General features: G+C 38.8%; 1 pseudogene; it reads left to right on the forward strand.

The window, feature by feature from the left end:
- The first annotated feature begins 27,123 nt into the window (after positions 1–27,123).
- LOC132376345 (large ribosomal subunit protein eL21-like) lies at positions 27,124–27,624 on the forward strand (annotated as a pseudogene).
- The last annotated feature ends 44,465 nt before the right edge of the window (positions 27,625–72,089 follow it).

Genomic DNA, 72,089 nt, shown 5'->3' on the forward strand with positions numbered 1-72,089 from the left:
ACAGACACACACACACACAGACACACACACAGTGCCACTCTTTGGACAAATATGTGAACAATGCCCTCTACTTGGGCACATTGAACATCTTTCCCTGTAGCCGCGGAGCGTTTTTCTATTTATTCCTCATTGTCGTGTGATCTTCATCAAGACTCTCCACATTATTGTCTTCTACTCAGGCCACTGAGTTTCTTAATTTTTAAAAATTAATTTCATATTAACTAGCTTGTTTATGTTACTTTGTTTATATGGCACTGAATTCTTAGATATTAGTTAGATATTAACTAGCATGTTTATGTCACTTTGTTTACCTGTCACTTTCAATTTTATCATTACCCAATTGGAAACTCACAAGAAACCCCTACAGTATTTGTCCCTCCTGATAGTTGAGAAAACCGAGGTTCAAAATGTAAGTGCCTCTTTCCAGATCAGTCAGCTTTTAAGATATGGAGCTGGAAACTGAACCCAGGTCTTCTAACTCCAGATACTTGCTGTGCATTCGTACTGCATCATGCTTTCTCCCACTGAACTTCAGACTTCACTGAATTCAGTGCTTGATGAACAATGAAAGATTATATATAGTCAGTTCCTCATTATCTATGTCAACAACTGGGCTCAGTTGTGCCAGCAATGCTAAATCACAGATAATTGGCTAAATATTTCAAGGCCTTGCTTGAACATTTTTTTCTTAATTTTTGGAATAGATAATATATAAACATGATTAAAAATTCAAAAGTTTTCCTCCATCCTTGATCCTACAATGTACACATGTAACTGTATACATACATCCCTTAAAAACACTCAAATGTGGTAGCATGCCATATGTTCTATTCTGCACCTTGAATTGTTTCATATAACAATATTCTTATTCTCTTAGAGGTATCTCACTCCTATTATCAACTGCAGAATATTTCATTGTATGTATGTGCTATCACTTATTTAACCAGTCCTTGACTGAAGGATATTTTTATTTATTTTTTATTTTTGGCTGCATTTGGGTCTTTGTTGCTGCGCGCGGGCTTTCTCTAGTTGAGGCGAGCGGGGGCTACTCTTCGTTGTGGTGTGCGGGCTTCTCATTGCAGTGGCTTCTCTTGTTGCGGAGCACGGGCTCTAGGCACGTGGGCTTCAGTAGTTGCAGCACGTGGGCTCAGTAGTGTGGCTTGTGGGCTCTAGAGCACAGGCTCAGTAGTTGTGGCACACAGGCTTAGTTGCTCCGCGGCATGTGGGATCTTCCCGGACCAGGGCTTGAACCCGCGTCCCCTGCATTGGCAGGTGGATTCTTAGCCACTGCGCCACCAGGAAAGTCCCAGGATATTTGATTTTTATCTGATTGTTTTCTATCACCAATAAAATGTTACATTTTAATTTTCCTTTACATACTTATTTCTATACATGTGAGAGTATTTTTATAGGGTATGTTAGTGTCAGAATTTGTATCTGTAAAATTTTCAGACATTTAATGTGTCAAAAATTTGTACATTTATGTTTTTATAGATATTCCCAAATATCTCTGTAAAGAGGTTGTTGTTGGAAGAGGTCATTGAGAGGGTGTGACCACTGGTTGACCTGCAAGCTGGACCTGGGCAATAGCAGGCTCCTCACCCCAACCCATGTCCCTGGAACATACATTCTGCCCACTGTTCCCATAGCTGGAGCTGTTTTCAAGGACGCAGCGCAGCCTTGAAAGAGTAATGTGCTGTTGAGACATCTGGACACTATGAGTGACTGAATGCAGTTAAGGCCTCTGTATAAACTTTTAAGAAGCTGGTGGGTGGGTGTGGAGATCCACTTGTCTTGTGGCCACCCAAGACAAGCCTCATATGTAAGTTCCCTTGCTTATTAAACCTGCCACATACTAATCTGGAGCGGCCTGCCTCTTTCTTCAGTCTCTCCTTGCCCTCCCTGTACAGGGACCAATGTCTGATTTCACCTGGGAATTCCCGAGGTTACGAACCAACAGTTGTTTTACTTATATGCCCACCAACATTGTGGAAGAGTATTTGTTTCACCTCTTCAATATAATATACAGTCAAATTTCTGTTTTTCTCCAGTCTGATAGTTAAAAAGTGGAATCATAAGTGAGTTTCACTTATTTTCAGTAAGGTTGACTACCTTTTAATATGCTGGAAAGCCATTTATTTGTATTTCATTTTCTGTGACTCACTGTTTTTGTCCGTTTTTTCCTTCGAGATGTTGATATTTTCTTATTGATTTGTTAGAGTCTCTATATGTATTGCAAATGTGTTCTGTTTGTTATTTGCAAGCTGGAGAAAGAGCATTTTCAGGCAGAGGGAATAGAAAGTGAAAATATCCTGAGTCATGCAAGAAGAATAGAAAGAACAGTGGGGCTATCTTTCTCCGCTTTGTGATTTCTTTTCAAATAGAAATTTAAAATTGTTATATAGTCAAATTCATCATTTTTTATGTTACAGTTTTAAAGTAGTTTCAAGACCATCCTAATGTGAGATAGTAAAAATTTCTGCCATGTTTTCTTTTAGCAATTATAATGGTTTCATTTTGTATGTTGAAAGCTTCTATCCATCCTTAATTTATTTTTGTGAAAGGTAAAAAGTAGAAATATATTTCTCCCCAGGTGGCTACTCAGTTGTTCTGACAACATTTATTGGACAATTCATCTTTCACCTACTGATTTAGAAGGACGCTTTTATCATATCTTAAATGCCTGTATGTATTTGAGTCCATTTCAGAACTCTCTGTTCTGCTCTATTGTTCTGTACTTTCAGGCGTAATACCATACTGCTTTAATTGTTATAACTTTATAGTATCTTTTTCTCTCTGGTTGGGCTTACCTTCTCATTACTGTCCTTTCTCAGAATATTCTTGACTATTTTGTGAGTTTATTTTTTATTTACTTTAGGATTAGCTTGTTTCATTCCAAATATTCCTGTTGGTGTCTTTACTGGGGTAGCACTAAATGGCATCTTTAATTTAATACTGAGTCTTACAAGCTATTCATCTGAATTTTAAGATGAGTTTTCTTTTTTTTTTATATAAATTTATTTATTTATTTTTGGCTGCATTGGGTCTTTGTTGCTGCACACGGGCTTTTCTCTAGTTGTGGTGAGCGGGGGCTGCTCTTTGTTGAAGTGTGTGGGCTTCTCATTGCAGTGGCCTCTCTTGTTGCAGAGCGTGGGCTCTAGGCGTGTGGGCTTCAGTAGTTGTGGCACATGGGCTTAGTTGCTCTGCGGCATGTGGGATCTTCCTGGACCAGGGATTGAACCCACGTCCCCTGCACTGGCAGGTGGATTCTCAACCACTGTGCTACCAGGGAAGTCCTAAAGTGAATTTTCTTGAAGTTAACAAATGTATGAAGACAAGTATGAGTAATACTCTCTTTTTATAGAGGAAGCAGAGATCTTCTGAGAGGTCCAAACATCCTCATTCCTCCAAGTCACAAAAGTGACAAGTCTTGAAAAGAGCCTAGGACCAGATTTTCTCCCTTATACTGTTGATCTTTCTATCACAGTTCACTCTTTACACATCTAGTGAGTCTCATCTATCCCCTTATGACAGGGAGAGACAGGTCCTGGAGTACGCCTGTCATGGCATACAGCCATGCTCAGAAACACAGTATAGTAAAATAGCTTTAGGGTGGGGAAGACTTCAGTTCCTCCATGACTTTTTTTTTTTGTAAAATATTTTTTATATTTATTTTTATTTATTTTTAGTTGTGTTGGGTCTTTGTTGCTGCACGTGGGCTTTCTCTAGTTGCGGCGAGCGGGGGCTACTCTTCATTGTAGTGCGCGGGCTTCTCATTGCAGTGGCTTATCTTGTTGCGGAGCACGGGCTCTAGGCGCACGAGCTTCAGTAGTTGCGGCACTTGGGCCCTAGAGCGCATGGGCTTCAGTAGTTGTGATGCGCAGGCTCAGCAGTTGTGGCTTGTGGTCTCTAGAGCACAAGCTTAGTAGTTGTGGCACACAGGCTTAGTTGCTTTGCGGCATGTGGGATCTTCCTGGACCAGGGATCAAACCCATGCCCCTGCATTGGCAGGCAGATTCTCAACCACTGTGCCACCAGGGAAGTCCCTCCTCCATGACTTTGCTATTTCCTCCCCTGTTCCTGGAATGTACATTCTGTACATAGTGAAAAAAGTTTAAACTGTTTACTTGTCTTGAAAACTAAAACTAAAACTTATGAAAATAAGTTTCCTTATTGGAATAACATTAACAATAATTACAACTATAAACTTACAATGAACAAGGAATTCATCAAGATTGATTCATTTTTGGTAAAAAAAATTTTCTTCTAAGACAATTGTATGATCATATATATGATATCATTTATTTCACATTTTTGCATCATGAACAAAAAAATTTGATAGCTTTATCAGTTTTCCAAAGATTCTCTCTTAATCACGTGGTATTTAAATAATTTTTTCTTTTCTGTACCCAGCTGTTATTATCCCTGCTGATTTTCTATATTTTTCAATTGTAAAGGGTTCTATCTCTGCTGAATTATGATTTGTCAATAGCTTTGCTCATAATTCCAGCAGTTCTCAATCATCACTTTTGTTGACTTAATGAATTCATTCATCTTTTGCGAGTCTGGCAATTTACTTTGTCTTGCATTGTACTGAGTTTTTATACAGTTTGTGACATCTGATAGTGTGGATAGCCCCCTTCCCCATGGCCCCCACCAAGGGCATCTGCATCCTAACCCACAGAACTTGTGAATGTCACCTTATATGGCAAAAGGGACTTTGCAGACATGATTAAGTTAAGGCTCTTGAGATAGGATCTTATCCTGGATTATTGGGGTAGGTCTGATGCAGTCATAAAGGTCATTATGAGAGAAAGGCAGGAGATCACTGTTAGTAGTAACTGCTATGATGGAAGCAAGAGCTTCCCCTTCCCCTCCACCTCATGTGTCCTCAAGTTCATTCTCTACATCTGTGTCTTTATTCCTGTCCTGGCCCTAGGTTCATCAGAACCATATATTTTTAGATTCCATATATATGTGTTAGCATACAGTATTTGTTTTTCTCTTTCTGACTTACTTCACTCTGTATGACAGACTCTAGGTCCATCCACATCTCTACAAATGACCCAATTTCGTTTCTTTTTATGGCTGAGTAATATTCCATTGTATATATGTGCCACATCTTCTTTATCCATTCATCTGTCGATGGACACTTAGGTTGCTTCCATGTCCTGGCTATTGTAAATAGAGCTGCAGTGAACATTGTGGTACATGACTCTTTTTGAATTATGGTTTTCTCAGGGTATATGCCCAGTAGTAAAGCAATTATACTCCAATAAAGGTGTTAACAAAAAAAAAAAAAAAGAGATTGGCACGATGCAGCCACCAGCCAAGGAAAGCCTGCCTCCTTTTAGAAGTTAGAAGAGGCAAGGAACGGATTCTCCCCGGGAACCTCCAGAAGGAAAAAGCCCTGCTAACACTTTGTTATTATCCCCTCAAGACTCATTTCAGACTTCTGACCTCCAGATTTGTAAAAGAATAAATGCGTGTTGTTTTAAGGGACTTAGTGTAGTAATAAGAAACGAATACAGCCAGATACCCCAAATCCTGACCTCAGAGAGCGCGGGAGTGATAGATGAAGTTGTGAGAAGTGTGGGATAAACAGAGTCAGTTCATTAGTAAATATTTTAATGACTTTAGCTTCTGCATATAGCCTGTAACTGTGGTGTATGAGAGTCTCTGTGTATTTCTACACCGAAAAATGAATATTCAAAATGAAATTTATATAAAACTTTTCCTTCTTCTGTCTTGTCAAGAAGCAAGATTCTTCCTTGTAGAACTACTGGATCTAGTTGGGGAAATGTTTGGAGATAAAAACTGAAGAAGCTGCAGAAGATTGGTGGACTGAATGTAAGACAGAGCCTGAAACTATCTGAGTAATAAAGGAAAGATGCTGACAGCTTAGTGAGAAGTAGAGCTTACTGATGCTGGAATATTTTAAGAGAGAGAATAAGAACAGGGGCAGCTGTTCCAAGAAGTAGGACTTGGGGAACAGAGATGAGTCAGGAGAATTTTTAGAGTGTTACTGTGTGTTGTATATTGTAATTTATACCTCTGTGGCTCCCCAAACAGCTCCCCTTAATGAAAATCTTCAGAGTTAGGCTTTTGTTTGATTGTTTTAAAAATAGGTCTCTAATGATGCTGGTCCTAAAGCAGGAGGAGGCACATCTTTATTTGGGGTGTATGTTTTCAAAATAAACTATGATTATTTCTTACCTAAGGCTTCTAAGCCAGGTCTCTCTGATCTGTGATGTTCTAGGCTGGGACCAGGATGCCTGCAGCTTTATGACCTTTAACAGTGGGGGTGAACCCTTCTCGTTGATTATCTTCTTAGAGGTGCCTTTGTGGCAGTTTGTGCTTTCTGAAGAGCTCCTGTTGTGGGCAAGGCCTTCAGGAGAGAAAACTTTCCAACCTCAGCTTCGTGCTTCTGTTTCTCATTTTCTTTGCTTTTCTGCACTTACAACAGTCAGACATCTGTAATGTTAGAATTCCTTCCTCTGGCTGCAGTTTCCTTGGCCTATCTTGTAACTGACTGTTTTGGATGAATATTCCTCTTTGGGTCAGCTCCTATACTGTTTTGATGAGCACAGTGTGGGAATTTGAGAGTAAAGTCTATGAACTGTGTACATTTGCACACAAGTGCCCATGTCCTTGTACCACTTCGTATGCCATCAACTAAAGTCCGGTTCTGATCAGTAACGACCATGATTACAACCAGATTCAGGGTTTGTGGTCCAAAGGAAATGCAGGCTACCCAGCCGTTTTCCACATCGTGCTTGGTGACTTTCAGCCTGAAGCCCTTGGAGGCTTCTGGGCAGTTTCAATTAGGTGACTCCTTTACTGTGTCCTCTGTCCTATCCCCAGAGAGAATCAAAGGCAGTTTTCAACTTTGAAATACCCTCTCCATGTTATTGGGCTCCTGGGTCCTGCATGAAATTATCCTATAATGTGCTATGAAAGTTGAGTGTTTTAGTTTTGTTATTGTTATTTTCCCTCTCAATTTAAGTGTGGCTGAATGATTAACAGTTGGTCAGAGAGGTCATTCAGGGGGCACAGCTTACTGGGAATGGCGCTGCAGAGCCACATGTGTTCATGCTTCCCATTCCCAGCAGCGACTCCCTCATGGGAAAGAGAGGCTGTGTCCAAGTATTTATGACCTGAACTGATACATTCAGAGAGAACGTAATAGGATTTAGTTTCCTTTAGGCTCTGAGAGTCCTGTGTTGCAGTGCCCACATGGACTTGTCTTGGCAGTGCTGCATGAAACACAGCCAAGTCCAAAGAGCCAAGGCCTCCAACTGGCCTGTGCAACTGACAGGCAGGCACGTGGTCATGGCTAGTAGATGCATCTTTTCTGGCTCTGAGGGTATAATTAAGTCCTGAGTGATTACTGAAGAGAACTAATAGCTCTGGAAGTGCAAAATGAGGCACGGAGTTCTTAGTACAAATGAGAAGCAAGGACTTGTGTCAGCAGATTTTTGACAAAGGTGGGATAAATGGACAAGCCTCAGTTATCTTTTCTTCTCCTCTGTGAATGTGGCGAGCAGAAAGAATCTGTTACAGACAGAATCATTTCCTAAACAAAAGACGAACATTTTTACATAAAAATCTATGTTTTGCCTGGTGCCTGGCATGCTAGGATTATTTTGACAAAAAGTAAATAGCAAGGTGATACTGAGATGCGAGAGCAAAAAATTTATATCAATCCGTATATTATTCCATGAAAAGATCCAATCAATTTTACTCCTATTGCCAGAGAAAGAAGTTATGCAGCCATGTTGGGTAAGGTTCACAAATTGCTCTCCAATCAGGAAGTAAATAATATCTAAATCCTGCAAATTGAATTTCTATTAAGAAATTTATCTCTGGCTACCCTGGGGTTTATTAAATCTTTTAGTGCTTGTGGAGGAAGGCAATATATCTCAATGTACAAACCCAGACTGATTGGGGTGAAGAATTTTAATTTTTAGGGTCAGGGACATACCTCACCTTTTAAAACAGGTTTAATGAGAAGGGAGCAGACAAATGTTGCTTTAAAAGCCATTCTAATTCTTCACGTGTTGTCCTTTATCCATATTACCACCCTGTTGCTAGTTTCATGTACTTTACAAATTGGAATTAATGGATTTTTTGCATAAGAGTTTCAAGGTCACAGTGTCATAAATTGAGTAAATAAATAAATCCCTCTCTATCATCGACTTGCTGTGTACTTAACATCTATATATTCATTATTTCTGCATTCATAAGATGCCAGTACTGCTATTAATAAAATTTGTATTTCCTGTACAGGGCTTGTTTAACTAGAAAATGTAAGTGGCAGTCCTTAACCTAACATTTTTCAAAGAAGAACAAGTGGAAATGTTTATTCTGCTCTTGCACTGCCCGTTTTCAGATTCTCTTCTATAAGAACAAGTGATAATAATAGCAGCTATTATTAATCTATATTGAAAATTTACTATGTAAAAGGTATTTTTGCATGTAGCTTCTCATTTAAGAAAGGTATTATTATCCTCATTTTTATGATGGCGGAAACTGAGGCTCAGAGAGTTTTAAGAACTTGCCTGTGTAGTCAAGGATAATAAGTAACAGAGCCATATTTTGAATCTGGCCTGTCAGGATAGGCTGGATTAGGCTGGATTATGCCAAAATCTCAGTGGTTTAAGACAGCAAAGATTTATTGTTTCTAACCCTTGGCATCACATGTCCAGTTTGCCTCTAAGGGGTCTCTGATTCACGGTTTATTCACTCAGAATCCAGGCTAGATAATTGGACAGGGTGACTGGGAGAGCGAACAGGCCAATCGGGCATGGGCTCTTATGGCCTTCTCCCTGAAAGTGACGAGTGCATGTCTTCTCTCATTTCATTGGCCAAAGCAATTCACTTGGCCCTGTCTCGTTTCACTTGGGCAGGGAAATGTGTTATTACCATGTGTCAGGCAGGCAGGCAACAGGCAGTGTCAGTGGATAGCTTAATACCATGTGTATTCAAAAGAAACCTATGTTGGTGTCTTTGTATATGTTAGCTTTAAAAAATTCCAATACATATTAGCTACAACTTAAAAAGGGCCCTAGATCTGTTCTAAGGTTCAGAAAAGATATGACCGCTCCAAAACTTGTTCGAATTCAGTTATCTGAATTAATGACTTCCTTGTAGAAGAATTCAATGGTTTTATGATTTGTTTCCCTAAAATGGCAGTATTTATAATGATTTGTTTATTAGCTAGATTTTAAGGAATAGATAGATTTAAAAGTAACCAGCATGGATATGTTGAGAAAATAATTTAAAGGATAGAAAACATTTCCTAGTTCCTGTGAGGGTCCCCCTCAAGGATTCCCATGTTTATAATCCATAGCAGAGACTGAAAATCAGAATTTTAATTCAAATGGGGTAGATCATCTGGTACCTTCTTCTGGGATTGTTTTTGTAAAATAGGAAGGTGTAAATTAACTCTCAAGTGTCAATTTGAACAAGCCCGTGAAGCAAATGACAGGAAGATTGGTTAGAGAAATTTCTGCAGCAGAGAGGACACTGTTGGTTGGGACTTGAGGCAAGAGAAATCTTAGCTGTCCTAAAATAAAAATTCTGTGCAGTGATGGCAATTAATAGCCTGTCACACAAAAATAGAATGAAATCATCTGGAATTCTGTCTTGTAGTTTAGCCCAGAATTTGTGATTTTAACTTTGACAGTTAAATTTTGTGCATCTTTCAACATTTAGCATAGCAACTCCATAAAGGCATAATATACCTACCAGAGCTCTTAGCTTCTGCCTTGCCACGCCGGCCAGGCCTCTTGTGTGCTCTGTGAAAGATGCCATCACACAATCAAAGTAATATTTTCCCTGAGGTTCCCTGGGGCAGACTGGTTCTGCAATTTTCCAGTAATTGTTTGGGAAAGACAACCCTAGATTTAGTCTTTCTCTTTAATCTTTCCTCCCTCAATTCTCTGCACTGTGGCTCCTGGCTTCTCTTTTGCCAGCCTCACTTAAGTACCTGGGACTGAGGTGCCATTAATTAAGGAGTGGGGTTTAGTGCCTCCCTGAATGGGCTCCTACTCCAGAAATCCCCTCTATCCCTGCAGACCAGTGCCTAAAATCTCTCTCCACAATTGTGATGATAAGGTTAAAGTATTCCTCAGCATCGGGACCTGTGGAAGGAAGAGCTGAGGTGACCTTTTGGGGTTAACATACTTCTTTTGTTTTGAGTTCACAACCTGGGAAATGACAAATGTTTGTGCATATAGATTTTTTCCTTTTACTTATCCGCTCCCACAACGAACCTGTGAGGTTGATGGGCCACAGGTGATTGGTATTGATTGCTTTTATTACTTTTTCCCTCCATTTCACTGGTAAGAAAATGGAAGCTCTGAGTTGTTGGCCAAGTCAAACAGAAAATGCTAGAATCTGGCTTTTCAGACTGCAGGTCCGATGCTCTTTTCTTATACAATGTTGACATTTTCTTGTTAGCATCTTGTTATGAGGAGTAATAACATGGAAGTAATTAATAATATTCCAATGTACTCCCTTTAGAATCCCCAGTAGTTACCCGGCAGTTACAGACCTGGACTTCCTATGGGAAGAGCTGCTTGGGGATGGCGTCCCTCTTGTGATGTGGTCTGCCGCCCTCTGCTGGCCAAGTAGCCCATTTTTCTCGTTGCTTGGTTTCTTCTGGATTTAATCTTGATCTTCCTAGCGCAACAACATCTTTCAGCAGAGTGTGCAACTCTTATCTGAAGGTGAGAAACCATTCTGGTTGGCACTGCACTAAGGAAAATATCAGAGAAAATCAAAGAATGTAGGATTTGATATTTCTTCAGTCGTATACTCCTGTGTGTGAAGGCTCCCTTTTCTCCTGCCATCTACTGAGGGACACTTTCATTACCCAGTTCCCAGAGTGGCCCTGGCCTCACCTTGGCTCTGGCATTCTCCTAATTCCCTTTAAAAGAGAATAAACTCTCTTCTCCAAGTCGTGCCGAGGGAGGCAGCCAAGAGGACTGATGCCAGAGGTATATCACACATCTAGAAGCCTAGGAGACCAGGAAGGAATTGGGCCGAAACTCCTCAGGTCCTCAGGATGGAGAGGATCCATGACTAGAGGTCAGAAAGGCAGGTTGGGTTCTGCAGGGTGGCAGTGGGGGTGTGGGTCTCTGATGGGAAGAGGTAGGTCTTCATGGAGTGGGTCCAAGTCCAATAGATTAACCAAGACTACAAGGCAGGCAATTGAAAATTGAGTGAAAGTGCTTAGGGCAGGGACAGATGAGCAGCTTAGCTAGTTAAGAGTTGATTAACAGATAAAAGGCAAGAGTGCTCACATGCTAACTTGAGATGTTTGTTGCATGATCTTCTCTAGGACAGTAGAAAAGCAATTATATATGGTGGCCTTGACCACTGTCAAAAGGAATTGTCAATTTGCATCGTCTGTCATATACTATCTATGGGTGGTTAGTTAGGATTCTCACTCTGATGAGTCTTGGAACAACTTATACAATTACCATACCTGTCACAACATGATCTGGTGCAAATACCAGAAGTAAGGTGGCAAATTATCTTATATCGGTGGTTCTCAAAGCGTGGTCGTCTCTGGACTAACAGCATCAGCGTCACCTGATGGAAATTCATTAGAAATGCACATTCTTGGGCCCCATCCCAGACCCGCTGAATCAGAAGCTGGGGGTAGGGCCCAGCAATCTGTCTTTTAACAAGCCCTCCAGATGATTGTGATGCATGCTCAAGTTTGAGCCAGCACTGCCTTAGATTATAAGTATAAATGACTAACATAAGATTGTTTCCACTAAGGAAGGACTATAAATGATTTGTTGGCTGAAGAGGGAAAGGATGCAGAAAGACAAGGCAAAGATTTAAAAGACACATGTCTCTGCTGTGTTCAGAATGGCTAAGATTGCTTGAAGTTTGACCACTGGATAAATTGGGGCAATAACAATATCATACAGCTTAAAGCTGGATTGCCAAGGTCACAAAAGGGCAAGGTGGAGAGTCAAAGAAATGATGACAGCCAGGATTGATCAGGCACACTCTATGATTGTTGTGGGACATGGTCATGAAGCGTTGCCCTGTGTTCTGACTCTGAGACTGACCTTCTTTGATATAGATGCAGTAAAATGATACCTTCCTGAAAAGGGCAAGACCAAAATGATTTCAAAGAAATTAATTTTCGCAGATAAAAGGAATTGACAATGTCCTCTGAGAATTTTATTTAAAAATATTTATTCAATTTGGGGAATAATAAATGATAAAAGCCTCAGAAAGCTTCTTCTTTAATCCTTTATTAAAAGTATGATTCAAAAGTCTTCAGTTAAAAAATACACAGAAGGGCCATAAGCATCATCGTAGTTTTCACTGTCTCGTTATTTCTTTCTTGAAAAACCAGCGTTTTAAAAAACATGGTGTTATATAATAAAGTGTTTCTGGAGAATTTAGTCCTTATGGCTGGAATTCCTGAAACTGCAAAATAAGTCACTGGTTGTCATCTTGTGCCAGGGAGATGAAGGGAAACCTGTTCTCAATTACTGGGCAGCTGGTATGTTTTAATTGTTTGCTTTTTATAAGCAGTAAAATAAAAGTAGTCCTTAAGTATCCTTATACACTGTTAATGCAGTGCTTCCCACACTTGTCATGCATCACAATCCCCAGGGAACTTGTTAAAAATGCAGATTGCCCACCCCTCGAGGTTATGGTTTAGTAGGGATATGATTTTTAACAAGCATCCAAATGATTTTGGTGCGGGTGGTTTGAAGACCACACTTTTCAAAACCCTGCCCAGGGTCTACCCATAATTTATGTGCTAATTATTTGAGCGTTTCTGAAAGTGACTGACAATTCACAAAAAGCCAGTTTAGTGTAGGTAAAGACTTAACTGTGAGCAACACATGCTTACTCTAATAGAGCTTCGTTATTTGGTATTTGGGGCAAATGAGTATTACACACACAAAAAAAATTTAAAAATTAACAGGCTTATTTTTTTAAAGCAGTTTAGGTTTGCAGAAAATTGAGCAGGTAGTACAGAGTTCCCTCTCTGCCCTGCTCAGAGTTTCCCCTTTTGTTAACATCTTGCATTAGTGTGGTACATTTGTTACAACTGAACCAATATTGGTACATTATTATTAACTAAAGTCTGTAGTTTACATTAGGGTTCATTCTTTCTGTCATACAGTTCTATGGGTTTTGACAAATGCATCATGTCTTGTGTCCATTATTATAGTATCCTACAGAACAGTTTCACTGCTGTAAAAAATCCTGTGCTCCACCTATTTATCCCTTTCCCACCCCGCTCCCTGAACTCTTGGCAACCACTGATCTTTTCATTGTCACTATAGTTTTGGCTTTTCCAGAGTGTCATATAGTTGTAATCATACAGTATGTAGACTTTTCAGACTGGTTCTGTTCACTAAGCAGTATGCATTTAAGATTCCTTTATGCCTTTTAGTGGCTTGATAGCTTATTCCTTTTTATTGCCGAATAATATTCCATTGTATGGATGTCCCACAGTTTGTTTATCCATTCACTTTTTGGAGGCTATCTTGTTTGCTTCCAGTTTGGGGCAATTATGAATAAAGCTGCTATAAACATTTGTGCGCAGGTTTTTGTCTGGATGTGACTTTCAGCTCATTTGACTAAATACTTAGGAGTGTGATTGCTGGACTGTATGGTAAAACTATATTTAATTTTGTAAGGATCTGCCAGACTGTTTTTATAAAGTGGCTGTATCATTTTGCATTCCCGTCAGCAATGAGTGAGAATTCCTGTTGTTCCACATCCATGCCAGCATTTGATATTGTTCACTTTTTTGATTTTTGCCACTTTAATAGGTATGTAGTTGTATCCAATTGATGTTTTATAATAATTTGCAATTATCTAATGACATATGATGTTGAACATCTCTTTATATGCTCATTTGCCATCTGTATATCTTCTTTAGTGAGGTATCTGGTTGGATCTTTTACCTGTTTTGTGATTGGGATTTTTTTTTACTTATTTAAAAATTAAAAAAAATTATTAATTTATTTATTTTTGGCTGCATTGGGTCTTCGTTGCTGCGTGTGGGCTTTCTCTAGTTGCAGCGAGCAGGGACTACTCTTCGTTGCAGTGCACGGTCTTCTTATTTGGGTGGCTTCTCTTGTTGTGAAACACGGGCTCTAGGCTTGCGGGCTTCCGTAGTTGTGGCACGTGGGCTCAGTAGTTGTGGTGCACGGGCTTAGTTGCTCCGCGGCATGTGGGATTTTCCTGGACCAGGGCTTGAACCTGTGTCCCCTGCATTGACAGGCAGATTCTTAACCACTGTGCCACCAGGGAAGTCCCTGGGTTGTTTTCTTATTGTTGCATTTTAAGAGTTCTTTGTATACTTTGGATAAAAGTCCTTCATCAGATATGTTTTATAAATATTTACCTCAGTCTTTGGCTTGTCTTTTTATTTTCTTAACAGTCTCTTTTGCATAACAGAAGTTTTTGATTTTCTTGCAGTCCAGCTTACCAATTTTTTCCTTCATAGATTGTGCTTTAGGTGTTCTCTATAAAAACTCATCGCCAAACCCGAAGTCACCTAGATTTTCTCCAGTGTTATCTTCTAGAAGTTTTATAGTTTTGCGTTTTACATTTAGGCCTATTATCCATTTGAGTGTTTTTGCAACATGTGTAAGGGCAGTGTTTAGATTCTTTTTTTTTTTTTTTTGCATGTGGATGTCCATTGTTACACCATTTGTTGAAAAGACTGTCATTTCTCCACTGAATTGCCCTTGTTTCTTTGTCAAAGATTAATTGACTATATTTGTGTGGGTCTATTTTTGGGGTCTCTGTTCTGTTCCATTGATCTGTTTGTCAGTTCTTTCACCAATACCACACTGTCTTGGTAATTTTTGTAGCTTAATGTATGTCTTGAAGTCAGGTAATGTCAATCCTCAGACTTTATTTGTCTTCAGTATTGTGTTGGTTATGCTGGGTCTTTTGTCTTTTCATAAAAGCTTTAGTTTATATTTTTGTCCACACAAAATAACTTGCTAGGATTTTGACTGGGATTGTATTGAATCTATAGGTCAAGTTGGGAAGAATTGATATCTTAAGAATATTGACTCTTCCTAACCAGGGAAATAAATTTTTTGATATGTAAACATTTCTCTGTAAGCTTTAAAACTTTACATAATAAAACACTTTCACAATAATATTTATAAAGTGTAATGTTAATTTCTCTAACTTTCTAAATGTATATGAAATAAAATTTGACATTTTCCTTATGGCTTGTGGTGATCGTTTTGAGTTTGTGCGCTGGTTACTAACACAGTTGTTTCTACTGCTTCATATTCTTTCTCTGTATCAGGTATCTTAGTTATCATTATGGCTAATTGTTTGCATATCTTTGTCACCAGCTGGACTGTGGGCTTCTTTAGGGCCAGGATCATATTGTGGCCATTGCTGTCTCCCAAATCTGGTAGACTGTTTATAAATGTTTGTCAAGTGGATCGTGACTGTCTCTAATATCCATTTCTCTCTCTTTTAACTTTTGCTTCTAGTCTGTTGTATTAAAGAAAAACAGAAAAGTCAACTTCATTAAGAACTGCCTGCTTAAAAAGAGTCGATAAGGCTCTAAACAAAGTCCTTAGTACAATTTTTGTGAGAGCTATTGTGGCTTTTGGTGAAGTACAGGGCGACTGTGTATTTTTTTTTTTTCTTCTTTTTTTTGGCTGCTCCGCACGGCTTACGGGATCTTAGTTCCACGACCAGGGATCGAACCCTTGGCAATGAAAGTGCAGAGCTCTAACCACTGGACCACCAGGGAATTCCTGACTACTGTGTATATTTAAACATACAGAAAACTTGAATTCCCATATGCTCTCCACCTAAATAATTGTTAACATTTTGCCATAATTTCTTTATCTCGCCCACTCAGTGTAGTAACACACACATATATTAACACATACAAACACATAGCTTGCACCATTTGAAAATTTGTAGTAAGTTCAAAAGTTATAAATATTTCAACATGTATCATCTAAGAATAAAGACAATGGAAATACTTTATTATACTTAAGGAAGTTAATAGTAATCATAAACATTATTTAGCAGCCATTCCATATTTAAATTTCTCTAGTTGTTACAAGAATGTCTTTTTATAAGCCAGTCTAGGTTCCCACATTGCAATTGGCTGGTGTGTTGTGTTTTGTGATGTGATATGTTAGGTTGTACTGTGTGGCTTTGGGTAAGTTCCTTTACATCCCTGTGTAGTGTAGGATTATCTGTAATATTGTTTTGAGCTCTGAGAGTCTATGAGTCTATAATTATAGGGCATTTTAGGTCGATAATTTTGCATTTTATTTTTAAGGAACCAAAAAAATAGAAATGTTATGAAGGAATTTGACAGGAACTGATAAGCCACCAAATAGAAGAGCAGTGTATTTAAGTCAGCTTTGAAATACCAACAAAACTCAGGTGAATGTCCATGGAGTTTTTTTTCCAGTTTTATTGAAAAATAATTGACGTATGTTACATGGAGCTTTTAAATTATTTCTTCTATGTAGAACTCAGCTGTGTGAAAGTAAAAATCTATCTATGGAGATTGATGTCTTTAAATATCACTGAGAACCAGGATAGGAATTGAGGCCATGGACTACTTACTGAAACTTTTTCCAGCACAATAATCTTCTTAACTATTATGACCCTGCTCAGAAAATAAACATTTTAGACAACTGAATTAATTTCTCATGCCAAATAGTAATAATTTTAAAATATTTTAAAACCTATCATTTTGTAATAATTTTAGACTTTTTGAAAAATTACTAAAAATAAGAACTCTGCATATCCTCCACTCAGATCCCCCAGATGTTTATATCTTCCTTAGCTAAAGTACAATTCTCAAAATTCCTTCAAGCTTTCCTTTAAAAAAAGGGTTTCTGTTTTTGCTTAAGGAGTATCTTCATTCACTTTCATATTAGACTATCCACTATTCTTGGACTTTAAAAATCCCATACCCACTTTACAGACTGGATAAGATCATTCTTTACCACATCCTCACATTTACTTTTAAAATTTCTAACCTCATCTCCAGTATTTTTCCTTATAAGGAGCTAGAGAGCCACTACAAATATGGTGGGGTGGGTTCTGAAAAATTTATCTTTGATTTAAACTTAAGGCTTTATTCCGGAGAACGCCTTTTAGAACACAAGTATGAAAAAAAATATTAGTAAAGCACTTGTATGACAAAGTTGGCTGCAAAATCCAGAAATGAATGTTGGCATTTTAGCTTCCTCCCAGTTACAATTTTAAAAAATTGTCATTGCCCTGAAGTGCTTAAGAGATTATGGCCTTTACATTTTTTTTCTTTAAAGCTAAAGTCCTGAGAATAATTTATGGTCAAACTGCTTATTTTTGTTATTTTTGAGATTAATATGTAACATTTAAAAAGTGCTACATAGTGTTTCCTCCCTCTATCCCACAGCTGTACTATACTGTTATATCTTTTATATCAATATATAAGCATTTCATTTTAAAACTATGTTCCAGACTAAATAAGCTTAGCATCCTCAAGCAAAATATTTAAAATCTAATTGTAATTAACCTTGACTTGTGTTATGATTTATTATTAGCATAGGCCTTTCAGTTGCTTTGGTTGATTTTATGAATTCTGACACTTGTCTTGATAAAGCTCACGTAGAGAGACATTTGGAAGTGGTATTGGTGAAAAGATGGCTTAAAATTCAGGAATTTAGGCAGGAAGTTATGTAAATTCAATGTAAATTCATATTTTATTTTTATGTGTACAATTTCATCATTTAAAAATTTAATAGAATATTTCTTACATGAAGTTCACCATTATGTTCATCTTTCTTAGAGGATTAGTGAGATTAAGGGAATAATATTAACTCAAAGCCGAGAAATTAAACTGTGAAAGCCAAAGAGTCAGGCTTTAAGGAGTTGCTGTAATGAAAGTCTATCAAAAAAAAAAAAAATTGGGATAAGAATTAGAAATCTTCCACATATAACTCAGTTTTTTCGTTTCTTTTTTTTCTTTTTTTTTTTTTAATAGGGAAGAGTCTTTGGTCAAAGCCGATATGTTAAGCTATCAAAAAACATTGTAGCCTCATACTGCTACTTCCATGACCTTAAGAATATTATTAGTGCCCCATGGGTATGGTAACCAGATATCTTTGATAAGATCAGTTTCTTAAACTAGATTGCCAAGGTAAAGTTTAAAACATGAGGAGAAATTTAAATTTATCACCGAAGAAAGCTAAATCTACCTGTGTAAAAATGTTAATACCAATTAAATTATGTTAAGAATGGTGGCTGGGTGGAGGAAGAAAGGGAAAACAGAGAGAACTAATCTATGTGGACCAATTTGGATGTGTTTATCTGCTAAGTAACAGAAAACCCTGACTCAAAGTGGCTTACACATGAGGAATATTTATTATGTCACATAACATGAAGTCCAAATGTGAATGCTCCAGATTGTTGATTGATTCAATGGTCGATTCAGTTGCTCAAAAGAGCAGGAACGTAAGTTCTCTGCATCTTTCTGTTCTACCCTCTTGGACCTGTTGACTTAGTTCCCCACATGGTTGCAAGATGGCTGCCACAGCTCCAGGAATGGTCATAAACACAATGACACTGGGCACAGGGGATGTTTATCCCCAACTATCTTTTTTGTTAGTAAGGAGAGAGAGCCTTTCCCAGATTTCCCACACATCATAGTATCCAGAATTATACCTCATGCCCATGTCCAAACTAATCCTTGATAATAAGAACAGGAAACCAGGCAGTGTGGAGTGGGCCCCCCCCTCCCTCTTCTGAGCACCAGGACGTACAGAGGAGAGGAGACACCCAAACAACGTAAGCATCTTTTTAGCAAAAGGGGAAGAGAGGACTGGATTTTGGATTTTGGTCTCTTCTACTATGAGTAGCGTCATTTTTCCATCTCTAATCAAACTTCAATATTTAGTATCAAGGGATTGGGAGGAGCTATCAAATGAATTTACCATATATGGGTCCATGTGTTAATAAACCAATGTGCCAAAACAAACTCAGCTTAAAGACATTGAGGGAAAGAAAGTGGCAACTGACTCAGTCAATGAGTAAAAGTTCAGCTGTGCTCTGAGGGCTGAAGCACATCAGTGCTGTGACCCACAAAAGAGTAGTTAACCTTCTTCATCTCAAATCTTTTTTAGTTATCTATAGAAGAGAATTTCTATTTTAAGCTGAAGAGACTTCTGCAAAATATCTGGCTGTGAAGTTTATGAAAAGGATTCTGAAAAAAGGATGCATTTTGTGTAATCTTAACAGTATGTCTTATCCTGAGGCTTGTTTGAAGTTGGTAAATAGAAACATGTAGTTCCAAAAGAGATTTTGGTGTATATACCTATACGAGACACATGGAAATTTTAAATACTTTTGAAATGTAAAAATACAATTTATAGCTTATCAAAGTATATGGTAGATAAGAAATGTGACTGATTATTCTAATCCTTTACTTTGAAACTATGTTGCATGGCTTGGTCCATAACTTCCTGCTCTTCCACTTAATATAACAATAAAACCTTATAAATAATAATAAAAAAACCCCTCAGAACACTTTACTTCATGACCCATGTATGTGTGATGGATTATATAATTCTGGTTAATTGCTTGTCTATCCCCACAAGACTCTAAGCTCTCCTGATGGTTTCTGAATTTTTATATAGGATGGCTTTGGGACGAATGTATGGAGGGCTTGAAGTTTTGTTTTCCCAGTACTAAAATCATCATGAAAAATCAGAAGAATGGTAGTGAGGGTAAGCATGGGGGTGCTGGTTGAGATGGTGGGGCCTCAAGCACCCCTCCAGCCACTCCTTGGTTTACGGTGAGCAGCTCAAAACTATGTCTATAGTTCACTGTCATCTCCCTAGCAGAAAGCAATGTGATTCCAAACACTAGTTGAATGACCGAATAACCAGAATCTATTCCTGTTTGCCAAAAGCAGAAACTAAGTTACTTGTCACATGAAGTAATGGATTTTTCTTTGTTTTCCTAATTGTAAAGCTTGCAGGAAGTGGAATGACAGAATTTTTTTTTTTTAACTCTAATGGTCCAATTGTGCAGAGATGTGTAGTCCCCCTTTCTGAAATAAATCTTCATGTGATTTTTTGTGAAAGGGTACAAAGGAAATAAAATTTATAGGTATATACACCAAAATCTCTTTTTGAAACTACATGTTTCTATTTACCAACTTCAAACAAGCCTCAGGATAAGACATATTATTAAGATAGCACAAAATGCATCCTTTTTTCACAGTCCTTTTTATGTCTGAAAATATCTCTATCTCACCTTACATTTGACGGGATCCTTGTGTGTTCAATTTTCGTCAAAATTCTCTTCTCTCAGAATTTGTGGCCATTGCTTTGCTACCTTCTAACATTTACTGCAACTGGTATATAAAGTGTTGGTCTTGGAAATTGTCTTCAGTCAAAGGAGCTACCCTGGAATTCAAATAAAGATCTCTCAGAGCTGATATAGTCGATAGAGAAAATGGAGTCTGCAAGTTGCTAGTTCAAAATCATAGGATGAGTACAGGCAGTGGGGGTTAGTGGTTTTTTTTTTTTTTTTTTTTTTTAAGATTTTTAGAAATTTCATGTAATGTCTGAAACATTTATATTAACATATTTCCATACAAATATAAGATTTTTAGAAATTTCATGTAATGTCTGAAACATTTATATTAACATATTTCCATACAAATAACCCAATGAAAGTTTAGTATTAGTTGTTTTGTTTGTTTGTTTATACTGCAGGTTCTTATTAGGCATCAATTTTATACACATCAGTGTATACATGTCAATCCCAATCGCCCAATTCAGCACACCACCATCCCCACCCCACCGCAGTTTTCCCCCCTTGGTGTCCATATGTCCATTCTCTCCATCTGTGTCTCAACTTCTGCCCTGCAAACCGGCTCATCTGTACCATTTTTCTAGGTTCCACATACATGCATTAATATACGATATTTGTTTTTCTCTTTCTGACTTACTTCACTCTGTATGACAGTCTCTAGATCCATCCACTTCTCAACAAATGACTCAATTTCGTTCCTTTTTATGGCTGAGTAATATTCCATTGTATATATGTACCACATCTTCTTTATCCATTCGTCTGTTGATGGGCATTTAGGTTGCTTCCATGACCTGGCTATTGTAAATAGTGCTGCAATGAACATTGGGGTGCATGTGTCTTTTTGAATTACGGTTTGCTCTGGGTATATGCCCAGTAGTGGGATTGCTGGGTCATATGGTAATTGTATTTTTAGTTTTTTAAGGAACCTCCATACTGTTCTCCATAGTGGCTGTATCAATTTACATTCCCAGCAGCAGTGCAAGAGGGTTCCCTTTTCTCCACACCCTCTCCAGCATTTGTTGTTTGTAGATTTTCTGATGATGCCCATTCTAACAGGAGTGAGGTGATACCTCATTGTAGTTTTGATTTGCATTTCTCTAATAATTAGTGATGTTGAGCATCTTTTCATGTGCTTCGTGGCCATCTGTATGTCTTCTTTGGAGAACTGTCTATTTAGGTCTTCTGCCCATTTTTGGATTGGGGTGTTTGTTTCTTTAATATTGAGCTGAATGAGCTGTTTATATATTTTGGAGATTAATCCTTTGTCCGTTGATTCGTTTGCAAATATTTTCTCCCATTCTGAGGGTTGTCTTTTCGTCTTGTTTATGGTTTCCTTTGCTGTGCAAAAACTTTGACGTTTCATTAGGTCCCATTTGTTTATTTTTGTTTTTATTTCCATTACTCTAGGAGGTGGATCAAAAAAGATCTTGCTGTGATTGATGTCAAAGAGTGTTCTTCCTATGTTTTCCTCTAAGAGTTTTATAGTGTCCAGGCTTATATTTAGGTCCCTAATCCATTTTGAGTTTATTTTTGTGTATGGTGTTAGGGAGTATTCTAATTTCATTCTTTTACATGTAGCTGTCCAGTTTTCCCAGCACCACTTATTGAAGAGACTGTCTTTTCTCCATTGTATATCTTTGCCTCCTTTGTCATAGATTAGTTGACCATAGGTGCGTGGGTTAATCTCTGGGCTTTCTGTCTTGTTCCATTGATCTATGTTTCTGTTTTTGTGCCAGTACCATATTGTCTTGATTACTGTAGCTTTGTAGTATAGTCTGAAGTCAGGGAGTCTGATTCCTCCAGCTCCATTTTTTTGCCTCAAGACTGCTTTGGCTATTCGGGGTCTTTTGTGTCTCCATACAAATTTTAAGATGATTTGTTCTAGCTCCGTAAAAAATGCCCTTGGTAATTTAATAGGGATTGCATTGAATCTGTAGATTGCTTTGGGTAGTATACTCATTTTCACAATGTTGATTCTTCCAATCCAAGAACATGGTATATCTCTCCCTCTGTTGGTATCATCTTTAATTTCTTTCATCAGTGTCTTATAGTTTTCTGCATACAGGTCTTTTGTCTCCCTAGGTAGGTTTATTCCTAGGTATTTTATTCTTTTTGTTGCAATGGTAAATGGGAGTGTTTCCATAATTTCTCTTTCAGATTTTTCATCATTAGTGTATAGGAATGCAAGAGATTTCTGTGCATTAATTTTGTATCCTGCAACTTTACCATATTCATTAATTAGCTCTAGCAGTTTTCTGGTGGCAGTTTTAGGATTCTCTATGGATAGTGTCATGTCATCTGCAAACAGTGACAGTTTTACTTCTTCTTTTCCAATTTGTATTCCTTTTATTTCTTTTTCTTCTCTGATTGCCGTGGCTAGGACTTCCAGAACTATGTTGAATAATAGTGGTGAGAGTGGACATCCTTGTCTCGTTCCTGATCTTAGAGGAAATGCTTTCAGTTTTTCACCATTGAGAATGATGTTTGCTGTGGGTTTGTCATATATGGCCTTTATTATGTTGAGGTAGGTTCCCTCTATGCCCACTTTCTGGAGGGTTTTTATCATAAATGGGTGTTGAATTTTGTCAAAAGCTTTTTCTGCATCTATTGAGATGATCATATGGTTTTTATTCTTCAATTTGTTAATATGGTGTATCACGTTGATTGATTTGCGTATATTGAAGAATCCTTGCATCCCTGGGATAAATCCCACTTGATCGTGGTGTATGATCCTTTTAATGTGTTGTTGGATTCTGTTTGCTAGTATTTTGTTGAGGATTTTTGCATATTCATCAGTGATATTGGTCTGTAATTTTCTTTTTTTGTAGTGTCTTTGTCTGGTTTTGGGATCAGGGTGATGGTGGCCTCATAGAATGAGTTTGGGAGTGTTCCTTCCTCTGCAATTTTTTGGAAGAGTTTGAGAAGGATAGGTGTTAGCTCTTCTCTAAATGTTTGATAGAATTCACCTGTGAAGCCATCTGGTCCTGGACTTTTGTTTGTTGGAAGATTTTTAATCACAGTTTCAATTTCATTACTTGTGATTGGTCTGTTCATATTTTCTGTTTCTTCCTGGTTCAGTCTTGGAAGTTTATACCTTTCTAAAAATTTGTCCATTTCTTCCAGGTTGTCCATTTTATTGGCATAAAGTTGCTTGTAGTAGTCTCTTAGGATGCTTTGTATTTCTGCAGTGTCTGTTGTAACTTCTCCTTTTTCATTTCTGATTTTATTGATTTGAGTCCTCTCCCTCTTTTTCTTGATGAATCTGGCTAATGGCTTATCAATTTTGTTTATCTTCTCAAAGAACCAGCTTTTAGTTTTATTGATCTTTGCTATTGTTTTCTTTGTTTCTATTTCATTTATTTCTGCTCTCATCTTTATGATTTCTTTCCTTCTGCTAACTTGGGTTTTGTTTGTTCTTCTTTCTCTAGTTTCTTTAGGTGTAAGGTTAGATTGTTTACTTGAGATGTTTCTTGTTTCTTGAGGTAGGCTTGTATAGCTAAAAACTTCCCTCTTAGAACTGCTTTCGCTGCATCCCATAGGTTTTGGGTCGTCGTGTTTTCATTGTCATTTGTCTCTAGGTATTTTTTGATTTCCTCTTTGATTTCTTCAGTGATCTCTTGGTTATTTAGTTACGTATTGTTTAGCCTCCACGTGTTTGTCTTTTTTACGTTTTTTTCCCTGTAATTCATTTCTAATCTCATAGCGTTGTGGTCAGAAAAGATGCTTGATATGATTTCAATCTTCTTAAATTTACTGAGGCTTGATTTGTGACCCAAGATGTGATCTATCCTGGAGAATGTTCCGTGCGCACTTGAGAAGAACGTGTAATCTGCTGTTTTTGGATGGAATGTCCTATATATATCAATTAAATCTATCTGGTCTATTGTGTCATTTAAAGCTTCTGTTTCCTTATTTATTTTCATTTTGGATGATCTGTCCATTGGTGTAAGTGAGGTGTTAAAGTCCCCCACTATGATTGTGTTACTGTCAATTTCCTCTTTTATAGCTGTTAGCAGTTGCCTTATGTATTGAGGTGCTCCTATGTTGGGTGCATATATATTTATAATTGTTATATCTTCTTCTTGGATTGATCCCCTGATCATTATGTAGTGTCCTTCCTTGTCTCTTGTAACATTCTTTATTTTAAAGTCTATTTTATCTGATATGAGTATAGCTACTCCAGCTTTCTTTTGATTTCCATTTGCATGGAATATCTTTTTCCATCCCCTCACTTTCAGTCTGTATGTGTCCCTAGGTCTAAAGTGGGTCTCTTGTAGACAGCATATATATGGGTCTTGTTTTTGTATCCATTCAGCCAGTCTATGTCTTTTGGTTGGGGCATTTAATCCATTCACGTTTAAGGTAATTATCGATATGTATGTTCCTATGACCATTTTCTTAATTGTTTTGGGTTTGTTTTTGTAGGTCCTTTTCTTCTCTTGTGTTTCCCACTTAGAGAAGTTCCTTTAGCATTTGTTGTAGAGCTGGTTTGGTGGTGCTGAATTCTCTTAGCTTTTGCTTGTCTGTAAAGCTTTTGATTTCTCCATCAAATCTAAATGAGATCCTTGCTGGGTAGAGTAATCTTGGTTGTAGGTTCTTCCCTTTCATCACTTTAAGTATATCATGCCACTCCCTTCTGGCTTGCAGAGTTTCTGCTGAGAAATCAGCTGTTAACCTTATGGGAGTTCCCTTGTATGTTATTTGTTGTTTTTCCCTTGCTGCTTTCAATAATTTTTCTTTGTCTTTAATTTTTGCCACTTTGATTACTATGTGTCTCGGCGTGTTTCTCCTTGGGTTTATCCTGTATGGGACTCTCTGCGCTTCCTGGACTTGGGTGGCTATTTCCTTTCCCATGTTAGGGAAGTTTTCGACTATAATCTCTTCAAATATTTTCTCTGGTCCTTTCTCTCTCTCTTCTCCTTCTGGGACCCCTATAATGTGAATGTTGTTCTGCTTAATGTTGTCCCAGAGGTCTCTTAGGCTGTCTTCATTTCTTTTCATTCTTTTTTCTTTAGTCTGTTCCGCAGCAGTGAATTCCACCATTCTGTCTTCCAGGTCACTTATCCGTTTTTCTGCCTCAGTTATTCTGCTATTGATTCCTTCTAGTGTAGTTTTCATTTCACTTATTGTATTGATCATCTCTGTTTGTTTGTTCTTTAGTTCTTCTAGGTCTTTGTTAATCATTTCTTGCATCTTCTCAATCTTTGCCTCCATTCTTATTCCGAGGTCCTGGATCATCTTCACTATCATTATTCTGAATTCTTTTTCTGGAAGGTTACCTATCTCCACTTCATTTAGTTGTTTTTCTGGGTTTTTTTCTTGTTCCTTCATCTGATATATAGCCCTCTGCCTTTTCATCTTGTCTATCTTTCTGTAACTGTGGGTTTTGGTCCACAGGCTGCAGGATTGTAGTTTTTCTTGATTCTGCTGTCTGTCCTCTGGTGGTTGAGGCTATCTAAGAGGCTTGATGGGAGGCTCTGGTGGTGGGTAGAGCTGACTGTTGCTGTGGCGGACAGAGCTCCGTAACACTTTAATCCACTTGACTGTTGATGGGTGGGGCTGGGTTCCCTCCCTGTTGGTTGTTTTGCCTGAGGCAACCCAACACTGGAGCCTACCTGGGCTCTTTGATGGGGTTAATGGCAGACTCTGGGAGGGCTCACACCAAGGAGCACTTCCCAGAACCTCCGCTGCCAGTGTCCTTGTCCCCACGGTGAAACAGAGCCACCCCCCGCCTCTGCAGGAGACCCCCCAACACCAGCAGGTAGGTCTGGTTCAGTCTCCCCCAGGGTCACTGCTCCTTCCCCTGGGTCCCGATGCGCACACTACTTTGTGTGTGCCCTCCAAGAGTGGGGTCTCTGTTTCCCCCAGTCCTGTCAAAGTCCTGCAATCAATTCCCACTAGGCTTCAAAGTCTGATTCTCTAGGAATTCCTCCTCCCGTTGCCGGACCCCCAGGTTGGGAAGCCTGACGTGGGGCTCAGAAGCTTCACTCCAGTGGGTGGACTTCTGTGGTATAAATGTTCGCCAGTCTGTGAGTCACCCACCCAGCAGTTATGGGATTTGATTTTACTCTGATTGCGCCCCTCCTACCGTCTCACTGTGGCTTCTCCTCTGTCCTTGGACGTGGGGTATCCTCCTTGGTGAAGTCCAGGGCCTTCCTGTCAATGATTGTCCAGCAGCCAGTTGTGATTCTGGTGCTCTCGCAAGAGGGAGTGAGAGCACGTCCTTCTACTCCGCCATCTTGGTTAATCTCCGGGGTTAGTGGTTTTAAGCATGAACTTTGAAGTCAGACAGTCCTGAGTTTAAGCCATAGCTCCTCTTGCTTCTTATTTGATGCGTTACTGTGGAAAATTACTTAACCTCTTAAGTCTTAGTTTCCTTGTGCATTAAATAAAAGAGATAATAGTGTCTATAACATGATTGTTGTGATGATTCAATCGGAGTGCTCACTAAACCTTTAGCACATAAAATGCCCTCAGTAAAATATATTTATTATTCATTATTATTGTTAGAATCAGTCATAATAATACTTATATAAATGTTTTGATTAGAGTTTATGGGGCAGCCCATTTGTACAAGAAGCACATTTAAAAAAATTATAAAAAAGCATAAGAACATTGAAGTGAAAATTCAAATAGCATAAATGTGGATAAAACAAAAATGAAAAGACTTATTTGCCCTACAGCCTAACTTTACTTCCCAGAGGAAGCCACTGAGAAATGTTTAAAAATTAATTTTTCCTTTCGGCCAGAACCGCCATCTTCCAGTAATTCGCCAAAATGACCAACACAAAGGGAAAGAGGAGGGGCACCTGCTACATGTTCTCTAGGCCTTTTAGAAAACATGGAGTTGTTCCTTTGGCCACATACATGCGAATCTACAAGAAAGGTGATACTGTAGATAGTGAGGGAATGGGCACTGTTTGAAAAGGAATGCCCCACAAATGTTACCATGGCAAAACTGAGAGAGTCTACAGTGTTACCCAGCATGCTATTGGCGTCCTTGTAAACAAACAAGTTAAGGGCAAGATTCTTGCCAAGAGAATTAATGTGCGTATCGATCATATTAAGCACTCTAAGAGCCGAGATAGCTTACTGAAATGGGTGAAGGAAAATGATCCAATAAAGAAGGAAGCCAAAGAGAAAGGTACTTGGGTTCAACTGAAGCGCCAGCCTGCTCCACCCAGAGAAGCACACTTCATGAGAACCGATGGAAAGGAGCCTGAACAGTTGGAGCCCATTCCCTATGAATTTATGGCATGATGGGTGTAAAGAAAGTAAAAGACCTGGACGGTATAAATGTTTCTCTTAATTGAGTAGAAGTGTGTGTTCCCCTCCCCCCAAACACATATTTAAAGCACACACACACAAAAAATAAAAAAATAAAAAAAATTAATTTTTATGTAAAATGTCTCCCAAACACTCATTAAGGTGGTCTGTCAACTTTGAACAGTGTCAGTTGACCCCATGCCATAAAAATTGGTGAATGTAGGTCTGTTTTCACATTTTCTTTCTACCTCCACCACACTAACTTCATTTGGGTTAATTACATTTTAGTTTTTCTATTGATTACTTTTATAACTTTAGATTATACACCTAAGCCCTATTTCTTGATCTGATTTAGACAAAATCATGCTCCCTGTGATTGACATGAGCAAAGTAGCACTCCTATCCTTTCCAATTCCCCTTCCCATATAACCAACTCCCAACTATCATCATATATATTACTTTTACTTTGTCAAGATATATTTATATTCTGTGTGGTAATATATATTTATACCTTACATGTTGGTCTGTAGGTTGATTCTGAAAATGGAAAACAAAGAGTTTTTATAATATTATGATTATATAAATATTTTCTTTGCAAAACCAAATAGTATGATTGGACTTGTGGAGAAGCTATAATCTTAATGTCACAAAACTAGTGTTGTTCATAAAGAATGTTCTAAGCACAAAGCTCAGATGGACTTTTTTTTTTAACACTGTCAGTTTTTCAAGATCATGCCACTGTTTATTTAGACCTCATTCTTTTCCATATTTGTTTCTCCTGACACTTTACTTTTCTTTTTTATGCAAGAAAGCATCATATCTTAAGATTGTCTAGCTGCTTAACCATAATTTTTCTTTAATATAGATTAACCATATTAGGTGCAAGCGTACCATATTAGTGTACAAGGGAAATAAACTTTCTCATTTTTTTATGTCTCAAACTATATCTATCTTACCCTCATATTTGATAGGATTCTTGGGTATTGAATTTCAGTTTCAATATTACTTCCTCTGAATTTGAGGCCATTGTTTGGCTGTCTTCTAACATTTAGTGTGACTGAGGATAAATCTGATGCCATTCTGTTTCTCATTCCTGTGTATGAAACTTTTGTTGGTTTGTTTCATCCTCAGGAAGGTCTTTTGGAACCTTCTCTTTATCCTTGGGATTCTTGAATTTCATAAGGATTTGTTCATGTTTTCTGCTTGGCTTTCACTGGGACTCCATATGAAGACTCATGTCTTTCTTCAGCTCTGGGAGATTTTTTTCAATCATATATTTCATTATTTTATCTCTATTTCTTTTTTCTTACTTTCTGGAGCTTTTATGAGATAAATATGTGTTCTTGAGGATTTATCCTCTATGTATCAACTTTTCTTTCATATTTTCTCTTTTCTTTTGATTGTATGATGTGTGTGATCTTTTTATATTTCTCAGTCATATTTTTAGTTTCCAAGAACAATTTGGTTTCTATTTCCTTTCTTTTTTGGAGGGAGAAGGTTATAATATCATCTCAAATATCTCTGGGAGTACTAAGTAGCTTTCTTTTGTATCAGGTCAGTTGTTTTCTTTGCTCGTCTTGGTCCTTCTCTTTTGGATTCTTGCTGTTCCTTAGATAATGCTTGATTGTCTACTCAGATTCGTGAATAAAGAACAAAGTTCATTGATAAAGGTAGCTGCTGTGGGTTTTCTTTGTGTCATTGTGGTGAGGCACTGATTTTTAAAAGATCTTTTTTTGATTGAAAAATTAATGCATACCAAGACTAAAAATTAAAAACAAAAAAAACGTATACACCGAAAACCATCAACCTCTCAGAAACCCTCCCAACTGTTAACCACTGTTACTAGTTTCCTTAGTCTCCTTCTATATAGAAAGTATATACAGGAATGTTTATATTTATATATTCTCTATTTTCACAAAAAAATGGGAGTAAGCTATACATGTTGTTCTTCACCTGACTTTAAAAAAACAATTTATTTTGCAGAGTATTTTGCATGTGGATATATTATTCTTTTTCATGGCTGCAGAGTTTTACATTGAATGGAAGTGCTGGAATTTATTGAACCATTCTCCTATTGATGGAAAGGAAGTTAGATTCCATCTAATCTTTTGTATTACAAATGTTACTGCACCAAATATCCTTGTATAGACTTCTTGGGGCTTATTTGTAAATATTTTGAAAGGAGATGTTTCTGGGTTATAGAGTATGTGTATTTGAAGCATGGATTAAAATTTTTTTTGTTTAATTAGTTAATTTCTTATATAGGTTATAGGTGTTCAATTGGACAAAAATCCAAAGGTACAAAAGGATATAGTAAAAATTAAATCTCTTTCAACCCTTTGTTGTCTTCCTCTGACACCCTCCTCAATCTCAACCAAGACTTTTATCACATGTAGATGTGTGTGCGTGTGTGTGTGTATGTGTGTTGAGATTATCACATATGGATTTGTGTTTGTGTGTATGTGTGTGTGTTTCCTTCTTAGGTAAATTCCTAGAAGTGGGATAGCTGAGTCAAAGATATGGGAGGCATTTCTTTTTAAAAGTGAGTAAAATTTTTTTCTGTGAAAAATGTTCATATTTGATTACTTATAAATGGAGCCACTTGAGTCCTTCCCGCATTTTCCATGAGTCAGGCCCTGGGAGTTCATCCCATGCCTCCTTCACTCACTTCTGCTGTTCCCAGCCCCACATTCCGTCTGGATGCCAAGGGTTTTTCCAGGGATGCATATTTACCTTCACCAGTATTAGAACAGAGTAGATTCTTGCAGTTTTATATAATCTCTACTCCTTTCTTTGAGTGTTAGAATCCATGGCAAACGACAATAAAGAAATGGCATTTGGCTTGTTTGGTCTCTCTTCAGCACTATAGAAAGTAAATGGTGCGATTAGATGTTTGCATGACAACATAAAGAAGCCAGTATTTGATGCTGGGCAGCTTTCTGTGCAGAACAGTGTAGTTGCTGAAATGCTGTTTGTCTTCCTACCTTTTCATTACTATCATTTTTGTTCAATTCCAGTGCTTTTTACAAGCTTTCATTTCTCTATCTGTGGCCAGTTTTGGTTGGGGTTTCTAATGACACTGATCTGTAGAGAGGCATATACCCCTTATTACAGCACTAAAAGAATCAGAACAGTGTCAAGAAAGCATAGCTTTTGCACTGAAATTCTCAAAGGTAAGTAGTTTGTTTTATTAATTTTCATTGTGGGTTTAGGTGAACATTGTGGAGATTTACATTGGTAAATAAAGCAAGACTGGGTAGTAGAATGTTAATGAGATTTTAAAATCAGGAGATGTGGGATTGGAAACCATCTGTGCCTCCCAGAAATTGTGTGACCTTGGGAAAATCAAAGTAATATCTGTGTCTCCATTTTCTCATCTGTAAATATTCACAGGATTGTTGTGAGGATTAAAGAGATAATGTAAGCAAAGTGCTTTTTCAAGTGCTATCAAGTGTTATGTAAAATTATAATCTTAATGTTAAAGCGAGACATGGACAGAACTTATTAAAATCAACAAGATTAGTTTTCATTATAATTTCCAACATTGCACATTATGCTAGAGTGTTAGCTTCAGATGTGTTGTGTTTTCTTAGCTTAATGGAAAATATGGAAGGCCATAGGTTTTTGGATGGGGCATCTCATGATTCACATCCTTCTTGGTTTAATGAATGTTGCCAGCAGCCTAATAGGACCAGAGCCCAGGTGTAGTGGGAGACAAGGCCAGAAGGACTGGTGATGATGGACTGGGAAGGGCATGGAATGCCGGCCCCAAGGAGAATGGATCTTAGTTGTTGAGTATTGGAAATCTGTGGGGCTGTCACTTTGGGAGGGTGATGTGGAATATAGAAAGATACCAATAGACACAATAAGAGGATGAAAAGTTCTTCAGCGGCAAAAGATCCAGAAACATCCCTACTTGGAAGTAACTACATAAGGCAGGAGACTGTTTGGCATGGTCCCAGGTGGAGGCATAGGTCTCCCAAAGTTCCTATAGAGGGCACTGTGCTGCTGACTCTACTTCTGTGGGTGACCATTTGGCCAGGAGTGAGAGGTTCACCTTTGCGTTCTTGGCAGGATTTATAGCCTCCTGACCACCTGCCTGACTGTGCTGTAGACTCTGGCTTGGGTCTGCCTACTCACCAGGTGCAAGAAACTGTTGCAAATCAAGCTCAGCACATCTCTGAGTCTTCACTCAAGAGACTGGGTGGTGGAGTGACACAGCTCAGCAGACCCAGGCTGTAGGCCTGTCTTAGTTTATTCCTGCACGGTGCAACAAGGGTTTGTAAGAAGGAGGAAACACAATCGCAGAGTACAACGGATTGGTTAAGGAAGAGGCTGGGAGCAGGGAGAGCACTGAGGACCATTGCCATAGGCCAGGCATGGAGTAGCCATGTCTTAAGTTGGAAGGTGTGGTGGGAATGGAGAGGCATAGCCAGATGGCAGAAACAGTGTGAGAGAAGAATCAATATTAGGTGAGCTAGAAGAATGAATATTAGAAGGGAGAAGCTAGAGGGAGGAGTCCAGGACTATGTCAAGATTTCACACTCCAGCGGGTGGGAGCGTGGAAACATCATAATGGGAAATGGGCAGGAGGAGAAGATGTGGGTAGTGGGGAGAAGAGAAGTGGCAATGTCCACCAGGCGGTTGGAAATGCAGAATTTAAGAGGGTATTCAGAATTAGAGCGATAGAGAACAAATTTGGAAGGTTTCCATTTATAAGCCAAAGGAAAAGCCTTGCTGTAATAGAAGGTTCTACAAATTATATTCCAATGAAACAAACAGTTTTTACTTTCACAGAAGAGTTTACTCAGATCATACAAGGTCTAATCTGAGAGAGAATGTTTGGCACCCATGGGGGCTCAGCCTTCCATTGCCTTCCTTTAGGCCCGTGGTGCAGGGCACACCTTGGCAGTCAGAAATCATGATTGAATGAATATGTGGAGCCACAATGTCTGGCAGACCCTGAAAGCAGTAGTATGCACAAGGTGAGACCCACCAATTTTGAGTAATGACCCACTTACTTAGTCACCATGTATACCAGTGGTGCTCAACTTTGCTGTGCATAAGACTCACCTGTTGAGCTTTTAAAATATCCTGAGGCCAGGCTACAACCCAGATGAAATACATTCCTCTGCTTCAGGGGATTTTAATATGCATTCAAGGATCAGAAACACAGCCAAATATGCCCTCTGTGTTGGAAGCACTGTTGCTGCTCAAACTATATCGTCCTGTTGAAAACTGCCCTTGTGGGACTTCCCTGGTGGCGCAGTGGTTAAGAATCCGCCTGCCAATGCAGGGACACGGGTTCAAGCCCTGGTCCAGGAAGATCCCATATGCCGCGGAGCAACTAGGCCCGTGAGCCACAACTACTGAGCCTGCGCGTCTGGAGCCTGTGAGCTACAACTACTGAGCCCGCATGCCACAACTACTGAAGCCCTTGTGCCTAGAGCCTGTGCTCTGCAACAAGAGAAGCCACCGCAATGAGAAGCCCGCACACCGCAATGAAGAGTAGCCCCCGCTTGCCACAACTAGAGAAAGCCCGTGTCCAGCAACGGAGACCCAACGCAGCCAAAAATAAAAATAATAAATAAATAAATTTACATTAAAAAAAAAAAGAAAACTGCCCTTGTGGAGTTTGTGGTTCAGGCATTCTGTCCAAGTGAACCTCCCCACGCTATACTACAAGGCAGTATAGAAGGATGAGGGAGGTGAGGAGTAAGAAGAGGGACTGGGGAAGAAGTCAGAGAGGGAAGAGGAACCAGGAAAACACCACAGCAGGGTCACCAAGAGAGGGAACTTCAGAAGTGTGAGTTGGTCATCAGTATCTGTCACTGGTGTCAAATGCCATGGCAGTTTAGGGATGGTGGGGACCTAGAAGAAGCCAGAGTGTTGCACTGAGTTTCAGCATATGGTGTTTGGAAACCAGACTGTGAAACGAGTAAGGAGTAGGCCCCTGAGGACGTGGAGGAGTGTAGACAGAGGCAATAAAGTGGTGGTGCACGTGCCTCACAAATGTACTTTGGTTGGCCTTCACATTGTTGTCCTCCATAGCATTCAGAGACTTAAAAAAATAGTTTTCAACATTTATAAATTGGGAGGTTTCATATGAAACATAATTTTTGATTTCTGTTGAAAAACTGGAAGATCTGACACTGCGGGTTCACTTCCTCTTGGCAACAATTGGTTGTCCACCTTAGAAATACCGTCCTCTCCCGGTTCACCACATGGTCCTGTCCCCGATGCTTATCCTTTCCGCCCAGCTCGTTTCTCTCATTTGCATGACCTCCCTGGCCTCTGTAGGAAAGTGAATTTGGGACTTGTAGGGATGCAGATGTCTGTTAGGTGGTTTGAAAGGGAGAGGAGGAGCCCAGAGCACCATTGTAGGTGTTAAAGAGAAAACCAAAAGCCCCAAATGGTATTCCTTGTGCTAAAGCCCATACCAAACCTAGATTTAGCACCTGACCTACTGGCAGTTTCAACTTCCACAGGAAAGAAATCAATCAGCCAGTCTGGAATATTCTGGTCAGCACCAATGAGGTAATCTGTCACATGGGCCCTCTCCATTTCCCACACCTGCCCCCCAAAGGAAGAAGAGATAATCTGCATGATAGACCTTCACTTTTCCCCAAAAAGAAGGTGACCTGGCCTGAAACAATCCTTTCTTTTCTTTCACTAGTAGCCTCCTTGCCCCACCACCCTGCCTATAAAAACCTGCCATTTTGTACAGCCTATCAGAGTGCTCTTCTGTTTACTAGATGGGATGCTTCCCAATTCATGAATGGTTGAATAAAGCCAATTAGATCTTCACATTTACTTGGTTGACTGTTTTTTTTAACATAGGTGAGGGGGGAGAAGTCTGTGTTGAGGCTGTCATCGGGGCGGGCAGCAGGGGATCGGAACAGGTAGAGGGGAAGTTGGAATAAGGGAAGAGCTTCTTGGGGTTAGTCTGGAATAGTAAGAACACAGAAATGGGGAGGAAGAAGAGGATGTGTGAAGATAGAGAATTTGGGGAGGAGAGAAGAGGAGAGGTGGAGGACACAGCATTGGGTCTAAGCAATATGGAGAAGATTTGGAGCAATCATAATAGGAATAATGAGAAGAAACTTAAACTCAGGGTGAGGAGTGGGAAACTGGCCCTGAAAAGTACTCTCAGTACATAAGGATTTCTGATGACTTACTTAGAAACAGCTTTTCCTTATTGATCTGGAGACAACCGTTTTAAAATAGAAAATTATATTTTGTAGCTTTTGGAGTCATGTTATTTTAAAACTCATCTTTTTGTAATTTATAATTTCAAGGGCAGTAAGGGATAAGTTCCATAGAAACCATTAGCATAATAAAGCTTATTTACATTTTATGGTAACTCGATTGTACATTGCAAAGTTTTCCGTTCTGTTACTTTTCCAGTGCTAGCACCATTTTTATTAAATCATGTAAAGGAATGGTTTAAAAGTACTTCTGCCAAAATATTCAAATGTTGTGGTTCAACGCCAATATTTCTGTTTGACTGAACCCTTTCAGATAACATAAAAGCAATTTGTTTTTATTGAATGGAACAAATGTTTGTTTCTTAGGGAAATTTTTTTTTTTGTTATTCAGGTCTGCTTATTTTTAGAGATGGAAGGCATTATATAAACCGAAATAGTGTTGCATCAAAATTATCCTTCATCAATTTGTTTTACACCACTTATTTTTAATTGATGCTGGCAGCTCCTAGGTTACTCATGGGTAAATTTGTTTTGCTGATTTAAGTATTTGGAGATTGTTGCATGGAGTCTGGAGAGCATTACAAATCCTGAGCTTGTATTTGAGGAGGTCATGGCTTATAGAAAAACAGGAGGGTAAAAATTCATAGTGTTTTATTTATAAGTTAGGCAGAAAATCAATTTTCATATTAAGAGTTTACGTATCTATCTTTTTATACTTCTCAGAATTGTGTTACATAACTTTTTGTACCATTTAATTTTCTTCACAAGGAGGGAAAAATTTCTGTGTTTTACAAGGCAGTCTCACAAATAGTTAAGTAAATTACATAACTTGAGAGGTGTTGGGTGTCGGGGTTTGAAGGTGCCAGTCAGTTCATTCCATCTCCCATCTGAGTTTTGAACCAACTGGGAAACAGACCCGGGAAATGGACTCCGAGACTAGAACACAGAGGTAGACATAGGAATTTTATTATGAATAAAACTGGAGAATGTAGCTTAGATGTGGGGCCAGAATGGGCTTCCTATTCTCCTCCCTTTCAAGTAGAGCCTGTGAGACCTTTGTGGTGGATGGGTTGGGCCTACAGAGTGATAGTTCTCTGCCATCTTCTTGAAAGACTATGGCCCAGCTAACACCGAGCAAGAGGCCACTCACGTATAGCAGCCTTGAGCCCACTGATTCACCCAGTGGTGAAGGGTGGACAAAGGCCATCAGACTCTCATCATGAAGCACAGAAAAATTGCTCCTTGTACTAGAAGCCAATGAGTAGGGTCCAGATAGCTACAGTTTCTACAGGTAGAGCTACAGTTTCTACAGCTAGAGCAGAAGTTCTTATTTTGTGAGTCAGCAAGAATGTGAGGACATGAAAGGAAGGTTCTACTCATACTCGGAAACTCCATTCAAAATACCTCCAACTAAGTGCCACACTGCACAGAGTTTTACAGTTAGGGCTTATTTCTCTGGGCTGTTTCTTCTTTTATTCCTGTGATTTATTTAAAATGAATTTGATAGAAAGAGAAGGACAGTCATATTTTAAGTCATGAGAAGAACCATACTATGTGTCAGGTAGCTTTTAACATGTTGGGAGAGGGTGACGTAGCATGAGACAAGGAATTGTTTATGCTTTTTTCCTCTTCCTTGCTTCTGTTCTTCTTCTCTACTTCCTTTTCTGGCTGCCACTGATAAGGCAGGTAGCAAATCCACTTCCCTCTGTGCCTTTTGCCCAAGCCCAAAGCTCATTTCTGTGCTTGAGTAACTGGGCCATGGTCTAGTGAGGCTTTTACTCTTGCCTGATTAAATAGTTGCCCATTAAAAAAAAAGGCAAAGATGCTTTTTTCACTTGTGAAAAAAAAAGTCACTTTATAAATTTGTTGCCCAAATTTTAGTTGACAAAACATGATCTGGTGGCTACACCAAGTACTCACAAATGACGCTCAGCTGAACTCAGACTTATGTTGTCTCCTACCTGGTCTCCTGGCTTCCAGATTAGCCTCCTCTGATTCCTCTTCCACAGTTTACCAGGAAAAGCTACCACATTATATGGAAAAGCAAGAGAAGGCTAATTACAAAGTTCATAGTGGATACTTTGGGGTGAGTAGGTTTGGAGGGGTCAGGGGTGGAGTTGGGAGAGGTCTTACGGTGCCATCAAAGGCACTGGCAGAAATTTTAAAATTGGGTGTTAAGTACAAGCATATGCATTTTTATTGGTATTTTTCTACTTTTCACCAATATTATTTATACCTTTTATAAATATTTCATCATTTGAAATTATAAAACTAATTCAAGAAAGAATCCAGGTCACTTTTCTTCTTGGCTCTCAGAGGCCCCTGTCCATCAGCTTGTAGGAGTATGAATTTAGGAACTTCATATACGCTTAGCACACAAGGCTACATTAGTCAATACTATGACAGAAATCCAACTCAAATTATTTAAGCTCCCCCCACCCCCATCCAAAAGAAAAAGAATTTGTTGACTTACATAACAAAGAAGGATACTTGTGCCCTTAACTTTGGGTCTGGCCACATCCAGGAGCTTAAACAATAGTGGGTTCTCTCTTTTCTCTTTCTCTCTCAGCTCTGTTTGTCTGCATTTTGGCTTCAGTTTGTCTCAGTACAGATGGCTTCATCCACCTGGCCAGGGAAGATGAAGTTCACATTGTTCTTCTAACTCGAGATCTTGGAAGAAGTAAGCATCTATCCTGGTAGCCAGGGGTGGCTATGTAATTTGTGGGGCCTCTTGTTCAAAAACCAGGAAAAAGTATCCTTAAAGTTACTAAAATGTAGAAGTGTTTTCCTTTCTTCTACATTCTCTCTCAACTGGTCATGGTGTTTTTAAAAAAATTTCTTATTTAATGTATTTCCAAGTAAAGAAAAACTAAACATTTAAATTATGAATACAATTCTTACCATTCATATTGTGCAATGCCAGTTTTCAATGCATTTAACTCAAAATGGAAGCTCCAAAAGTGCATAATTTTATTTCGTACATGCATATGTGTTTTGTTTTTACTAGATCAGTGGAAATGTTGTACAAAATGAACTCAACTGTTTTCATTTCACTTCTTGATACGGTTACATTCTACCAATCTCTTCAGCTTACTGATGAGTAAGGAAGAACTGAAAGGAAAAAGAACTACAGGTTCCTGTCCTTCTATATCATCATTTTCAGTGAGTTTGTCTAGTAGAGGGAAGTAACACATGTAAGAAAGGATATGATGAAGTTCTTTGGTCTTGTTTCATAAAATGCTGTTGATTTCCTTCTGTACTGGAAGTAAGCTCTGGTTCATATGGAAAGCATGGTCTCTTGGGGTTGTCATTTATTCTGTTTTAAATATAACATACTTACCTTGTACTCACTTTGAATCTCACAGAATTGCCACACATAGTAGGTCAACTGGAGTGCTGTGCTGACAGGCATCATAAATGCTATACTGAAAATGGAGCGTGTATTTCCTCTGCTCATGTGCACGTCCATCGTCCCATTGGACTTCTCTTACAAAACACAAGTTCAAAGATAAAATTATTAAGAATTTCAAAATGGCAACAAAAGAACATTAAACCAAGTGCAGGACCGTGCTGGGCACAGGGCCGTTGTGACTGAACAGGTCACACACCTGAATCTGGATCTGCTGATAGCCCTGACGAAGATTCTGATTGGCCCAAATTGGGTCAGGTATGGATCCCTGAACCTATCCCTTGGTGCAGTGTACGGAGCACTCCGATTTGCCAAGCCTGGCTCACCTGTCCACAGCTGGGGCCAAAAGCAAGGTGTTGTCAGCCTCCCTGGCTAGGAGTAGTAGGGGAGCTCTTCCTCAAAAGACCAACAGTAGGCAGACAACAGATGTTTACAGTGTGGGGCTTTACATCTGTCTGCTTCACTTTCATCTCCTGCCTGTGTTTTAATCCTCAAACATGCCACACTGTTGTCTAAGGGACCTTTTCGTCTTTCCTAAGATATCCCAGGTTCTAGTGTGACTGTGCTTTTGTATACGCTATTCCTTCTTCTGAGAAAATATTTCCTACCCTGAGAAAACCATAAGTCCAAAAGAGACATGTACCACAGTGTTCATTGCAGCACTGTCTACAATAGCCAGGACATGGAAGCAACCTAAGTGTCCATTGACAGATGAATGGATAAAGAAGATGTGGTACCTATATACAATGGAATATTACTCAGCCATAAAAAGAAACGAAATTGAGTTATTTGTAGTGAGGTGGATGGACCTAGAGTCTGTCATACAGAGTGAAGTAACTCAGAAAGAAAAAAAAAATACCATATGCTAACACATATATATGGAATCTAAAAAAAAATGGTACTGATGAACCTAGTGGCAGGGCAGGAATAAAGATGTAGACACAGACAATGTACTTGAGGACACGGGGGGCAGGGAAGGGGAAGCTGGGGCAGTGTAAGAGTAGCATTGACATGTATACACTACCAAATGTAAAATAGGGAAGCAGCTGCATAGCACAGGGAGATCAGTTTGGTGCTCTGTGACGACCTAGAGGGGTGGGATAGGGAGGGTGGGAGGGGATATGGGGACATGTGTATGCATATGGCTGATTCACTTTGTTGTGCAACAGAAACTAACACAGCATTATGAAGCAATTATACTCCAATAAAGATGTATATATTAAAAAAAAGAACATATTTCCTCTTCTCCTGGAAAACTTTTACTAATTCCTTAACACTCAGTTCAAATTCACTCTCTGTATAGTCTGCTCTGACTTCCTTGGGCAGAATAGTTGCTCACACCTTAAACGTTTACAGTTCTTTTATTTGTTTTTGAGCCACAGCACTATTGCTTCTATTCCAAAGTGTTTGTTTTCTTGTCTACTTCCCCTTGTGAGCAGGGACTGTCTTATCCTTTTTTTCAGTTCTCAGTGTAAAGCAAATGCCTGTTACTTAGTAGGTCTTGGATAAGTGTCTGATGAATAAGACAGTGAAAAGCTCGTGTCATAAAATAGTGTTTTCAAGCTGCCTTCTCTAATATTAAACTTGTACCCCAAAAGGATGCTTTCATAAATGAATTCTGTGTTTGGGATATCATTGGGGGTATAAGAGAATTTTCAGATTCTTTTTTCTCAAGCACTGGGCTGTTTTCTGAGTAAATGGAAGGATCTCTTGGTTAAAACTCTCAGAAGACACCAATGAAATGCAAAACTCAGAGAAGTAACGTTTTGAATTCAGATGAATTTCCAAGAGTCTATTTCCTAAGATCAAACGTGCTGTCTGGGGGTCAGTCCTTGACTACTGCCATCGGACAGGCAGTGGACACCATCTTCCTCCTTGCCCACTGGGCAGATCAACCTGGGCACTGGCAACTCAAGAGCTACACATGTCGTGAATATGAGACTGGTCATGTATCCCCTTTTATCATGATATTCGTTTTCACACAATTATGCTCTATTGTAGCAGCGCTGGCTACAGGTTCAGGAAACCAAGTGATATGACCCTGTTCTCACCTCGAGATCCCCTTTCAGCTCCACATACTTAGAAGCTCCATTCCAGCACATGTCAAGATGAAAGAGCTGCTGCTCAAAATTCCGCCTTTGGAAAATTTGCTCCAGGGAAGGAGCAGCCATTGGAACAATGTAGGCAATTTCCTCATGTTAGAAACAGGGGTAAGCTGAGAGTGTGGAAAGCCCTCTGGAACTTAACGTATGTAATTCTTGGGTTCCAACAAGAAGGATAAAATACGGAACTAAAATATACAAGATGAAATTGGCAACAATCAAAATTACATCAAAATAAATTAAAAAATCAATCAAGGGGCTTCCCTTGTGGCACAGTGGTTAGGAATCCACCTGCCAATGCAGGGGACACGGGTTCGAGACCTGGTCCAGGAAGATCCCACATGCCATGGAGCAACTAAGCCTATGTGCCACAACTACTGAGCCCGCGTGCCACAACTACTGAAGCCCGCGCGCCTAGAGTCCATGCTCCACAACAAGAGAAGCCACTGCAATGAGAAGCCCGTGCACCACAACGAAGAGTAGCCCCTGCTTGCCGCAACCAGAGAAAGCCCGTGTGCAGCAACGAAGACCCAACACAGCCAAAAATTTAAAAAAAAAACAAAAAACAAAAAATCAATTATTCATAAGATAATGGTATGAATGTGTGAATTAGTCTAAAGAGTAAAAAATAATAAAAAGAAACATTATGATCAGAATTGTGAGAGGAAACCTTTATTGTCACAATATCTCTGTTCTCTTAGCAAAATCTTGATCCATTTCTGTCCACTATACTTTAGGTTTAATCTTTAAATCTTGACTGTTATCCAAGGAAATGAAACATATACAAATCATTTTTATGCAGTTCTACTTAAAATATTGTTTTCTCTGGATAAATCACCCTACTGGCTATTATTTTCAGTTTTACATTTTATTAAAGTTTTCAACTTGTTTTCTATTGCTCCATAATGTTGAAAACAAGCTGATAAAAGAAACCCTTAAATATAGACTGAAATGGAGTTTATAATGGAGAAATTGCTGGAATTTTAAAAACATATAAAAATTGAGCAAGTCATGTGTCTGCTCCCATATTTCTAGTCCTGAATACTTTTGTCAGTTTATTGATTCATAAAACGTTCACTATCTATCATACTTATAAGAAAACTGTAAACTATGATCAATGCACCTTGTAAGCATTATATTTGATTGGTCAAGATGCTGTATCATCATAGGAAAAGTTAATCACTTAAATCAATATTGAATTGAGAAATATGGTTAGGATATTTAAAAGCACTCTGTCTCTAATCATTATTTCGTGATTTTTCTAATCCTGAAAGAAGATGAATGTCATGTGAGCTGATGACATCTGATTCAGGACGTCTTGTAACTAACAGCCCCAAAAGAGAGAAAGTCCACTAACAGAGGTTGTTATAAAGGGTAAAGGAAAGAATATGACACAAAAATTAGACGTGCCAAAAAAATTGGCTGTTAATCAAGAGTAATGAATGTAAAGTAATGAATGTGAAGTTTTGCTCTTGCATGGCAGCAAGAATCTATCACCTCCCACACCCTTCTTGGATGAAAAAACCTAATTGGCCTTGGAGACAACATCTGCTAAATGTAGTGTCAGAATAACAGGTGGTTAGAAATGTGTTAAAAAGCACATTAATTGAATTGACACCCATGCATTCTCAAAACTTTAAAACTTCCTATTAAATGATCACATACATTTGAAGAAATGTGTGGCTGTTTATTTTAAAATTTTATTTATTTTTTTATACAGCAGGTTCTTACTAGTTATCCATTTTATACATATTAGTGTATATATGCCAATCCCAATCTCCCAATTCATCACACCACCACCCTCCCCCACCCCTTTCCCCCCTTGGTGTCCCTACATTTGTTCCCTACATCTGTGTCTCAATTTCTGCCCTGCAAACCGGTTCATCTGTACCATTTTTCTAGGTTCCACATATGTGCGTTAATATACGATATTTGTTTTTCTCTTTCTGACTTCACTCTGTGTGACAGTCTCTAAATTCATCCGCGTCTCTGCAAGTGACCCAATTTCCTTCCTTTTTATGGCTGAGTAATATTCCATTGAATATATGTACCGCATCTTCTTTATCCATTCATCTGTCGATGGGCATTTAGGTTGCTTCCATGACCTGGCTATTGTAAATAGTGCTGCAATGAACATTGGGGTGCATGTGTCTTTTTGAATTATGGTTTTCTCTGGGTATATGCCTAGTAATGGGATTGCTGGGTCGTATGGTAGTTCTATTTTTATTTTTTTAAGGAACCTCCATACTGTTCTCCATAGTGGCTGTATCAATTTACATTCCCACCAACAGTGCAAGAGGGTTCCCTTTTCTCCACACCCTCTCCAGCATTTGTTGTTTGTAGATTTTCTGATGATGCCCATTCTAACTGGTGTAAGGTGATACCTCATTGTAGTTTTGATTTGCATTTCTCTAATAATTAGTGATGTTGAGCAGCTTTGCATGTGCTTCTTGGCCACCGCTATGTCTTCTTTGGGGAAATGTCTATTTAGGTCTTCTGTCCATTTTTGGATTGGGTTGTTTGTTTTTTTAATATTGAGCTGCATGAGCTGTTTATATATTTTGGAAATTAATCCTTTGTCCGTTGATTCATTTGCAAATATTTTCTCCCATTCTGAGGGTTGTCTTTTCGTCTTGTTTATGGTTTCCTTTGCTGTGCAAAAGCTTTTAAGTTTCATTAGGTCCCATTTGTTTACTTTTGTTTTTATTTCCATTACTCTAGGAGGTGGATCAAAGAAGATCTTGCTGTGATTTATGTCAAAGAGTGTTCTTCCAATGTTTTCCTCTAAGAGTTTTATAGTGTCCAGTCTTACATTTAGGTCTTTAATCATTTTGAGTTTATTTTTGTGTGTGGTGTTAGGGAGTGTTCTAATTTCATTCTTTTACATGTAGCTGTCCAGTTTTCCCAGCACCACTTATTGAAGAGGCTGTTTTTTCTCCATTGTATATCCTTGCCTCCTTTGTCATAGATTAGTTGACCATAGGCATGTGGGTTTATATTTGGGCTTTCTATCCTGTTCCATTGATCTATATTTCTGTTTTTGTGCCAGTACCATATACTGTCGTGATTACTGTAGCTTTGTAATAAAGTCTGAAGTCAGGGAGCCTGATTTCTCCAGCTCCGTTTTTCTCTCTCAAGATTGCTTTGGCTATTCAGGGTCTTTTGTGTTTCCATACAAATTGTGCAATTTTTTTGTTCTAGTTCTGTGAAAAATGCCAGTGGTAGTTTGATAGGGATTGCATTGAATCTGTAGATTGCTTTGGGTAATAGAGTCATTTTCACAATATTGATTCTTCCAATCCAAGAACATGGTATATCTCTCCATCTGTTGGTATCATCTTTAATTTCTTTCATCAGTGTCTTATAGTTTTCTGCATACAGGTCTTTTGTCTCCCTAGGTAGGTTTATTCCTAGGTATTTTATTCTTTTTGTTGCAGTGGTAAATGGGAGTGTTTCCTTAATTTCTCTTTCAGATTTTTTCATTATTAGTGTATAGGAATGCAAGAGATTTCTGTGCATTAATTTTGTATCCTGGTACTTTACCAAATTCATTGATTAGCTCTAGTAGTTTTCTGGTAGCATCTTTAGGATTCTCTATATATAGTATCATGTCACCTGCAAACAGTGACAGTTTTACTTCTTCTTTTCCAATTTGTATTCCTTTTATTTCTTTTTCTTCTCTGAGTGACGTGGCTAGGACTTCCAAAACTATGTTGAATAATAGTGGTGAGAGTGGATATCCTTGTCTTGTTCCTGATCTTAGAGGAAATGCTTTCAGTTTTTCACCATTGAGAATAATTTTTGCTCTGGGTTTGTCATATATGGCCTTTATTATGTTGAGGTAGGTCCCCTCTGTGCCCACTTTCTGGAGAGGTTTTATCATAAATCAGTGTTGAATTTTGTCAAAAGCTTTTTCAGCATCTATTGAGATGATCATATGGTTTTTATTCTTCAGTTTGTTAATATGGTGTATCACATTGATTGATTTGCATATATTGAAGAATCCTTGCACCCCTGGGATAAACCCCACTTGATCATGGTGTATGATCCTTTTAATGTGTTGTTGGATTCTGTTTGCTAGTATTTTGTTGAGGAATTTTGCATCTATATTCTTCAGTGATATTGGTCTATAATTTTCTTTTTTTATAGTATCTTTGTCTGGTTTTTGTATCAGGGTGATGGTGGCCTCATAGAATGAGTTTGGGAGTGTTCCTTCCTCTACAATTTTTTGGAAGAGTTTGAGAAGGATGGGTGTTAGCTCTTCTCTAAATGTTTGATAGAATTCACCTGTGAAGCCATCTGGTCCTGGACTTTTGTTTGTTGGAAGATTTTTAATCACAGTTTCAATGTCATTACTTGTGATTGGTCTGTTCATATTTTCTGTTTCTTCCTGGTTCAGTCTTGGAGGGTTATACCTTTCTAAGAATTTGTCCATTTCTTCCAGGTTGTCCATTTTATTGGCATAGAGTTGCTTGTAGTAGTCTCTTAGCATGCTTTGTATTTCTGCAGTGTCTGTTTAACTTCTCCTTTTTCATTTCCAAATTTATTGATTTGAGTCCTCTCCCTCTTTTTCTTGATGAGTTTGGCTAATGGTTTATCAATTTTGTTTATCTTCTCAGAGAACCAGCTTTTAGTTTTATTGATATTTGCTATTGTTTTATTTCTATTTCATTTATTTCTGCTCTGATCTTTATGATTTCTTTTCTTGTACTAACTTCGGATTTTGTTTGTTCTTCTTTCTCTAGTTCCTTTAGGTGTAGGTTAGATTGTTTATTTGAGGTTTTTCTTGTGTCTTGAGGTAGGCTTGTATTGCTATAAACTTCCCTCTTAGAACTGCTTTTGCTGCATCCCATAGGTTTTGGATCGTCGTGTTTTCATTGTCATTTGTCTCTAGGTATTTTTTGATTTCCTCTTTGATTTCTTCAGATATCTCTTGGCTATTTAGTAACGTATTGTTTAGCCTCCATGTGTTTGTGTTTTCTACGTTTTTTTTCCCTGTAATTGATTTCTAATCTCATAGCGTGTGGTCAGAAAAGATGCTTTATTTGATTTCAGTTTTCTTAAATTTACTGAGGCTTGATTTGTGACCCAAGATGTGATCTATCCAGCAGAATGTTCTGTGCACACTTGAGAAGAAAGTGTAATCTGCTGTTTTTGGATGGAATGTCCTATAAATATCAATTAAATCTATCTGGTCTATTGCGTCATTTATAGCTTGTGTTTCCTTATTAATTTTCTGTTTGGATGATCTGTCCATTGGTGTAAGTGTATTGTTAACTGTCGATTTCCTCTTTTATGGCTGTTAGCAGTTGCCTTATGTATTGAGGTGCTCCTATGTTGGGTGCATATATATTTATAATTGTTATATCTTCTTGGATTGATCCCTTGCTCATTATGTAGTGTCCTTCCTTGTCTCTTGTAACATTCTTTATTTTAAAGTCTATTTTATCTGATATGAGTATTGCTACTCCAGCTTTCTTTTGATTTCCATTTGCATGGAGTATCTTTTTCCATCCCCTCACTTTCAGTCTGAATGTGTCCCTAGGTCTGAAGTGGGTCTCTTGTAGACAGCATATAGATGAGTCTTGTTTTTGTATCCATTCAGCGAGCCTGTGTGTTTTGGTTGGAACATTTAATCCATTCATGTTTAAGGTAATTATCGATGTGTATTTTCCTATGACCATTTTCTTAATTGTTTTGGGTTTGTTTTTGTGGGTCCTTTTCTTCTCTTGTGTTTCCCACTTAGAGAAGTTCCTTTAGCATTTGTTGTAGAGATGGTTTGGTGGTGCTGAATTCTCTTAGCTTTTGCTTGTCTGTAAAGCTTTTGATTTCTCCATCGAATCTGAATGAGATCCTTGACGGGTAGAGTGATCTTCGTTGTAGGTTCTTCCCTTTCATCACTTTAAATATGTCCTGCCACTCCCTTCTGGCTTGTAGAGTTTCTGCTGAATAATCAACTGTTAACCCTATGGGAGTTCCTGTGTATTTTATTTGTTGTTTTTCCTTTGCTGCTTTCAATAATTTTTCTTTGTCTTTCATTTTTGCCAATTTGATTACTATGTGTCTCAGTGTGTTTCTCCTTGGGTTTATCCTGTATGGGACTCTCTGCGCTTCCTGGACTTGGGTGGCTATTTCCTTTCCCATGTTAGGGAAGTTTTCAACTATAATCTCTTCAAATATTTTCTCTGGCCCTTTCTCTCTCTCTTCTCCTTCTGGGACCCCTATAAGCGAATGTTGTTGTGTTTAATGTTGTCCCAGAGGTCTCTTAGGCTCTCTTCATTCGTTTTTCTTTATTCTGTTTGGCAGCAGTAAATTCCACCATTCTGTCTTCCAGGTCACTTATCCATTCTTCTGCCCAAGTTATTCTGCTATTGATTCCTTCTAGTGTATTTTTCATTTCAGTTATTATATTGTTCAATTCTGTTTGTTCTTTAATTATTCTGGGTCTTTGTTAAACATTTCTTGCATCTTCTCAATCTTTGTCTCCATTCTTTTTCCGAGGTCCTGGATCGTCTTCACTATCATTATACTGAATTATTTTTCTGGAAGGTTGCCTGTCTCCCCTTCATTTAGTTGTTTTTCTGGGGTTTTATCTTGTTCCTTCATCTGGTACATAGCCCTCTGCCTTTTCATCTTGTTTATCTTTCTGTGAATGTGGTTTTTGTTCCAGAGGCTTCAGGATTGTAGTTCTTCTTGCTTCTGCTGTCTGCTCTCTCTCTGTGGCTCTTTTTGTAAAGTGGAGATACTCTAAATCCAAATACATTAGAAAACTGTCTTTGACTTAAATTGAAAATAAAAAAATCCTCATTTTTAACCTTTTGATAATTTACAACCAGAAAAAGAATTCATGACCAGAGAATTCTTGGGGGGTAAAAGTTGAGGTGAACAATTAACTGCTCATAGGCTTTGTATATCCATGTGCCTGTGGAGTACATACAATTAAATATTCAACACTGTTCTACCATTATTAAATTTAATATATATATGAACACCAGTAATGCATTAATGGGTTTCTTCTTTCAAGTTTGGCCAGCATTTAGCCTGGTCTTTATACTCTGGAATTCTGTAATTCAAGTCATTCTGTTATTCATACAACCAAATGTAAGTAGTTGCTTTTCCATAGGTCTGTTCTGTTTCAGAAAATATGTTTAGGAGGAAGATTGAATATCCTAATTCCAATTGGTTCTGAATGCAGAATGCTGGTCCACAGATATATTCATACTAATAGGTGCTCTGTGAAAAAAGGGTTCTGTGGTAGACCTAAGTAGACATTTCTCCAAGAAGACATACAGATGGCCAAGAGGCACATGAAAAGATGTTAAACATTACTAATTATTAGAGAAATGCAAATCAAAACTACAATGAGTTGTCACTTCACACCAGTCAGAAGGGCTATCATCAAAAAACTACAAACAATAAATGCTGGAGAGCGTGTGGAGAAAAGGGAACCCTCTTGCATTGTTGGTGGGAATGTAAATTGATACAGCCACTATGGAGAACAGTATGGAGGTTTCTTAAAAAACTAAAAATAGAATTACCGTATGACACAGCAATCCCACTACTGGGCCTATACCCTGAGAAAACCGTAATTCAAAAAGAGTCATGTACCACAATGTTCATTGTAGCACTATTTACAATAGCCAGGACATGGAAGTGACCTAAGTGTCCATCGACAGATGAGCGGATAAAGAACATGTGGCACATATATATAATGGAGTATTACTCAGCCATAAAAAGGAACAAAATTGAGTTATTTGTAGTGAGGTGGATGGACCTAGAGTCTATCATACAGAGTGAAGTAAGTCAGAAAGAGAAAAACAAATACCGTATGCTAACACATATAAATGGAATCTAAAAAAAAAATGGTTCTGATGAACCTAGGGGCAGGACAGGAATAAAGATGCAGATGTAGAGAATGGACTTGAGGACAGGGAAGGGGAAGGGTAAGCTGGGATGAAGTGAGAGAGTGACATGGACATATATACACTACCAAATGTAAAATAGATAGCTACTAGGAAGCAGCTGTATCGCATGAGGAGATCAGCTCAGTGCTTTGTGACCACCTAGAGGGGTGGGATAGGGAGGGTGGGAGGGAGACGCAAGAGGGAGGGGATATGGTGATATATGTATACATATAGCTGATTCACTTTGTTATACAGCAGAAACTAACACAACATTGTAAAGCAATTATACTCCAATAAAGATGTTAAAAAAAAAAAGACACATGCACCCCAGTGTTCATTGCAGCACTGTTTACAGTAGCCAGGTCATGGAAGCAACCTAAATGTCCACTGATGGAGGAATGGATAAAGAAGAAGTGGTACATCTACACAATGGGATATTACTCAGCAATAAAAAGGAACGAAATTGGGTCATTTGTAGAGACGTGGATGGACCTAGAGAGTGTTTTACAGAGTGAAGTAAGTCAGAAAGAGAAAAACAAATATCGTATATTAACACATATATGTGGAATCTGGAAAAATGGTACAGATGAACCTGTTTGCAAGGCAGAAATAGAGACACAGACGTAGAGAACAAATGTATGGACACCAAGGGGGGAAAGGGGGGGTGGGATGAATTGGGAGATTGGGATTGACATATGTACACTAATATGTATAAAATAGATAACTAACGAGAACCTGCTGTATAGCACAGGACACTCTACTTAGTGCTCTGTGGTGGCCCACATGGGAAGAAAAATCCAAAAAAGAGGGGATATATGTATACATATGACTGATTCACTTCACTGTACAGTAGAAACTAACACAACGTTGTAAAACAACTATACCCCAATTAAGAAAAGAGGGTTCTGTGCTCTACTGATTTTTCAGAAACACCTGGTTAAACATGTTTTTTCAACATTCTTAGAGCCTGTGATATGACTAAACTGTATTGTGACTCTCTGTGAGGAGGATATAGTATTTAGCATTGACCTTAATTTTTTGACCATGAAACCCTGGACAGCAGAAACCTTGACCATAGGATGGAGAAATGTGTTGCCCAAAGTCAGTTTCCCTGTTTGTGACTGTCATTGTATACCTCAGGGAGGATTACACCCTGAACTGTGAGTGAAGAAAGTGACACCTGACTAGTATGTAGGTCCTGGGACCCCTACCCAGGAGTCCAAATTGTTTTCCCTACCACACAGGATGGGCTTTGGAAAGAATGGGTGACCAAGACAGGTATCTTGAGCAGCACAAAGTCAGGCATGCAAGTCGCTGGGTGAGATGCATGAGGACCCTTCCTCCATGTCACATTTTGATCTATTCTTTCAGCTTTATAGAATTTATTCTGTATATGTGTGTTCACTATTTTGTTTTTCTTACATTAACCTATCAATTAATAATTAGCACATTAGTAAATGGATGGTGAGGCAAAGCAGGGCCTGATCCTAATGGAGAAACTGAAGGCTAGTTCCTTTATTCTGAGGAGGTTGAAGAACTGCCCCTAGAACAGTCTTTCATTCAGTTTGTGGAACTTTCATGTGCCATATACTCAAAGCTCTCTGATCCAACGGGTCACCCAGATACACTTTGAACTGCTTTTAGTTCACTGCTACCCATTTAAAAAAAAAAAATAAATTTATTTATTTATTTATTTTTGGCTGCGTTGGGTCTTCCTTGCTGCGCGCAGGCTTTCTCTAGTTGTGGCGAGCAGGGGCTACTCTTCATTGCAGTGCACGGGCTTCTCATTGTGGTGGCTTCTCTTGTTGTGGAGCTTGGGCTCTAGGCACATGGGCTTCAGTAGTTGTGGCACGCGAGCTTAGTTGCTCCGTGGCATGTGGGATCTTTGCGGACCAGGGCTTGAACCCGTGTCCCCTGCATTGGCAGGCGGATTCTTAACCAGTGAAGCCCCTGCTACCCATTTTTATACCCTTTACTAAGATCTTAAATGTTTTATGATGTTCCTCCAATATTACTTCTACCCCTGGTGACGATACTTGTGGCAGTGACTTGTGTCGTTGGGTTATCTCTTAGTGCACCTCCTCTTCGACCCTCTGCAGTGGCCTATGAAGTGTGCCTCAGGTGCAGTGAGTCAGGGGGGCGTTATCGGCAGAGAATTTGAAAACAATAATAAAACCAGATCGGTCTGCTTTCCATTGTTATCATGCTCCAGTGATTTCAAACAGTACAATGCAATAAAAGTACTCCTACCTGCAGAGGCAAGCGCCACCCCTAACCAATGCTCTATATTAAAAACTTGTGTTGAAAAAACTAAGCATACTTTATTTTTACATGTTATGCTTTCCCCTCTTAAGCTGTCTTAAGGACAATTTAATCTCTCTTAGTTGGTAAAATGGAATTATTTAAAATTAGGAATCTTATCCACAAACATTTAAAACCAGTTTCTCATTAAGTTGCTTCTTCTTGATTACTTTACTGAAAGAAAAAATGCCTATGTAAGAAAAAGCACTAGGCTTAAAATACATTAAATCCTAGGCTTTTATTTGTTTTAAGAGAGGAAGCATCATATTGTAGACTTTACTCTCGATGCAGAGCCCTTGCTTGTAGTGGTGGCTCTGAAACTGCGTAACCATTGAGGCCTGACCTAGAGTCAAGTCTCCAGGCCTCAGTTTCCCTCTTTTAAAGTCAGGTTGATGCTCCTAAAAGTCATGAATGAAGAAACTAGGAAGATAACTCAACAACATGGTCATTTCAACTAAGTATGCCAAATTAAAATGGTTTTTAAAAATCTGGATTAAAGGAATAATAATTGATTATATAGCCATCACAGCCTTGCTCATTTTTAGAAAAATGAATATGTAAGGTTTACCAACTCTCAAGTACTAAACTCTGGGCATTTAAAGATATTCTCTCAAACTTCTAGAACTCTTAAAATGGGAAGGGAAGAAATTCCTTTATGACCTAGAAATTCTGTTGCAGACAATTGGAGGTGAAAAAAAAAAATCCAGAGAGGCATAATGTCTGCAGATGGCAGATGCTTTATAATCAGACTGAAATTACCCCACTCTGAGGATTTTGGTACTCCTCCTGCCTCGTTGCCTTGACTCATTGTTTTCTTTAAAGTTTCTTCCAGGTCTCTTTCCTATCTTGGAACCCTCCAGAGTATACAAAAGCATTCAGTATCCGTGGTGGACATAATTTAATTTTTTCGGTCTTTACCTGGGAAATGGGTATTTTAGACTTGGTTCCCAAATATCTGTGAATGTCAGCTGCTTTTTCCAGTGATCGAAAAGACTGGTTTTTCTTCATTTGTTTATGCATTTATTTAAAAAAATGATTGCTTGCGTAGTCTGTGCTAACACCATTGTAGGGGCTGAGATTGAGCAGGGAGTGAGTTCTCTGCCTTCAAGGAACTTGCCTTCTCCTCATGGGATGGGGGTAGGAGAAAACAGATGGAGTCAAGATGTGCAGATGTAGTTTTTTGATCATGTAGAGTCCTTGCATAATAATCCTTTTATTCTAAACATTGAGCCCAGCAATGTGAGAGTAATGTATTTTTGGGGGTCAAAAGTTCCTACAAATATTTCCAGATGTCAGACCTTATAGTTTTGACTTAGACTGAGCAGTCTGCCTGTCTTTCAGGGAGGCGAAACTCTCCCTAGGCCTGGCCCTGGTCACGTTTCCTAAGCCAGTGCAGTCAGAGACTTTCATTTCATCTTCTATAACTTCCAAATCTGGCTGTGCCTCAGAATCACATAGAAAATCACTTAAGGTACGAGTTGAAAAAAAATCCATTCTCTTAGGTATAGTCTATATTTCTAGGAATGAGGGCATGTGGGACCTGGGATCTGTATTATTCCTAAAGTGCCCCAGGTGATACTAATTAAGCCAGCTGGCACCATTTTTCAAACCAGATTTCAGAAACTGCTACCAGATTAGTCTTTCTAATGCAGGGACTTCTTCAACCTTTTCTTCTGAACACTCAGGACTTCACAGTGTAAAGTATAAGGTAATTGAGGAGTCAGTCAAACCCGCCTACTTTCTCCTTGATGCCATCAGCACTCCTGCTTCCACTTCTTCTCTGTGCCTTTCCTCACAGTCTCAAGGTCCAATTCCCTCTTCTCCAGGTGTCCATTCTTTCAAAGCCCGGCTCAAGTCCCACGTCTGACATGACAACGTCCCCACCCTGCCGACCTCAGTGACCTCCGTTTTAGACTCTCTTAGATTATCATTTGGGTCACACATTTGTCAACTCTTGGAAAGGTTTCTCAGTGACTGGGACACCTGGTATGTCATTTATAGTATTCATTAATGATAAGCAAGTAAAGAACACTCACCAACTCTCTTTAGAAACTAGTGCTGCTACTTTGTATTTCAGAAGACATTCTGTATAATAAATTCAGTGAAGGCGTGAGCCTGTCTTTATCACTAAAACCATGCTCAGTGCCTGGCACAAATAAGTCTATAATTATTCGTTGAACAAAGTTAGGAAAAAGCCTATATTATTGTCTCAAATCCTTTGGTGTAGCTTTTTGTTAACTGTGTGGTGCCTGCTGTAATGAGGGTTTGAAGCTTTGCTTTTCACTCCTGTGTTCTCATTATTTCCTTTTTAGCACACGGCGGGAGTTTAAGCTGCCCACTTGACACCATGCCTGGTTCCTGTCCCAGAATGAAGCTGTTTACCATGACTTCAGAAGGCAAGTAGAGTAACCTGAATTACCCTGTTATTAAAGTAATGTGTAAACCTAGAGGCTACTCCACGGTGAACATTCTGTCGGCTCAAAAACTCTCACTTTCTCATGAAAGTGATCTTGTTGGCTCTCTGGGCTTGTTTATTGTTCTGGGGTTTAGGGCAACTCTGACCCTAGTTCACTAGAGAAATTTCTACATTACATTCTTTCTAAGCACACTAACTTCAATCTTTCTGATTTTAATTGTGTTCATGCTTCATAATATATTTCATCTTCACTGCATATGATCTTTCTGATAGCTATCAGAAATAGCCCTTGTTATGTCTGGAAGTAGACCTTCCATCAATTCTCATAGTAAATCTTCAAGGAAAAAAAAAAAAACAATTGATAAAGCAGTAGCCTATACACATCTGGATTTAGAAAGCATCTTTTGCTGTCAACTCTGCAGTTGTAAATAATCTTTGGTAACACAAATACTTTGTGTGAATGGCAGCCAAACTTTGCTTATTTTGGTGTAGATATTTATACTGGAAGCTGAAAAATGGTTCCTTGACATATTTTTACTAAACTACCCATTGAATACAGTTGATTCCAAATGGGCCCTTGAGATTCAGGCTGTTTTACCCTGAGCTGAAAGCAGAAACCTGGATGTTTCTACTGGCAGCAAGCAAAGGCTTCATTCATTCATTTATTCAGTAATTATTTATTGAACATCTTTTATAGGTCAGATACCACAGGGGGACCTGGGGTACAAAGATGAATAAGACAAGTACATCCTTGTTGCATGGAAATAGTAGTTTATTCAGATGGACGGACATTAAGTGGAGGATTAAATAGTAATGATTTAGTTACTGTTGTGACAGTGGTATAAAGTAAAAACCTAGTGTATAATGAAGAGATGTAATTACAGCCCCCAACCTCATCTGAGGTGGTGAGTTGGGGGAGAAGGAGTGGGAGAGGGAAATGTTCAGAAAAGCCTTCCCCAAGTGGGTATTATTTAATAAAAGATCTAAAAAACAAAGTGGGAATTAACAAGGCAGAGACAAGAGTTACTAACTCCACAAATATAAGAATAATGAATACTTATAGAAATGACATTCTTATGATAAAATCTCAGTTATACACATCTAATCCTATTTCATACTTGTCCTAACACTGATACTAGGTAAGAAGGACTGTATGATCTGTAAAACCAGTTAAAATAACTATGTTATGAAGGAATAGAATGCTATTAAGGAAACTTTGAAGGTCAGGAGTTGAGAAAGATTGTAAAGGTTCTCAAGGAGAAAATGCCTGTTTGAAGCATCACGTGAGGGTTTTAGCCCTTTCTACTAATCATTTACACTAAGCGGAAGAAAACTTTTCTTTGATGTATTTCTTGACATATGTGAATTATAACATATTTTAGCATACTAGATAAAATTGTGCCTGATTTATTATCCAGCTATAAGAAAATACTAAGCATTTTGGGTGTTTAATAAAGTAACTACTGCATTCTCCATTTGCTGAAAATAATATAAGGAAAGAAAGAAGATGAATCAGACAGACAGAAAATAAGCTCAATAGGTAAATTTAACACACATTATTTTATGAAAAATATGTTTAAAATTAAGTAACTTAATTTTTCATTCTCCTTCAGAAAGTTAAATGCTCATTTAAGAACTGGAATCATTCTATATTGACAAGAATGATAGATAAACATATTGACTGGAAAATAGTATTGAATTTTCTCTATCCCTCACTTTGGAGCCCCTGGTATTTTAGGTGAATCTAAAATGCAGATCTTACGTGAAATTCACTTGTGTTTCCTTTCAATATTGGATGCTGTACTAGGTGTAAGGGCTAAGAGAGAGAAAAGGAAACTAGCACTGCAGTTGCAGGCAGAGGTCAGCTGGGGTAGCAGTCATCTGAGCTAGTCACTTGACTGGTGCTACTGAATTTAATTCTAAGAGCAACTTTTTTTTTTACACATGGGAAAGCTAAGGCTCGGAGAGCTTAACTAATTTGCTGAAGTATTTGAACCAGGATTCAAATGCAGTCCAAAGCCCATTTTATTTCTTCTCAATTAAAGAAAAAATGTTTTTTTCTCCCCTAGAGAAAAATGCCTGATTTTCCTTATTATTCTGGATTGGTGGTTATCTATAAAATGCTGAAAGATCTCATAAAGGTAAACTTATAGCTGGTGTATGGGTCAAAGAGAATTTTCTAAGCTAGATGGTAAAATGTTCCTTGAAAGGGCTGAGTGTAGAAATAGAATTTGGATTGCTAATGACTTTCTTGTTCATATTTACTTTAAAGTTTTACTTTCTTTTCTTACAAATGTAGGGATGTTTATTCTAGAAAGATGGAAATACATAAGAGCATAAAGAAAAAAATCCCAACATGCCACCAAAGACAACTATTTTATTAACATTACCGTTTTCTGCTAGCCTATTTCCTATGAATGTGTATTCCCAGCCATGTATTCATACTAAATATAAAATTTTGTGTCATTTTTCACTTAAAACTATAGTATAAGACTTTTAATCTCTTAACCAAAAACTATTCATAAAGCTGATTTTAATAGATGCATATTATTCCATTGTGTAACTTAGAAGCAAGCAAGTGAAATATTCATGTTACAAATCAATTATTATGACTCATGTTTAGAACTATTGAGGGAAATATAAGGTGCAATAAGATTTAATATTTTCTTTCTGTGAAAACTCTTCTAAAAACCAATTAACTTGCTTCAGGTTAAGACATTTGCCAAACGGGATAGATTCCCAGTAAACCTTGTAGGTCAGGTTGTGTATCTTTTATCTAGACTTCTGGAGAAAATTTTGGTCCAATTCCTTAAACTTTACTGTAATTTGGGACAAAGCATTTCCTCATATTTCCTGTGTCTGAAGATGTATTTGGTAGGAAGGCTTTGTATTCTTTGCGTTTTGGTTGGATAAAGCAAATAATTCAGCAATTATAGAAAGTAAGCACATACCTTTTCTTCACTTTTAATCAGTAAATATTTTTATCCCAGAAAACCTGAAGCATTAAGATCCACTTCATATACATAGTCCTACCTATAGTCTGACGTTTCCTTACCTGGCTACTGAGTTAAGAGCGTAGATTCTTAAATTATATATCCTGAAGTCGAATTCTGATTCTAATACTTAGTCATTGTGCAGTTTGGAGCAAGTTACTCAACCTTTGACCTCATTTTTCTCACCTATAATGTGGGCATAATAAACATTACCTACCTCAGAGGGCTCCTTGTGAGGATTAAATGGATCAATACGTGTAAGGCATTTAGAATAGTGCCTGGTGCACTGCAAGTGCTGAATAAATGTCACCTATTATTATTGTTGTTATTATGCTCTCATCTCTCATTTGGTAACAAAGATTTTGTTAACCAGATCTTTGGTCAACATGCCATTTTCACAGTAAAGCCTGATCCCTTCTGTAATGCCTTTGAGGGCATAGAATCTAGATCCCTCAGGAAGGCTACCTGTTGTTTTAGCTCATTACATCGAGTCAGGAGTCTGTTTCTAGATGTTTATTTCTGAGATTACTCTTCCATTCAGTTGCTAATTTGATTATTGATAATATAATTTGGGACTTTGGAACTCACTGTACGGTGCTGGAAAAATCCCTCAAGTAACAGAGCTGATTCTGCCACTACCTCCATCAGAATTTCTGCCTGCTGCAACCTCTGCTGGGAGGGAAAGAGGAAAGCACGAACCTAGGACAAGGATTGTGCTCGTCTCATTGGAGTGAAGACTTTGTTATGGGGAAGGTGGGATACAAGTGGGTGAATGCAGGTTGGCATTTAGAGTACAGAGGGCCTTGAATGCTTGGATTCTCTTCTGTAGGTTATAGGGCGTGATAGGTTGAAAGAAGGACATCTTTCCAAAGAAGCCACAGTATGAGTCACCAATCTGTTTATGCCACAAATCCCCCAATTCCTGTGTTCTTAAATTTAATTCATTTCTTAGTTAGAGGATGTCAGAGGGCATCGTTTTTACATTCCCGCTAATAACCAAGTAGCCTAATCACCGAGGAAGATATTTTTTTGGGTAGATAGTTTTTCCGCAATCCTCAAGTCATCACATGCACATGACTGCCTCTTCTGTTCCTGTAGAGCTGGCCCTGGGCCCCAAAGATTTTGTGTGACATTTTTATCCTTTGGGAGCTAGAAAAATTGAGATTCGACGGGTTTAGAAGCATGATTATGAGGATTATTGTTCTTTAATCCCTTAACTATAATAAAATTTTATTCTTATGAATTGTTATTTGCTAGGCTATGTACGTACTCATACAAAATCGATGCTCTGTATTTCCTAAGTAATCAAAATTCCTGAGTGTTGTGTCCAGCAGTAAGTGGCTGCCTTAGTCTAAAAGGTTAATTCTTTTATCAGTTAAAGAAGTTCTCAAGCATCTTCCAGAACACAATTGTCTATGTAACAAAGTTGCTGGATAATGAGGGGAAACATTTCCATTAATAATATAGTGCAGGAACTATGAGGCAATTTCAGTGAGGTTAAAGGATAAGAACAAAATGCCAGAAGGAATTTGTTAATTGAAAGGCTAATTTTTATTGTGTTTTGCAACAAATTCTGTGGAGATTTTAGGTACCACCCCGGACACCAATTAATTATACCCAGTTCTGCTTTCCACAGTTTATTCATGCCCTCATTTTAGCACTTCCATATCCTGTTGTAATTAATCGGTTTACATCTGTCATCCCCACTAGACTGCTGATGCTTGACAATCGGGGATGGGCCCCTTATTCTCCAGCAGCTGATGTAGGCATGGTAGGTAGTACGTGCTCAATAAATGCTTGATTCTTGTTGAGTGACAATCTGTGTTTATAAAAGTCAAGGCTAAGCAATAGACAACTGCCCCCATCAGCAGCAGCTTAAAAGAAAACAAACCTCATTACAGAGTCAGACTTAGAAACAGTATTCTACCGGGACATGTCAGCATCTATAGAGACTAAAACACTTGATCTATTCTCTATGACCCAGAAGATCTACCAGATAATGTTTACAAGTTATGATATTCAGCTTTTTTTTGGTGAAAAGTAGGTGTAATTAACATAAAAGATTGATAGATGCCTTTTCAGTTGATCTCTGACATAGACCTAGGAGTGGATCTTTTTTTTTTTTTTTTTTTTTTTAATTTTATAGCTACTTTATTTATTTATTTATTAATTTTTGGCTGTGTTGGGTCTTCGGTTCGTGTGAGGGCTTTCTCTAGTTGCGGCAAGCAGGGGCCACTCTTCATCGCGGTGCGGCGACCGCTCTTCATCGCGGTGCGCGGGCCTTTCACTATCGCGGCCCCTCCCGTTGTGGGGCACAGGCTCCAGATGCGCAGGCTCAGTAGTTGTGGCTCACGGGCCCAGCTGCTCCGTGGCATGTGGGATCTTCCCAGACCAGGGCTCGAACCCGTGTCCCCTGCATTAACAGGCAGATTCTCAACCACTGTGCCACCAGGGAAGCCCTAGGAGTGGATCTTAAGTAGATCAGGGCTGATATTTTTTTGCCAGGTGGCAAAGAGGCAGCAGTGGGAAAAGAACAGCTTTGGCCTTGTCCCATTTCTAGAGTCCCCTGGGTCCTCAGAACTCCTGAGTGACAGGGTGGCTCTCTGCTATGGCTGGGCTGGTGTTGGTCTATGGAGTCCATGTGAAAACTCGCCCTCAAGAGTGCTTGCTGCAGAGGACGTTCAAGATGGCGGAGGATTAAGACGTGGAGATCACCTTCCTCCCCGCAAATACACTAGAAATGCATCTACATGTGGAACAACTCCTACAGAACACCTACTGAACGCTGGCAGAAGACCTCAGACTTCCCAAAAGGGAAGAAACTCCCCACGTACCTGGGTAGGGCAAAAGGAAAAAGAAAAAACAGAGACAAAAGAATAGGGACCTGCACCTCTGGGAGGGAGCTGTGAAGGAGGAAAAGTTTCCACACACTAGGAAGCCCCTTCACTGGCGGAGACAAGGGGTGGCAGGGGGGAAGCTTTGGAGCCACAGAGGAGAGCACAGCAACAGGGGTGCAGAGGGCAAAGCGGAGAGATTCCCGCACAGAGGATCGGTGCCGACCAGCACTCACCAGCCCAAGAGGCTTGTCTGCTCACCCGCCGGGACAGGCTGGGGCTGGGAGCTGAGGCTCAGGCTTCGGAGGTCAGACCCCAGGGAGAGGACTGGGGTTGGCTGCGTGAACACAGCCTGAAGGGGGCTAGTGCGCCACAGCTAGCCGGGAGGGAGTCTGGGAAAAAGTCTGGACCTGCCTAAGAAGCAAGAGACCGTTGTTTCGGGGTGCAAGGAGAGGGGATTCAGAGCACTGCCTAAACGAGCTCCAGAGACGGGTGTGAGCTATGGCTATCAGCACAGACACCACAGACGGGCATGAAACACTAAGGCTCCTGCTGCAGCCACCAAGAAGCCTGTGTGCAAGCACAGGTCACTATCCACACCTCCCCTCCCGGGAGCCTGTGCAGCCCGCCACTGCCAGGGTCCCGTGATCCAGGGACAACTTCCCTGGGAGAACACACGGTGCGCCTCAGGTTGGTGCAATGTCATGCTGGCCTCTGCTGCCGCAGGCTTGCCCTGAATTCTGTACCCCTCCCTCCCCCCAGCCTGAGTGAGCCAGAGCTCCCTAATCAGCCGCTCCTTTAACCCCGTCCTGTCTGGGCGGGGAACAGATGCCCTCAGGTGACCTACCCACAGAAGCAGGGCCAAATCCAAAGCCGAACCCCAGGAGCTGTGTGAACAAAGAAGAGAAAGGGAAATCTCTCCCAGCAGGCTCAGGAGCAGCGGATTAAATCTCCACAGTCAACTTGATGTACCCTGCATCTGTGGAATACCTGAATAGGCAACGAATCATCCCAAAATTGAGGTGGTGGACTTTGGGAGCAACTGTAGACTTGTGGTTTGCTTTCTGCATCTAATTTATTTCTGGTTTTATGTTTATCTTAGTTTAGTATTTAGAGTTTATTATCATTGGTAGATTTGTTTATTGATTTGATTGCCCTCCTTTTTTTTTTTTACACATATATATATTTTTCCTCTTTCTCTTTCTGTGCGTGTGTATGTGTATGCTTCTTTGTGTGATTTTGTCTGTATAGCTTTGCTTTTACCATTTGTCCTAGGGTTCTGTCTGTCCGTATTTTTTTTCTTTTTTTTATTACTATACAATTTTTTTTATTTTTAATAATTGTTTTAATTTTTTATTTTAGTAACTTCATTTTATTTTATTATTTTCTTTCTTTCTTTCTTTTGTTCTTTCTTGCTTGCTTTCTTTCATTCATTCATTCATTCTTTCTTTCTTTCCTTTCTTCCTTTCTCCCTTTTCTTTTGAGCCGTGTGGCTGACAGGGTCTTGGTGCTCCGGCCGGGTGTCAGGCCTGTACCTCTGAGGTGGGAGAGTCGACTTCAGGACATTGGTCCACCAGAGACCTCCTGGCTCCACATAAAATCAAATGGCGAAAGCTCTCCCAGAGATCTCCATCTCAATGCTAAGACGCAGCTCCACTGAACGACCAGCAAGCTACAGTGCTGGACACCCTATGCCAAACAACTAGCAAGACAGGAACATAATCCCACCCATCAGCAGAGAGGCTACCTAAAATCATAACAAGGCCACAGGCACCCCAAAACACACCACCGGACGTGGTGCTGCCCACCAGAAAGACAAGATCCAGCCTCATCCACCAGAACACAGGCAACAGTCCCCTCCACCAGGAAGCCTACACAACCCACTGAACCAACCTTAGCCACTGGAGGCAGACACCAAGAACAACGGGAAGTACAAAACTGCAGCCTGTTAAAAGGAGACCCCAAACACAGTAAGTTAAGCAAAATGAGAAGACAGAGAAACACACAGCAGATGAAGGAGCAAGGTAAAAACCCGTCAGACCAAACAAATGAAGAGGAAATAGGCAGTCTACCTGAAAAAGAATTCAGAGTAATGATAGTAAAGACGATCCAAAATCTTGGAAATAGAATGGAGAAAATACAAGAAACGTTTAACAAGGAACTAGAAGAACTAAAGAGGAAACAAACAATGATGAACAACACAATAAATGAAATTTATAAATGAAATTAAAAATTCTCTAGAAGGAATCAGTAGCAGAATAACTGAGGCAGAAGAATGGATAAGTGACCTGGAAGATAAAATAGTGGAAATAACTACCGCAGGGCAGAATAAAGAAAAAAGAATGAAAAGAATTGAGGACAGTCTCAGAGACCTCTGGAACAACATTAAACACACCAACATTCGAATTATACGGGTCCCAGAAGAAGAAGAGAAAAGAAAAGGGACTGAGAAAATATTTGAAGAGATTATAGTTGAAAACTTCCCTAATATGGGAAAGGAAATAATCAAGTCTAGGAAGCACAGAGAGTCCCATACAGGATAAATCCAAGGAGAAACATGCCAAGACACATATTAATCAAACTATCAAAAATTAAATATAAAGAAAAAGTATTAACAGCAGCAAGGGAAAAGCAACAAATAACATACAAGGGAATCCCCATAAGGTTAACAGCTGATCTTTCAGCAGAAACTCTGCAAGCCAGAAGGGAGTGGCAGGACATATTTAAAGTGATGAAAGGGAAAAACCTACAACGAAGATTAGTGTACCCAGCAAGGATCTCATTCAGATTCAATGGAGAAATTAAAAGCTTTACAGACAAGCAAAAACTAAGAGAATTCGGCACCACCAAACCAGCTTTACAACAAATACTAAAGGAACTTCTCTAGGCAGGAAACAGAAGAGAAGGAAAAGATCTACAATAACAAATCCAAAACAATTAAGAAAATGGTAATAGGAACATACATATTGATAATTACCTTAAATATAAATGGATTAAATGCTACAACCAAAAGACATAGACTGGCTGAATGGTTACAAAAACAAGACCTGTATATATGCCATCTACAAGAGACCCACTTCACACCTAGGGACACATACAGACTGAAAGTGAGGGGATGGAAAAAGATATTCTATGCAAATGGAAATCAGAAGAAAGCTGGAGTAGCAATTCTCATATCAGACAAAACAGATTTTAAAATAAAGACTATTACAAGAGACAAAGAAGGACACTACATAATGATCATGGGATCAATCCAAGAAGAAGATATAACAATTGTAAATCTTTATGCACCCAACATAGGAGCACCTCAATACATAAGGCAAATGCTAACAGCCATAAAAGGGGAAATCGACACTAACACAATCATAGTAGGGAACTTTAACACCCCACTTTCACCAATGGACAGATCATCCAAAATGAAAATAAATAAGGAAACACAAGCTTTAAATGATACATTAAAGATGATGGCCTTAATTGATATTTATAGGACATTCCATCCAAAAACAACAGAATACACTTTCTTCTCAAGTGCTCATGGAACATTCTCCAGGATAGATCATATCTTGGGTCACAAATCAAGCCTTGGTAAATCTAAGAAAATTGAAATTGTATCAAGTATCTTTTCTGACCACAACGCTATGAGACTAGATATCAATTACAGGAAAAGATCTGTAAAAAATACAAACACATGGAGGCTAAACAATACACTATTAAATAACCAAGAGATCACTGAAGAAATCAAAGAGGAAATCAAAAAATACCTAGAAACAAATGACAATGAAAACATGACCACCCAAAACCTATGGGATGCAGCAAAAGCAGTTCCAAGAGGGAAGTTTATAGCAATACAATCCTGCCTCAAGAAACAAGAAACATCTCAAATAAACAACCTAACCTTACACCTAAAGCAATTAGAGAAAGAAGAACAAAAAACCCCCAAAATTAGCAGAAGGAAAGAAATCGTAAAGATCCAATCAGAAATAAATGAAAAAGAAATGCAGGAAACAATAACAAAGTCCAATAAAACTAAAGGCTGGTTTTTTGAGAAGATAAACAAAATTGATAAACCATTAGCCAGACTCATCAAGAGAAAGGGAGAAGACTCAAATCAATAAATTAGAAATGAAAAAGAAGTAACAACTGACACTGCAGAAATACAAAGGAACATGAATGATTACTCAAGCAACTATATGCCAATAAAATGGACAACCTGGAAGAAATGGACCAATTCTTAGAAAAGCACAACCTTCCGAGACTGAAACAGGAAGAAATAGAAAATATAAACAGACCAATCACAAGCACTGAAATTGAGACTGTGATTAAAAATCTTCCAACAAACAAAAGCCCAGGACCAGATGGCTTCACTGGTGAATTCTCTCAAACATTTAGAGAAGAGCTAACACCTATTCTTCTCAAACTCTTCCAAAATATAGCAGAGGGAGGAACACTCCAAAACTCATTCTATGAGGCTATCATCACCCTGATAACAAAACCAAAGATGTCCCAAAGAAAGAAAACTAAGGGCCAACATCACTGATAAACATAGATACAAAAATCCTCAACAAAATACTAGCAAACAGAATAGAACAGCACATTAAAAGAATCTTACACCATGATCAAGTGGGGTTTATCCCAGGAATGCAAGGATTCTTCAATATACGCAAATCAATCAATGTAATAAACCATATTAACAAATTGAAGGCGAAAAACCATATGATCATCTCAATAGATGTAGAAAAAGCTTTCGACAAAATTCAGCACCAATTTATGATAAAAATCCTCCAGAAAGTAGGCACAGAGGAAACTTACCTCAACATAATAAAGGCCATATATGACAAACCCACAGCCAACATCATTCTCCATGGTGAAAAACTGAAACCATTTCCTCTAAGATCAGGAGCAAGACAAGGTTGTCCACTCTCACCACTATTATTCAACATAGTTCTGGAAGTTTTAGCCACAGCAATCAGAGAAGAGAAAGAAATAAAAGGAATCTACATTGGAAAAGAAGAAGTAAAGCTGTCACTGTTTGCAGATGACATGATACTATACATAGAGAATCCTAAAGATGTTACCAGAAAACTACTAGAGCTAATCAATGAATTTGGTAAAGTAGCAGGATACAAAATTAATGCACAGAAATCTCTTGCATTCCTATACACTAATGATGAAAAATCTGAAAGAGAAATTAAGGAAATACTCCCATTTACCATTGCAACAAAAAGAATAAAATACCTAGGAATAAACCTACCTAAGGAGACAAAAGATCTGTATGCAGAAAACTATGACACTGATGAAAGAAATTAAAGATGATACAAACAGATGGAGAGATATACCATGTTCTTGGATTGGAAGAATCAACATCGTGAAAATGACTATACTACCCAAAGCAATCTACAGATTCAATGCAATGCCTGTCAAACTACCCATGGCATTTTTCACAGAACTAGAAGAAAAAATTGCACAATTTGTATGGAAACACCAAAGACCCCGAATAGCCAAAGCAATCCTGAGAAATAAAAACGGAGCAGGAGGAATCAAGCTCCTGGTTTTCAGACTATACTACAAAGCTACAGTAATCAAGACAGTATGGTACTGGCACAAAAACAGAAATATAAATCAGTGGAACAGGATAGAAAGCCCATAGATAAACCCACGCACATATGATCACCTTATCTTTGATAAAGGAGGCAAGAATATACAATGGAGAAAAAAGAGCCTTTTCAGTAAGTGGTGCTGGGAAAACTGGACAGCTGCATGTAAAAGAATGAAATTAGAACACTTCTTAACACCATACACAAAAATAAACTCTAAATGGATTAAAGACCTAAATCTAAGGCCAAACACTATAAAACTCTTAGAGGAAAACATAGGCAGAACACACTATGACATAAATCACAGCAAGATCCTTTTTGACCCACTTCCTAGAGTAATGGAAATAAAAACAAAAATAAACAAATGGGACCTAATGAAACTTAAAAGCTTTTGCATAGCAAAGGAAACCATAAACAAGACAAAAAGACAGCCCTCAGAATGGGAGAAAATATTTGCAAATGAAGCAACTGGCAAAGGATTAATCTCCAAAATTTATAAGCAGCTCATGCAGCTCAATATCAAAAAAGCAAACAACCCAATCCAAAACTGGGCATAAGACCTAAATAGACATTTCTCCAAAGAAGATATACAGATTGCCAACAAACACATGAAAGAATGCTCAACATCACTAATCATTAGAGAAATGCAAATCAAAACTATAGTGAGGTATCACCTCACAGCAGTCAGAATGGCCATCATCAAAAAATCTACAAAAAATAAATGCTGGAGAGGGTGTGGAGAAAAAGGGAACCCTCATGCACAGTTGGTGGGAATGTAAATTGATGCAGCCACTATGGAGAACTGTATGGAGGTGCCTTAAAAAACTAAAAATAGAACTACCATATGACCCAGCAATCCCACTCCTGGGCATATACCCTGAGAAAACCATAATTCAAACAGAGTCATGTACCACAATGTTCATTGCAGCTCTATTTACAATAGACAGGACATGGAAGCAACCTAAGTGTCCATTGACAGGTGAATGGATAAAGAAGATGTGGCACATATATACAGTGGAATATTACTCAGCCATAAAATGAAACGAAATTGAGTTATTTGTAGTGAGGTGGATGGACCTAGAGTCTGTCATACAGAGTGAAGTAAGTCAGAAAGAGAAAAACAAATACCATATGCTAACACATATATATGGAATCTAAAAAAAAAAAAAAAGGTTCTGAAGAACCTAGGGGCAGGACAGGAATAAAGATGATAAAGATGCAGACATAGAGAATGGACTTGAGGACACGGGGAGTAGGAATGGTAAGCTGGGATGAAGTGAGAGAGTGACATGGACATATATACACTACCAAATGTAAAATAGATAGCTAGTGGAAACAGCTGCATAGCACAGCAAGATCAGCTCAGTGCTTTGTGACCACCTAGAGGGGTGGGATAGGGAGGGTGGGTGGGAGACGCAGGAGGGAGGAGATATGGGGATATATATATATATATATATATATAGCTGGTTCCCTTTGTTATATAGCAGAAACTAACACACCGTTGTAAAGCAATTATACTCCAATAAAGATGTTAAAAAAAAAAAAGTGCTTGCTGTAGCTTGCTCCTGTCATTCTACTCTTTCTTTCAGACCCAGACCATCCTTAGGTCACGTCCCACTTCATAGCTAATCATACATGTCTGTCTGTATCTGTGTCCTTGTTTTAGGTACAGGAGAACTGTGCTAGGCAATGATAGGCAAAGGAAAGGGAGCTAAGTGCCACTGTGCACTCTTAACAGACCCCAGACTAAATTCACTAAATGTTCCCATTTATTCCATCTCTACCACCAGCTCTAGACCCATCCACCATAGCCTCCTAACTGGTCTCCTGAATATACTTATGCCTGTGTCCAAATCGTTTATCAGTCAGCAAGATCTTCCTAAGATGCAAATCCCATCATGTCACAACCCCTTGCTTTCCAATGCTTAAATTCCTGCAAAGTTTCCTTATCTCTTAGGATGAAATCCCAAAACCTCACCCGGGCCCCCAAGCCCTGCATGGTGTGGCCCCCACATACCTTGCCAGGCTCAGCTCTGGTCTGCAGTCGTTTCCTCTGGTGCAACATGCTCCCTCACCACAAGACCTTTGCACATACAGCTCCTTTTCCCTGCATCTACGTCCCCCGTCCTCTTTGCCTAATTAACTCCTCGTCCTTCAGCTCTCGGCTCAAATGCCTCCTTCCCAGTGAAGACTCCTGTGTTTAATTATGCTTTCATAAAACTGTTTGCTTTCTTCCAAGCACATATCTCAGTTCATAAGTAAACATTTATCTATGTGATTATTGGAATAGTGTTTATCTCCCCATTAGACTTTAAATTTTATAGACACAGGGATCATGTCTGTTTTTTGTGTCCTCAGTGACTAGCACAGTGACAGATACACAGTAGTTGCTCCATAAATATCTCATTACTAAATGAAAAAATGGCAGCTATCATTATAACTTCCAGACACATTTCTGGAAGTTATTTATAACTCATCCAGTACTCATAACAGCCATATTAGGCACGTTCACTCCACTATGCCCGTTTTACAGGTAAGGAAACGGAGTCAGAGATAAAGAATGCTCAAGCTTACACAGTAATTGGCAGCACTAGCATTTGTACCCAGTTTCCATGCTCTATATTTGTCTGCTATACTGCCTCTTGGGGTGAGGAGTTTTATTATCCAATCCTGACACCAAACCCATGAAATAAGTATTACCACCTCCGTTGCACAGATAAGTAAACTGAAGCTTAGTGAGTTATAGTAACTTAACCAAGGTTGCATGCTTGTTAAATGGTGAAGCCAAAATTTGAACGCAAGTCCGCTAAAAATCATTGCAGTTTCCTTTGTGGCAGTCCTTCTCTGGGTGTGTTACAACATTTTGAATGAGAAATTCTGATCTAGAGAAAATAACTAGAAAAATCACTAATTATGATAATACAAAAAATAACACGATTCAATGAGTGCTTGATATACGTGCGGTGCTGTGTGATGTTCTTTAAGGGAATTGCTGCCTTGAATCCTGACAAGGACCCTGTGAAGGAGAAGCACCCCAATCCTTTTAGGAGCTTAGTAAAATTGTACTGTGTGAGTCCAGGGAGCAAGTATTCCCCCAAAGAATCAGAAGATAGAAAGCTAGCATGGTCTGTTATTCGTGTGGCTGGATGCTGATGGCTGAATTCGCTTTTGAAGCTCACTTAAGGTTACAGAGAATGAAATACCCGTAAGGGATATTTAAGCTGGAGAAAAGCATATGATTTATGTGTTTTCCTCTTTTCATTTAAACAGTGCAGACACTGATCAGGTTGGAAACCATGCAGGGAAACCTTGGTCTGAAAATGTCATTTCACTCCAGTCTCTTTAGTGTTATGCAGTCTGGTTGCAAGATATGCTGAAATGGTAATTTAGCGCTGCTCTATTCTGAGATGTATTTACATGGTGTTTTTGTAGTCTGTGCGTGTACCTTCTGTTTATTACTAAATAAGCTGTATATTCATCATTATTGATTTAATTGAAGACTGACATACTGACATTGAAAAGATGAAGCAAGACTGTATCTCAGAGTAAAACATACAGCTTAGAAACTGGAAGCTCAGAAGTAAATACCAATATCTGAGAATAAGAAGTAATTTTCAGAATTTGCTTTACATGGCTTTTAAGGAGCCTATCACATTTATATCTGCGTACATTATTTCTCACTACAAAACTAGTGAATGCTCATTTAATACTTTCAGATAAGGGTGAGGTTTTACTGAGAACTCGATTCTTCCAGAAAAGCCAAGAATGACAAGAAAAAAAAAATTCCCAAATGTAACAAATTATTGCTTGCATTGATTACAGTACCTTTTCCCCCCCAAGAAGGTTTTTGGTTGATGCGATCCTAGTATCAAAGGAGTGATTTGCTCAGAACTGTCATTTGTGGTGTTTGCCTCCAAATTATGGGCTAAACATATGTCAGGGCATGAATAGAAATGTCTCTTTTTGAGAAATGCACATTCATGTTCCTTCTGTATGTGCTATGAAACATTCCTATTGTCCTACAGATTCTTTCTTTTCCTCTATTAACCTCTTCCCTTTCCTTCAGTTTAACCTATAGAAAAATGAAATGCAACTATATTTTATATTAAAATAGTGGGAATTTCTCTTTTTCTTTTACAGCGTTGAGAGATTTTTTCCAGTCAGAAAGATTTGCTGCTACCTGTATCTTTGGGCTTTACCTAGCTGATAAACAGCCCATGGATTTCACAAACATAACTGCATTTTCATTATCTCTCCCTGACAAATTACAGCCTGCCAGTGGAACTGCCATAGCAGAGAGCAGGCATTTGGTTTTAAACTGTCTTCTTTTTCTTAAATCCTTAAAACAAGGCCATGATTCTTCATATTCAGTTGAAATGGAAAATGCTCAGGCTCAGTGCACACAAGGAAATTGCAACCTAACTCTCTCCCTCTCCCCCTTTCCCATCTCCTTTCATTTACTGTTAACTCTTTGCCACACTGCAGTCCTGCAAAGCTCTCAGGGAGCTGGGACCACGGGTTGGGGTGGAACTACATGCCCAGCACCACCACCTCTTTTATAGCCAAACCACAGAGCCTCGCTTGAGGTCATCTTTTACATTGTATTTCGATTTTATAGAGCTGCTTTTTTTTTTTTTTTAATACATTTACTTATTTATTTATTTTTGGCTGCGTTGCGTCTTCATTGCTGCTCACGGGCTTTCTCTAGTTGTGGCGAGCGGGGGCTACTCTTCATTGCGGTGTGCGGACTTCTCATTGTGGTGGCTTCTCTTGTTGCAGAGCATGGGCTCTAGGCACTGGCTTCAGTAGTTGTGGCTCACGGGCTCTAGAGCGCAGGCTCAGTAGTTGTGGTGCACGGGCTTAGTTGCTCCGCGGCATGTGGGATCTTCCCGGACCAGGGCTCGAACCCGTGTCCTCTGCATTGGCAGGTGGATTCTTAACCACTGCACCACCAGGGAAGTCCCTATAGAGCTGCTTTTGATAGAAAGAAGACAGACACATTGCTGAGATGTGTGCAGCAGGATGGTTTTATAAGAAGAAAAGAAAAACCCAAAGGTTACTCAGTTACCTGCCAGTCTCATCCAGTGCTCCAGTTTTGGAGGAGATGGTGGTGGGAGAAGGAAAAGTCCTCATTTCAGTATGGAATGGTAGATACAGGAAGCTGTTTTGGCCAGATTAATTTTCCTTGAAGAAAATAGTCAATAAGAGAGAGAGAATGTGCTTGCTGCTCTGTTAGACTCTAAGTTTTTTATGTTATCATGAAGTTACATCATATTTTGAAATAATTTTACTTGGTCTCTTTTTGACAAAGTACATTTGTAAGAGATTCTTCTGCTTTGCTTGGGTCTCCAGGACTCTGGAGTGAGATATTTTCCTCTCTGGACCTCAGAAGGAAGAGATGCCTACTCTCACACTTTCCAGGTTATTGAAGGAGGGATGTCCTGGTCCTGAGGAAGTTTCCTGGAAATGGCCTCGGCTGCACCCCTGTCATCCAGGTGGCCCAGCGAACTCCTCTCATTGTGTTGTGAGGGTGTATGATCCACATTGGGTTCAGCACAGTGGAGACCATCCATAGAGGTTTAGTTGGTGACACCTTAAGGGAGTCCTTTTACTCTCTGGGCCTCAGTTTCCTAGTCTGAATAACTGAGACAATAAAACCTACCTTCCCCTTCCCCTGCAGGGCTCTGACAATTAAATGGGATCATGCTCATTGAACTACTTTCTAACACAGAAGGATCTCTCCAAATAGAACCTGTTTTTGGTTTCATATCATTGTTACTATTTAAGGAGATGGATGTTCCTCTCTTTACTTGCCCCGCCTCCCTAAATGTATTTGAACCTTCTGTCCAGGCTCGAAAAATTCCTTCCCAAATTCTTCTTCCTAGCCATTATCAGAAGGGTAAATCAAATATTTGGTTTGTTGTCTGCCTTTCCTACTAGGTGTCAACCCTAGGAGGAAGGTACTAGTATACTGTTTGTCTCATCACTGTTTCCTCGTAGCCTAGTGCCAAACACATATGCATTCAGCAAGTATTTGTTGAATAACAATGGTGAGTGCTCAGAAAGTTCATGAGTCCACCGTTTGGACCTCTTTTGTTCTTCTACTTCCCCCTTCTGGTAGGGTCTTCCCTCCTGGGGACTATGAAGATATGGAGATATTTTGGGCAAGTGTGAGTTGTACTCTGGACTAGTCTAATGATTTTACATTTCACTAAAATATCCCCCAGTTCCATTATGGCTTGATTTTCTGAGCACCTACACTTCTTTTAGGAAAGCAGGCCAAATGCCTTTACTAAATTATTTGGTTTTAAAAAAATGCTTCAAGGAATGAAAGAATGAGTGTTTTTATACTCGTTCATTGAAACCAGACCTCTAGCTAAAAACGCTTGCTTGTTTTATTGCTGGCCTCTCATTTGAAGCTAGTTCAAGTGAAGCCTAGATTGTTTTTAGAAGCTTACAATTAACCTCAAGTCATGAAAGTGAGAAGAAAATGATGCAAGTGTTCATTTTATTTCAGTGCATGCTCAGAACTTCTGGGACCTGTGTAATGAACTATAATCTACACATGTAGTACATTTATGATTGAATGGATTTAAAAAATAGTTATCTTTACTAACATTGATTTATGTTGAAATCTTAATAAAGTATACAACTTTTATGAACTGTGGAATTACTGCAATGTTTCGAAAGTTGTTCTTTATTCTCTCTTTCACTGATTCAGTGTGATACTGCAGAGAGTTTTGTGATTTTTATATTGAGTACTTAAAACTAAGATAGCATGCAGTACGTTTTAGCTGCCTCTTTGAAGGACTGCAGAGTTAAAAGGAAATATTTTCTGAAAAATGATTTTGGAAGAGCAAATATGAAAGCTAATATATATTGTTTTGTATGTGTATATATGTATATATACACATACAAATGTAAATATATATATAAATGACATTTTAGAACTTTCAGTAGAGTCCTTTTTAATTCTGAAATATTTATACAAAATAACATTTGTAATAGATATCCAATGTTATTAAGTATAATAATGGACAGGCAATCCATAACATGGATAAATCTCAAAAAGTTCTCTTTAAAAATGAACACTTCAATATGCTCCTGTGAGCCTGGTGGCAATTGCTACTTCATTTTCAAAGTAAAACGTAGCCACATGAGTGACATTTGGTTTGTAGCACCCAGAAAGAAGGCTTGTTAGAGTAGCATTCTATATTGGAGGGTGAGTGGCAGGTCATCCTATTACCTGCCTGCCCACCTGGGCCCCTCCAGGCACAGAGTGAACACATCGTCAGTGTGGTCACTCTGTCCAGCAACCAGGCAGGATTATAAAGACCTGGAGAGTTTCTTTAAGTCAAGTTTAAGACAATAAAGTTACTGAGAATGATAGAACATATACTGTGGAATCTGAGTCGCATACACTTATATAGTATTGGTTTAAGTGCAAGTATATTAAACAAAAATATCAAATGATATACCAGGACACTCAGCGATTCATTTCTAGCCCCTCCTGCTAGGAATCGATGACTCTTAATTTGTATCTCTGATTACCATGGGAACTGTTTCTCTTATGGTCTGGTTCCCATTTTTCCTGTTTGTTAGTTGTTCAGTTTCTGCATGCCCTCTTCTCTCTGAGCTATTCTGTCTTGTCCCATTATTCATTTGTGCTGGGATCAGAACCCTCCTGTTACCAGACTA

The sequence above is a fragment of the Balaenoptera ricei genome, chromosome 12 (genome assembly GCF_028023285.1).
Source record: "Balaenoptera ricei isolate mBalRic1 chromosome 12, mBalRic1.hap2, whole genome shotgun sequence".
Taxonomy (NCBI): Eukaryota; Metazoa; Chordata; class Mammalia; order Artiodactyla; family Balaenopteridae; genus Balaenoptera; species Balaenoptera ricei.